The sequence below is a fragment of the Nuphar pumila genome, chromosome 2, assembly GCF_984573655.1.
Source record: "Nuphar pumila chromosome 2, dmNupPumi1.hap1.1, whole genome shotgun sequence".
NCBI lineage: Eukaryota > Viridiplantae > Streptophyta > Magnoliopsida > Nymphaeales > Nymphaeaceae > Nuphar > Nuphar pumila.
In genome coordinates this window covers 100,566,667-100,634,233 of record NC_143250.1, presented here as the reverse complement: position 1 = coordinate 100,634,233, position 67,567 = coordinate 100,566,667, and the positions used below count along the sequence as shown (strand labels likewise).

The window sequence follows — 67,567 nt, the reverse complement described above, 5'->3', positions numbered from 1 at the left end:
ATAAATCCGTCGTTGAACTGTGTAGCGATGGATTGACGATGGCTTAGCGATGGATAGTGTCCATTGCAATTTCTTGGTCACTAATTAGCGACAGAACTGATATGTTGTTACTTCCATCACTAATTTACGACAGATTAGCGAATGCCATGATCCATCACGAGTCTGTCGCTAAATAAGCACTGTTTTGGTTTTGTGACAGATACATATCCATCGCTAATCTGTCGTGAAAATTTAATGACGAATAAATTTCATCACCAATTTAGCGATGAGTTACATTCTATCGTAAAACATCGGTTGATTCAGATTTTGAGACAGATAATATATGTCGCTAATCTGTCACAAAATTTAAACAAAAATAAAATAATTTAGTTTGAAATATAAATATTAAGAAAAAATTTCTCATTATACAATTTATATAACCTGTGTATAAAAGAAAAAGTACACATAAAAAATACATATACAAAGTAGGTGAAACAAATTTAACACAAGTTATAAGTGAAACAAATTTAACAAGTAGGTGAAAATATACAAAGAGTTTCGTTTGAAACAATAAGTACGTGAAACAAATTCAACACATGAAGCTACTCCTCGCCAAGATTCTGAGCATCATCCTCTTCATTGTATTGATCTGCCCCTCCATCCTTGCATCCATCAGCTCCTCTACGTTGATCATCTCTAGCATCCTACAAGAGAACCAAAATATTAGTATTGATAAACAAAATATAATGAAATAAATTATAAGAAATGCACATAATCTAAGGTAATCAAAGTAACATGGATGAATGACACATAGACTAGTAATAAAGTGAAGGACATTAACAGAATTCAGAGGCCAACAAACAGTACATGTAGAGTCCCTAAAAACTAATGATATAATGAAATATTATAGGCATATACGTATTGAAATCTAACGACATGGAACTTTAGATATGTATTAAAATAAATATTATACGTACCTAACGGGTACCAGAGCTCATGTTGAAGGTAGACGAAGTTTTTCTGTCCCAAAAAAAGTTGCACAACTCATTATCGACAAGGTTGGAAATGACTTTATGTAAAAAGTCACGCATTGTGTCTTGAAGAAGCTGGCGGATACCATCTTAAGAAATAGTAGGGTCAATCGGATGTTGAGAGTTGATGCTGATGGGAGAACTCTGAGAGCCCTAGCTGGAAGAGGCAACGATTGTTGTGGTGTTCATATTACTCCCAAACCCGAACACACAACCTTTTTTGGGTTCACTGGTTGCAGTCACCCATGCTACAGGATCAAAAGGCGGATGTTGAGTGGAGTCACCACCATATTGAGTACTCTTTCCATTGTGCTACCGATCCTAGAAGATGATGCAGTAATGACTTCATAATTTCTCGTATTACTTCTTGCTTCTCAAACCTCGCACTACACATGAATGAATACACATTAACAATCGATTGTCGATATACACTTTTTATAAGTTAAGTATTAGACAAGTGACAATGAAATACTTACCGTCGACTATCGATATACACTATTTCAATTAGTCGTCGTGTGTTAGACTGAGAAGACCCAACATTCGTACGACTCGCTTGGACTGTTGTACAAAAATAAGAAAATTCATGTATGTATTCTATATACATATTGAGTAAATAACTTTAACCATTATGAAACTATACATATTAACCGACATTGACTCGTGATGTGTATGAGTAGCTGGTGTAGGTGGGTCATGTGCAAGTGAAACATCATCTATAAAACAATGAGTTAGAAATTCACACAATGCATATTTAAATTAATCAAGTATATAATTATTTAAATGATATACCTATCAAAGTTGTATGTGAAGACGAAGGCTGAGACTGACGATCATTGAATTGAGATCTTATAAAGACGATTAACAAGTAACAATTTTTATATCAACATATAAGCAAAAACATAATGAATGTCTATATTTAAATATAACACAAAGACATCTACCTAATGATGTCTCACAGCCTCCACTTAGTCCTCGACCACTGGGTGTTCGATCACTGCGACCTCCATAAACTATATTGTAACAAATAAAAATGTTATTTTGATCAGTTACATAATACTTGATCTTAGCATGGCATGCATGGACATGACATATGCATGAAATATTAAGATTTAAAGGTCCTACATGAATAAGTTTTATAACTATGCATGGACTTTTAAACCTAAATCAAAATGGAATCTAACCTGACCCGGTTACACCCATAAATAGAAATAGTTGCGTCGTGCGAGGTTTCAACTTTGCTCTCGAAGGTTGGCTGACAACGATTCTTAACTCATTTCACTCAAGTGCGAGCACATAAAAGTTACAAGGGAGGTGGAAGATGAGGTGATTGTTTACGAACGGATGATGGAGATGAGATGGCTACCATCTCACTCAACGTGAGCTGTCTGGCTTATTACCGCTCATCACCATCGCTACCACAAGTACCAGCCACCCTCCTCCGTCACCCCAATCTCATGCGAGTAGTACAACCAATGCCCATCAACCACACTCTCATAAGGAAATTGGCCACCACCACCGCCATTCATTCTGATGTTGTCATCCCGCACAAGAACTCCAAGGCCGCCTCCCAGCAGCTAGGCTACGCACTCAGGCACCTGAAGAAGGATGCCATCACAGAAAATGCAAAGCATTTCCTCGAATAGTTGGAGTGCGACGCACTGGATTTCCACTCCATCGCCTTCCTCATCCGGGCCTACGGTTACCTTGGCCTCTACGGTGACCTCTCCAAGTTCGCCAAGAGGGTCGACGCCCTCCTCGACGAGGTGACCTCCAACCTCTTGATCGTCGAATTCTCCAGAGTTGGCCTTGTGGGCAAGATGGAAGACCAAGCACAGAGGCTTCCCCTTTCTCGCTCAAACCCTCGACCAAGATCACAATGTTGGAGGTGTACGCCGATCTGGGTTGTTTGGAGAAGATGGACGACACCTTCATCTTATCCTCCTCCTCCTCGAAACAGAGAGTTACTCCCCCAGAAGAGCGCCTAATTCAGAAGATGGCGATGGTGTATACAGAAAATTACAGATTCTCTCGGTTGGAGGATTTGGGGATTGAAGTTTCATCAAGGTCTGGAAGAAGAACTCGCCTCGCTTGGTGCCTGATGCTCCTCTCATGCGCCACGCAGCTCTGGCCGATCGGCAAACAGGGAAGGAAGGAGGACGCTGCTCCGGCGAGGCTGCAGACGGGGAAAGGCAAAAGAGAAGAGGGAGGAGGTGGCACCGCAGACAGGGCTCTAGGTGGTGACACAAGGTAAGGGAGAGAACTTGGGTGGCTGCATGGAGTATGAAACAGAAAAGGAAAGGGGCGATGGAAATATTGTCTCAAACGTCATCGCAAATTAGCGATCGACGAAAAACTTTCGTCGCTCATCTGTTGCAAAGTTGCGACAGAGTTTAAGATGGAATGTTTCTGTTGCTAATCTTTCGCTAATTAGCGATGAATTTTGAGACAGAATTTTTCTGTCACTAATTCCACAACTAATTCCAATTTTAGGGATGACTAGTTTTCTCTAGCTAATCCTTCACAAATTTGTGATGGATTATTTTTGTCGGTAATTAACATTTTTCTTGTAATGTACCACTCCTTTTGAATTTTAGTTTCAGTTAGTCACTCGGGTTAACAAAATGCATAGCATAATAAACTCCTGAGTGGTCTCTTCTGTTACGGTTGCCTTATCCGGCGAGTACCCGCAGGATAGCAAAAAGAGAAACTCAATTATTATATTTTGTGCATTTTGTTTCATGTGGAACTTGTGTTGGTCTGTGCCAGAAAATGCTTATGATGAATTATGACTATTTATGTCTTAAGTGTGATCTATGAAATTAATTGTTTCATGTGATATTCATCTAGTCCTCTCATGATACAAAATTGTCTTACAATATGATGATATCCATAGAATTGTATATACTTGGTACTTTGTACACATGCATAGACATGGTAATCCTATTGTTCAGACTGGTTGTAGTTTGACCTTATTTTTTAAACATTTTAAATGAGGAATAGACAGTGTAGAACAATTTTGGGATGCTATAGGAGCCATGATGCATGATTTTTTATATTCTCAAGACAACTTTTAAATAGTTTTATTAGTTTTATTTTTACTCTTTGTAATAAACTTATAAGTTTATCTAATGTTATACTTTATTAAACATGGGGAATGATACATTTTGTATGAATGCCTCTGATGTGCCTGAGTCATTTGACCTAAAATGAACTTATTATTTTCCCTATTTTTCAAAAAAAAAATATCACAAAATTGGTTTAAAGTTTTAGGGCATTACATGCTAAGATCAACATATGTATATAAGATATGTATATAAGATGAAGGTTGAGCCATGAGTGCTAACCTAGGACTCTGAGATTATCCATAGGTTCATTCATGATTGAATTATTGAAAACACATAAATGATGTGTTAAATTGTGTTGATGCAAATGTTGCATCTTTCGTGATAATCATTTTTGTTTAACTGATTTGAAATACATAATGTGATGCATAAATGTTTGAAGTAAAATTATGCTTCAAATATGAATCCATGCTATTTTAAATTATAAGCATGTTGATTTTGAAAATGCATATTGATGCATAAAAAATGTTATGGGTATTGAATCAAAAGTTTAAGTTATTATGAAATTTAAATATGATGCATTTATTATAAAAATGACATGCATTAAGAAAATGTTCTTAGAAAAGATAAGAAAAATTGCATTAATAATTTTGAGCTTGACAATTGAGGACAAGTGAGTCGGTCAAATGTGAACCAACGATAACACCAATCCTGTGGAATTGCCAGTAGTTTATGTGAGGGGTAATACCCAACAACATGTAGCCTAAACTTTGTCAGTAGTCTCTATAAGGGATAATTCTCAACACCAGGTAGACAGGTCGGTTGAAAAAGACCTATTCCTCAACCATGGTGTATTAGGAAAATTTTGGGCGCGGCTGAAATGGCTGATAGTTTCACCACGTATGTGTGTTTAGCAATTGACTACGATCTTATCCAGTCACGAGAATCCTTGACGAAGGTTCTTTAACTTTGGTATCTATGTCTCTACTAGCCAGGGGTAAAAATATGTGAATAAACACCCCCTGAAGGTACAATCTCTCATAGTGGACCGAGATAGTGGTGCCTTGGGTTTTGAATCAAGATGATCACTTAATTCTATAAAATATTTGCTAACATGATATTTAATGTAAAATCAATTTAATTTTAAAGACATCAATATTATTCATGCATATAAGATAAGCATGTAGATACATAATTATCTATTTATTTATTTTTTATTTGATTTTTATTTTCATAAAAAATTATGAGATGTAAGCAGTTTTTTATGTTTATTTAGATTAAATTATTTTGGTTATATATATAACTCATAAGGGATTGTGCAAGCAATTCCTTATGATCATTTAATTAATTGCAAGCATTTCGTTTCAGTTCAGTTGAAAAAATTACTTTGTAAAATGAAATAAGAACATGTATTGATTGTGGAAGAATACATGTGTTTTATGTTACATATGAGAGTTAAGACATATTTTTGTATATGATTTTGTACATACTTGATAGAGGTCTACTAGTATGTACTTTAACATTAAGTTGTCTTGTTTTTATTAAAAAAATTCAGGTTCACATAGATGAACGGACATATGCTACGGTACACAATGACTCAATTGATATTTTGGTGTAGACCAAGTTAATTTGAATTGTTCATGAGTCTTTGTGTTTTTGGCTTGTATAAATTCTAATATCCATCCAATGAAATGAAATGTTTTTTGAAAATGATTATGGTTTAGTTTTAGTTTTCAACATGTGACGGGCCCGAAGATTAGAGCAATTTTTCATTTTAAAATAACTTTCACTATGTTTTAAAAACAAAAATTTTCTGATGAAAATTTTAGGTCTAAATTTTTGAGGCATTATTAGGTCATGAATTCTTTTTGGGTACTCGATCTAACCATATATATTTAATAAAAATATTTTTTTAAAATTATATGAGTTCATGTTTGGGATTCTATTTTCGTGATCTGACAAAACCGAAACCCAATTATATGGGCGACTCTGAGTCAACTTTGACCTGGCCATGACCCAACCTATTGACAGCCCCAATTAAGGTCTATTGATGTGGAGTAGTGTTGTGAAAAGCGTTGAGGCGTAGCGAGGCGCTCCGCAAAAATCAGAGGCGAGGCGTAAAGCGTAAGCCTAAAAAAAAAATAAACTTGAAAAACTTTAAAAAATATCTAAAATTATAAATAAATAAAAAATACTTTATTGATGAAACAACAACCAACAAGAAATAAAATGCCTAGGAGAAGCACCACAATAAAATCATCACAAGAATGCTGCAATTGTAGATATCCACAACTGCTGTCAAAAGCTGTACGTAGGCAAATTATTGGCTCACTTCAAACTTTCATCCAAAAGTTTTCGGCCCTCCGTACCAAATGATAAAGAAAGAAGCGTAAACAAGGACACAATTCATGGAAGGTCAGCCTACTATCAAAGAAAAAGTAAAATCAATAACACCCATTACAAACCAGAGTTACAAAAATGGTTTGGATTCACTCCATATATTTAAGGATCTATAATACTTGGCACCAAGGGAAAGCTTGACATACTTATATCCAAGAACTTTATATCATTAATAACTGAACAAAAAGAAACAAGGGGAAAATGAAAAGCAAGACAAAGGCCGACTGCCGGACACATGAACACCCAAAGGTCCAAAAGACATGTAACTATAATGGAAACGGTGCCGCAGAAGGCCCCGACAATATAAAACCATATCCCCAAATCCTTGAGCCCAGTGTAAACCTCCAGTAAAGTATCCTTTCTGTACAAAAGTCAAGATCAACAGCAAGCTGATTTAGGTGGAGCATCACCAGGACCTGCATCTGGGTCTTGTTTGCTGATCTTGATGGCCTGACCCTGGAGCATCACCAGGACCGTGAAGAGAGGGAGAGCGAGTGGGAGAGGAGAGGGAGAGCGTGCGTGAAGGAGGAACGTGGCAGCTAGGTTAAAATTGTTTTTTAAACAATGCTTAAAAAACCCTATTTTGTGGTCAAATGAGGGCTTTGGCCTTCATTTGACTACGAAAATTTAAGGCATGTACGCCTCAGCGTGAGGCGCGCTTTGCCTCAAGGCGTGTGTCTCAAGGCGTATGAGGCGCACGCCTTAGGGCTTTTGTGCTTTGTTCATGCGCCTCAAGGCATAAAGCCCCTCGCCTTGAGGCACATTTTTAATAACACTATTGTGGAGTGACGATGATTGCTTGGTGCAGTGGTAAAGTGCTTGGCCATCTGCATGGAAACATGGTTTTGAGATTTAAGAGCGGCCACTTGATACAAGCAGAAGGTCAAAAGCCATGAATTACCCCTGATCCATCCTAGTTGCTTGCAACCTTGTAAACTTATCAAAATTTTCACAAACTTAAATGGTTGTTCTCTTCATAGCTGCCCCAAGCACATGAAAATGCACCACATAATACATTTCTTGTGTTTGGCTTAACTTTTACATGTTTTGCTTAGAAAAATCTTTGGTGTATGCTGCAAAGTCGAAGTTGGGGTACTCCCCGGTGGGCAGGAGAGATCCCGGAGGCCAGTCAATGTGCAGTCGGTGATGAAGACCTTTTTTTTTTAATTATCCAAAAAAAAAAAAACTACACGAGCCCTGATCATGACCAGCTAAAATGATTCACAATAGCGTTATTTTTTACATCATGACTTTTCACAGCTCTCTACATACGCTCAAGCAAGATTTTATGATGTTTTATTGGGGAAAAGTTTTATATATGGAAATCTTTTCATAAGTTTCCAGGAAATTTGTTTCCTAATAACTGTCCCTTGAGGGAAAAGCAATCTCATGTAAATGAGATCCGGATGATATGGTTGCGACTTTGTCATCTTGATACAAGTAATGTAAGAAATTAAACAAGTGTGAGTTTTTTTTTATAACCCGAAGAAACTACACCCAGAAAGAGGACATGGTCGTGTTGGCTCGGCCAAAGATACAGATGGTGTAAAACTCCATGGCAAGGATCCCCACCCCCGGAGCCTATGTTGGGCATTGACTTGAGCAAAGACAACCTTGACCACCCGTCTAATGGCCAAGGCCCCACCCCACTACTCCAACCCACTCTTGAGGCTAAAAAAAGTGTGAGCTTGGTGAATCCTTGCCTTGGAGTTTTAAGGATAGGATTAAAATTAAGGGTTTTACAAAATGGTCCTTGCCTTTTTCGTGATTTGCAAATCAGTCCTAGACTTATGCAATTTCGCAAATCGGCCCCCACCTTTTTCATGTTAGTGCAAAATAGTCCTTCCGTTAAGATGAGGTCAAATTAACCAGGATCAAATATTGACCATGGTTAAACGTCATGTAAAATGACTATGATGCAGTACATATCTGTTTCCTTTCAAAACCCTTCCTCAGGAGGCTAGCTTGCTGGCTGAAGAAGGGTAGTGGATAGGGGTTGGGATCAAGTGACATTGAATTTCAATATCCACCACACATCCTGTACGGAGGGCATGTTCATGCCACAAAAAATGGTCAGGTGTTACAAAAATGCCTTTGAAGGAGCTCAAAAGGTCTTACAGAAATGACCTTAATAAAGCTCAAAAGGACACCATAAAATGTATGGTAGATTTAGAAAATTCACAATTGGTGGTGATTTTCAATATCAGTTGATCTCAACCAGGTGGATAGATGTTTTCTCTGGTAGATGAAAGAAAGTCTCTCTCTCTCTCTCTCTCTCTCTCTCTCTCTCTCTCTCTCTCTCTCTCTCTCTCTTTCTTTATATATATATATATATATATATATATATATATTGGGTACTGTTGGGTACATAGAATCTTCTTACTACATTCTCTCTCTCATGGGTTCGGTTAGCTACACAGAATCTTATTACCACATACAGCTTCAGAATTCATTTTGATCAGGCCACTCTAATTTGTTTATGAATTTATTTATGAATTGCTACACAGTAATGTATGAACTCTTTTTACAAGAGATAGTGTTAAATCAAAAACCATTTAATTGTTTAATCCTTATATGCTACACTTTGTTTTTTAATGTTGGCTGCATAAAATATAACTCCACCATGAATAGACTTTTATGTTACACCACCTTTCTGTAGAATCATGGGGCTCACTTTTTCCAGCAAAATATGGGAAATTGTTTTAGCACCTCACCGAGTGATAAAGCGGGTTACAACATACTGTCTCTTTTTATTTCCTTTTGTAAGTGGGGAAGCAGTATGTGTAAAAGCAATATGCGAGGACGCAAACACATACCTGGAGTTTTGGAAGCACACAGTAACGCTGTAAATCGCCAGACAGTAAGCTTTAAATTACAGCCTCTCAACCTTTCAGATTTCTGTATATCATTGTATCACACGTATAACACTGTCTCTTGTGTAATACTTATTAACATTGTTCACGGTTTGCACTGTTTCTTAATCAAGCCTCAAAGGCCATTTTTATCACACTAAAAGGGGCTGGATTAGGGTCATGTCCAACGGAGAAATGTCCCTTCACCTCAATAGCTGCACCCCATGAACAGACTTTGTAACGTGTATTTTGATGTAGCTTATATTTATCTGTATTTTACTTATGTTTTCTGTTTTGGTAGTTAATTGCACAGGCTTGTTGGCCAATAACATGAGAGCACACAATCGTTGAAATCTCATTCTAACGATAGTTTTATGACCATATTTTCTTACATCTCTCACTTGCCCATAAAGGACAACCTGTACTGCCAAGCTTTTTTCATTAAATGACTTATGTGTTGGCATACATTTTGAGTAGTACTTTGTTCACGCATTGTCAGTGAACTTATATACTCACCACTTAGACATACCTTAGTCATGTCTAGTGAAAACTTTCTGTGCCTGCTTTAATTAAGGATTTGTTACTATGTCACCGGAAAGAACACAATCAATCAACTGTTATTTCATTTTTTATAAGCAAATCATGTACATATTGATATTTGACTTCAATATGCTTATTCTTAGAGCTATCTTCTACTGTATGAATCAAATGTATAGCAGTTTTGTTATCACAATAAATTTGAATTAAATATCTTAGAATATTAATTTTAAATCATTTAGGAAGCAATTTATCCAAACAGCAAAAATAACTGCTATGTTACAGGCTATATATCCAGCTTCCTAGGTATGATGTGTTATAGACCCTTGCTTCTTGAATAACCATAGATTTTGCTTCATCTCTATCACCAACAAAATCTGTATCAGAATAACCCATAAGCCTTAGCCTATCTTTTGATAGCATAGCTTGAATTCTTTAGTTTGCTTTAGATATTGAAAGATATTTTTCATTGGTTCCTAACGAGGGGATTCAAGATTGCTTTGGTATTTACTTGCTAAACTCTCAACAAAACTTAGATCAGGTCGAGTGTAAAGCATAATATATGTCAAGCTTCTAATTGTCTGAGCATAGGAAACACCTAATCTCGTTTGTCCATCTTTTGAAGAATTATTCTTACTTAATCTTAAGTCTTTAACTATAGGAGTACCCTTCACATTGGTACTTTCCATTTTAAATATCTTTAGAAAATGATCAAGATATTTTTCTTGACTTAGACATTACAACCTCGATTTTTTATCTCTTTAGATTTTAACTCCAAAGATACATGAGGCTTCACTCATATCCTTCATTTCAAATCGAGAATTCAACTAACATTTAGTCTTATTTATCATATCTATGTTATTTTCTATGATTAATATATCATCAACATAGAGGGATAAAATAGTAAACTTACTCTCACTTTTCTTGGCATATAAGCAATAATCCAAATTATTTGCCTTATAACCCGACTTGGTTATGGCCTTATAAGATGTCAAGTGCCACTGCCTCAATAACTGCTTAAGTCCATACAAAGATTTATTTAACTTGTATGTTTTATCCTCTTGACACTACAAGAAAATATATCATTATCGGCCAAAAAAATAGCGATGATAAATGATCATCAATAATAATTTAATCTCAACAACATATAATGTTGTACTAAAAACATCTATTGTCGATGATATTTTATTGTCTCTCTTATCCCACCGGTAATATGCGTAGGAAGAGGCAGAAGATGGTAGGGAAGACATAATGTCGATGATATTATCATCACCAGAAAATCTTTTTTAATTATAACGATAATTAATTATCACCAATTACAAGAAGATGGTAATTATCATTGATTTTAATCAATAGCCGACAATAATTATTGTCAAATTAAAATTATATAGCCGACAATATTTATTATCGATTTTAAACTAACATAGTTGATGATACTTTATCGTTGATATTAGCAATATAGCCAACAATTTTTATCATCGGCTATGACCAGTTTTTTTATTTTGAAACTAACAAAGCCAATGATACATTATCATCGCTATAAGAAAATAGCTGATGATATTTATCATCAGTTATGTCTTTTTTTTATTTTAAAACTAACATAGTCGATGATAAATTATCATTGGTATAAGAAAAATAGTTGACAAATGTTATCATCAACTATGTTAGTTTCAAAATAAAAAAACAAAAATTGGATATCGCCGACGATAAAAATCATTGGCTATATTGCTTATATCGACGATAAAGTATTATCGACTATGTTAGTTTTAAAATTAAAAAAAAAATTCGATACAACCGATGATAAAAATTGTCGGCTATATTCCTTATACCGACAATAAATTATTGTCGGCTTAAAATCATATAGCTGACTATATTTATCATCCGTTTTAAACTAACATAGCCATTTGGGGATCACAAAAAGCCCTAGGTTATGCGAAAATAAGGTTTGGGGGCCACCAGTTTGCGTAATTTGCTTATATATATATATATATATATATATATATATATATATATATATATATACTAAAACAGAATTTTGCACATTATAATGGAATTGTGCATCACTATAAGTCAACAACTTGTAAAATCTTGATGAATTTCATAGAAAAAATTTTAAAAAAGGAAATGACACACTTACTGCTTACGGAATTGTCACGAAGAAAATAAATTTTGCATCACCTCATGCGATATTTAGAAATTTCTGCAAATATTCATCATTAATAAGTTGATTATTTGTAATCCATTGACGACAATAATTATCATCATCAATATGTTAAATATATGTAATCTATTAAGGATGATAATTATCATCATCAATATGCTAATTATTTCTGAGTTGTTGATTTTCAAGCCTTAAAAGATTCTTCTTATACATCATAATTAGATGATCCAAGAGTCAGTTTCTATAAAACCATGCGTCTAGATCACAACCGTTTGGTGAAATTTTAGAAAAAAAATTATGAAAATCTTGATGCATGCCGGTTTACATATTTGACTGGTTTACATATTTTAGTCACCCTGGATCAAAGGAAACTAAAATATGTAAACTAGTATTAACTAAGATTTTCATAGTTTTTTTTTGTAAATTTAACCCTATAAATGCATTTGGTGTGATCCATTTGCTTGGAATCGACTATTAGATTATCGTTATCAGATCAAGAAATGTCATTTTTTATGCTTGCATATTTACAAAAATTTTGAGCCATTGATTTTCAAGCCTTAAAAGTTCCTTCTTATACATCGTAATCAGATGATCCAAGAGTTTGTTTCTATAAAACCATGCATCTAGATCACATCAGTATGGTAAAATTTTTGAAACAAAAAACTATGAGAATGCACAATAATTATAGATATAAAATTGATGATAATTATCGTCATTAATATAAATCTAAAACTGATGATAATTATCGTCGCTCTTAATAAATAACTAACAATAAATGTTTGATGTTAAAATTTTAGATTTTTGCATGTGGTGCCAGTTTACATATTTTTGTTACCTTGGATCAAGGGAAACTAAAATATGTAAACTAACAAATTATGTAAACTGGTATGAATCCAGATTTTCATAGTTTTTTTTTTTTTGCAAATCTAACCTTATAGATGCATTCAGTGTGGTCCACTTGCTCGGAATCGACTATTGGATCACCATAATCGGATCAAGAAATGTGATTTGTTATGCTTGCATATTTACAAAAATTTTGAGACATTGATTTTCAAGCCTTAAAAGATCTTTCTTATACATCGTAAAAGGATGATTCAAGAGTTTGTTTCTATAAAACAATGCATCTAAAAACGGTAAAATTTTAGAAAAAATAAAAAAATGTATGAAAATGCACAATAATTATAAATTTAAAATCTATGATAATTATCATATTAATATAAATCCAAAATCGACGATAATTATTGTTGCTCTTAATAAACAACCGATGATAAATATAGTTGTTGATGTTAAAATTTTAGATTTTCGTGTGTGGGAGGCCTCCCTCTCTTTTTCTTTTTGTTCCCTCCTAAAAACCTTATATCCCTCCTCTTGTCGTCCTCTCTCTCTCTCTCTCTCTCTCTCTCTCTCTCTCTCTCTCTCTCTCTCTCTCTCTCTCTCTCTCTCTCTCTCTCTCTCTCTCTCTCTCTCTCTCTCTCTCTCTTCTATGCTCCCTCAGTCTACCACCATCGCTGGCACCAGTGACCTCTCTCTAGCCACCACCGATCACTCTCTTAGCTTGAGCCTTCTGTTGCCGTAGAGAACCCCTTTTCCACTTCAATCATCACATTCATAACTCGGAGTTTGAGCAATTTATCAACTCCGCTGATCAGAGCAAGTGTTTTAACCCCTCCTACACTTGTGATTTCTCATGGTTCTATTTTTTTTTTTTTGGATTTTTCATTCTTATTGTAGCCAAGGAATATAATATCTATAATTTTCTTCCATTGTTCTGTGTTCATCGGATCTTTTGAAGTCATTTCTACTCTAAATCTGTGTAGACTGAAGACTGAAAAAAGAAACATGGATTTTAATGCACATCATTATACCACAAAAAATTTTAGACAACCTACAACATTGCATTGAGATCCTCAAGTTCAATTTTTTTTTATGCAAGTGTGGACACGTGCATGGAAATCCTCTGTCTGGATTTCAATGATTTTGCTTTGTCCTTGTTTTTTCTTCGATAAAAAGAAAGTAAATGAAAAAAGTTCATGATGTATTTTAGTGTTTGATTGATGATTTAGGGTTTGCAACAATTATTTTTTTTTTTAATATTTAGGTTGAGTAGCCATAAAATATTTTGGTGAGCAAATATAAGATGTTTGTGTCTCAGGATATAGTGCATATTCTTAGATTTTACTAATTATGGATGGAACTTCTTATTGTACATTATTAAAATTGATGTAATAATTGTTGTTATATTTTTCTGTAAAAAATTAGATGTTCGGTAATAATCAAAGAACAGAATCTGCAAGAACAGGAAAATTTACATGATTTCCTGCGAAATTTCCAAGAATTAAGCAACTTTTCACATAACTATGCAATTTTTTTTTTTAAAAATGCTTGATTGCATGCACATTTCCTTCTAATTGAGCAAATTTTCATTACACTATGCAAAAAAATTATGTACATTTGCATATTTTCATGTATTTTTTCTTCTAATTGTGTGAATTTTCATTAAATTATATAGTAGTTCTATGCAAATTTGCATGATTTCATGAGATTTTTATTTTAATTAAACGAATTCTCATCAAACTATATAGAAGCTTTATGCAAATTTACTTGATTTCATGCGATTTTCATTCCAATTGAGTGAATTTTCATCAAACTATGCAAAAGTTTTATGCAAATTCATATGATTCCATGTGATTTTCCTTCTAATTAAGCAAATTTGCATCAAACTATAAAGAAGTTCTATGCAAATTCGCACAATTCTATGTGATTTTCCTTCTAATTGAGCAAATTGTTATCAAACTATGTGAAAGTTCTATGCAAAATTGCACGATTCCATGCAAAAATTGCACCAGTAAAAGTATATATATATATATATATATATATATATATATATATATATATATATATATATATATATATATATATATTTTAAAAAATATACTTTTGTCGACGATATTTATCATCAGTTGTATCAAAGTTAATAACGATAATATTTATTGTTGGTTTTGTTAATATAACCGATAATATTTATCGTTGGTTATTTGAACATATATGACTTTTCAATATATATAAGACAATAATTATTGTCGACTTTTAATATATAGGTGACATTTATCGTCGATTTCAATTAGTATAGCTAACGATAAATATCATCACCTTTAAGTTCTATTAGCGACGATATTCTAGAGTCGAATGTTTTATATTGACTATCATATCGTCAAATTTATTTTTAGAAACACGATGATATATAAATATTATAAAAAATAGTAATATAAATGACCATAAAAAGGCGACAATGCAGACCACGATATTTATCGTTGTTTATGTTATTGGCTACCATAAATCGCATATTATCGATGATAAATATCATTGACAATGACCTGTTTTCTTCTAGTTTGACCTTTAATTTTAAAGCCTTCTAGTTGTTGCATAAATATGGTTTCTTTTAATTCATTATTTAAGAAAGTTGTTTTCACATCCATTCGATATAGGTCAAGATCAAAATAAGTCACCAGAGCCAAAATAATATGTATAGAAGCCAACTTTACTACAAGAAAATAAGTTTCTTTATAATCTATACCCTCACGTTGAGAATAACCTTTCACAACTAATCTTTCCTTGAACTTATCAATAGTTCCATTCACTCTAAGTTTCTTCTTGGCAACCCACTTGTTGTCAATTGGCTTAAAACATTTAGGCAATGCAGTTTGTTCTCAAACTTCATTTCTTGCTATGGAGTCCAACTCATCTTTCATTGTCTCTACCCAAAGTTTATATTCATTAGAGGCAGTTGCATCTTTAAAACTTAGATTATTAAGAGTTTCATCCAAATTTATAAAGTAGCATAGTTTTTAGCTCAGGAAAATATAATAATCACTAAGATAAGAGGGCAAAACTCTTAACCTTTTTTGCCCGATCTCAAGTTGTGAAGACTATTGGTTATTCATAGATGGATCCATATGCTCAAACTCTTGATTAGGTACCCCTTAATCATTTATGATATCAAGAGAAATTTTATTATCCTCGGGATCAAAACCACATTCTTTATTCTCAAAGACTTTCATGTCCCTACTTTCTATAAAGCCCTTTTCAAGATCATATAGTATATAACCCTTTGATACCTTAAAGTACCCTAAAGATGCACTTGATAGTTTATGCGCAAATGACCCCTACTTTTGCATATGACTTAAATCTGACTTTATGTTAGTTCATAATTCATACAGTGTAAAATCTATAGTCGCAGAATAAACTCTATTCAAAATATACATTGCGGTGTTTATGGCTTCTCCCTAAAATTCTGTGGGAAGACCTACATGTGCCAACATAGATCTTGTTATATCCATTAAAGTTTTATTTCTTTTTTCTGTTACACTATTTTGTTGTGATGTATAAGACATAGTTGTATGAGGAGTAATTATATTATTGTCATAGCAGTAAGACTTAAACTCATTAGAGTTATATTCGCCACCCCTATTAGATTTTATTACTTGGATCTTTCTCTCTAATAACCCTTCAACTTCATATTTATATGCCTTAAACCTTTCTAGAATGTTTGACTTTTTAGAAATTAGGTAGATGTACTCATACCTTGAATAGTCATATAAGAATATGATAACATATGATTTTCTTTCATGTGTTTCTATTGTTAAGGGACCACATATATCAGTATGCACTATAGTTGGTGATTCACATGCTCTATTGTTCTTAAGAAAAGGTTTTCTAGTCATTTTCTTGGATATACATGGTTCACATTTTTCAAAACCTATAATTTCATGTAAAGGTAATGACCTATGCTTAATATCTTTTTTATTTGATTAATATTCACATGCTAGCCTAACATTAAATATCAAAAATATGCATCAACATACAAAACATAATCAGTATAGTTATAAATAGTTATGACTTTATTCATTAAAGGAGTTACGAGCTTTACTTTCACACGTCTCCCAAATATGACCTTATTACCATATAAGCGGATTTCAAAGACCTTGTTTACAAAGTCTATAGGATTCCTTCTCATGAAAGGTACATATAATACATTGGTAAAAAGCATACCGGTCGCTATCTTATTCTGACTACATCACTGTAGGTATTATTTTTCATATATACCTTTTGGTTTCCTGGTTTTAACTTCTTCAGTTCTACAAGTCCTTCCTTAGTCTTAGAAATATGTAGTGTTGCCCCCTAAGTTAATCCACCACTTTGGGAAGTCACCATCTATACTTAATGGCTTAGATACAATGCAAACTACTTCACGCTTATCTGTTGCTTACTTTCCTGGATTTTTCTTCTTGGATCTGTTGTTACAACAATGAAGGCATACATGATACTTCAAGTACAAGGTTTTGATGATGAGCAAGTAGAATCAACTGCATTTCAGCTAAGGCTATGAAGAAATTGAAGAATTCGGTGAAGAATCCTTGAAGACTAGTGTGCAAATGTTTAATTCATTAAAAGTCTTAGATTCTTGTAAGAGCCTTACTTAGAGTGCATATTTAGGTTGCATTTCACCTTAAAAGTCTTTAGAAAAACTTTTCTAAAAGAAATTCTTTTGAAAATCTTTTTAGAAAACTCTTTTCTTAAATTTTCATGTTTATTAGTCGACCAATAGACTTATCAGTCGACTAATCCTTTCGCGCCATATTTTCTAAAAAGTCATTCTTGTCAAATTAGTCGACCGAAGATTTTATCAGTCGACTGGACAGAATGTCTGTTTTCTGGAAAATAAGCAGCAGTCGACTAATGGTTTTATCAGTCGACTGAACAGAACATGTGTTTTCTAAAAAAATTTAACAGCAGTCGACTAATGCTTTTTATCAGTCGACTGAACAGAATGTTTGTTTTTTAGAAGTTTTTAGCAGCAGTCGACTAAAAGGTTTTTCAGTCTACTGATGATATTATCAGTCGACTAACTTTTCTCAAGTCGACTAAGTTTCAAAAGTTCAGCTTTTCAAACGGCTCGATTAACAAATCAGTCGACCGACGATAACTGTCAATCTACTAATAACTAACTATTAGTCGACTAACTGATGTTTCAGTCGACTAATTTTGCCGTTTTCCTGAAACTTCAAAAAAGGCGTGTCTTTTCATTTTTCAAACGTTTTGATTGTTCAAAATGGACAGTTTTGACACCCTTTCATACTCTCAACGTATGGAATCTTTTAACTATAAATATGAGTGCATTCTACACTCAAAAACATCAAATTCAATAGAATTATATTGAATTACTTCTTGCTTTTCACTCCTATTCATTCAAGTATTTGTTTTCTCACTCACGTGATATTTTCACTTCAGTTTTTCACTCAAATCACTTTGAGAGATAGTGAATTCGTGAGTAGAGTGTTTCAACAACCTCAAAAGCCAATTGCATCTCATTTGCATTCAAAAGGAAGGCTCATAGGTTGTATTGTAAGTTGTTATTTCTTTTGTGTAAAAAGAAGGACTCCTTGGTGTAAAGGAGTTGTTTGCTTTCAGTAGAATTGTTACTGAAAGTGGGACCGGTTATGGTCTGTGTGATCTTGTAGTTTACAAGGTTGATAGTGGAAAATCTCAAGCGGGTTTTGCTTGGGGACTGGATGTAGGTCGGGTTTGACCGAACCAAGATAAAATCTTGTGTTCTTTGTGTGTTTGCTTTGAGATTTGTAAAATCATTCAATATTCCGCAGAAATTTTTTAAAAGCACTATTCACCCCCCCTCTAGTGCTCGTTGCCTCGATCCTAGTGCACTTTCATTTGGCAATCCCTCTTGAAGTGTTCAGGTTTTTCATAGGAGAAGCAAGAACCTTTAGCAATTGCTCACAGATTTTTTGTTCTGCACAAGGCCCTTGGGCTTAAGTCCACACAAAGGTTCACGAAAGGATTATTGTATGTTCATAACTTATTCCCTCTTATCCTTTTTCATGTAAATCCGGGGTTTTGGCTGTACACATTAATGTTGTAAATCACCATGGATAGTAGTCTTTAAATCACAACCTCTCAACCTCTTAGATTTTTGTATTGATTTGTATCACACGTATAAAACTGTATATCTTGTGTAATACTTGCTAACTATGTTCACAGTTTTCACTGTTTTGAAGCCGATCTCAAAGGCCATTTTTATCACACTGAAAGGAGGTTGGATTAGGGTCATGTCCAATAGAGAAATGTCCCTTCACCCCATAGGTTATACCCCTTGAATAGACTCTATAACATGTATTTTGATGTAGCTTATATTTATCTGTATTTTACTTCTTATGTTTCCATTTTGGTAGTTAACTATTACAGGCCTGTTGGCCAATAACATGAAAGCACATGATCGTTGGTATTCCATTCCAACAGTTGTCTTATGGCCATATTTCCTTACACCTTTGATTTCAAGAAATCCAGAAAATAAGAATTCTACTAAATACTTTCCTTTGAATCAATAAAACCTTTCAGATGCCCAGTAAAAAGCCTCAAAATTTAAATTGGAGTTCTAACTACAGGTTCTTAAGTGCAACCTTAAAATCCAATATTAGGAAATTTGGATATGAGTCTATCTTAGAACCTAGGCATATCTAACAAATAGGTTGAACTAAAGTCTTGGAATCAGATTTTTATATTTCTATTATAGGCTTATTTGTTTTTTACAAAATCGTCCTTGGTTGATGGTAAAAGAGTCATGTTTTTTAATTTTTGCAAAATAGTCCCTATATTATCTATATTTTGCAAAAATGGTCCTCTATAAGGGCCTAACCATCAACTTTTATGCTTTTAACAATTATCGTCAGACATTATAACAGATGCTAACCTTACGAACTAATTTGTAAGAGTTAATAAAAAGGCAGGGATCAATTTGCCAAATCGCATAAGGAGGGGACTGATTTGCAAAAAAACCCTTAAAATTACCTAATATCATTGTCACGATATCAGTTTAAAATATCATGAGAAATACCAATATTTTAATGTAGTTGATATTAAAGGTAATATCTTGCAATATTTTTAAAATGTCGCCAGAAGACAAAATATTGTGATATTGTCGTGATATTATTATGATATTATCATGATAATATTGTGATATTTTTTAGATTTTTTTTAAGTTTGCATTCCCTACTTTTTTGTTTCTTTTATATTTTAAAACCTTAAAAACATGTTTCTTTATATTTTGAAAAGAAAAATAATGCAGAATTTATTATTCTAGTTTTTTTGTTATTATTTATATTTTTCATTTTTTTTACTCCAAAGATATTTTCAAGATTTAAAACTTTTGAAAATCTCTCTGAGAAATACCCTCGCCGAGAAATTGCCTTTAACAATGCATGTGACTATGCCTAATATCATACATCAAAAACATTTCAGGATCATGCCCGTGAATCTCGAAAACAAATCTTGAAAAACTCTCTTTCAATGTGTAGTTATAAGAGTTTTATGTCATGGAATCTCCATTTTTTTTGTTAAATGCCCTTGCTTTTTGTACAACTAGCAACATGACATAAGGGAACTTGACTTTTCTCTAAATGAAGGCATCACTAATTAAATTTAGGGATGACAGTGGACCAAGGCAAAGGTGGGGACAAGGTATCCACCCCCGCCCCATCTTAAAATTCTGCCCTCCATTCTCGCCTTCATCCCTGCACGGGTTTTGATTTTAACCTCTATCCCCATTTCATGTCCTCCATCCTTGTTCCAAACATGGTGAGGCGGGGTGGGGCAAGGCCCTATTTCTCTCTGGTCCACTGACATCCCTAAAGGTATTTTAGTTATTTTACTAACGGAGATTGGGGACGGAGCGGGGTGGGGTGGGGGAAAGCATAAGTCCATCCCCGCCTCCATCCCTACACAGGTTTTGATTTTAACCTTCATCTCTGCCTCCATCTCAGTTTCATGTCCTTCATCTCTGGACTAAATGGGGTAGGGCAGGACCTCCATCCCTGGTCTAAACGGGTGTCGATGTTCAAGAAAACTCACCTTTAAGATAAGAACCTCAAAGGAGTTTACTAGCCCCACAACAAGGTCAACTCAAGGATCAAAATAACACATACAAAGAAGGAACTCAAGAAGAATCGAATTTTTCAACTCAAGGATCGACTTTCAGCTGAATTATTTAATTCTAACTAGGAGGAGTTGGCTCTGAAATATACAGGAGTCAACTCTCAAAGTATAACATAATATACACCAAGAGAGGAGTCAACTATGTTTTCTTAATAGTTGACTCTTAATGAAGAACGTAAAACCAAATATAAGCCAAGAGGAGTCGACTCACTCAACTCAAGAGTTGACTCTCATAACAGAAAATCAAATAAAAACTCAAGAAGAGTCTCATCAACTCAAGGGTCGACCCTCAAGCGCATCATGCACTTAGCTCACAAACTCATGTCATATCTGCTTATATGCATGAATATTTTATTAATTCTTTTCATTTAATTATTGATGCATTGCATGTTATGCACCACACATTTATTATTTTAATCTTGCTTATCTAAATAGCCATCACTCTCCTAGCCACTTGGGCATCATCGAGCCATTCAATGGGTGTTCGTTCCCATTTGGTTACCTTGATGCTTGCATCAAAGTCTGGAACCCTTTGTCAGAGCATTTTTTCTTAGGACTCAGAGTTTAGGACTTTATCCATCTCCCTGTAGTCAATGTAGTGTATATTACTAGGCATACTACAACAACTCCATCTTCATCTCGAGTATCGGAGTCCAGTGTTACCTAAGGGCATATTTGTTGGCTTGTCCATGAAATTATGAAATAAAAGAACAAAATGAACAGAGCACTGGTTTTGTTTGTTCCATAACAACTGTACCAAGTTCAACGTTTATTTGGATCGTACTCGGATGCTATATTCCAAAGTCCAACATATATTTTATGATGTGCACGAACAATATAGACATGAGAGAGAGAGGGGAAGATCACTTTATAGGACTCTCGAGTTTGTATTGCTCAAGAATCCCTCTGGACTGCCTTAAATTTGTAAAACAATGGCAAATTGTTCGATGTGCAAAGGTCAATTTTTCAAACCAACAAATAAACCTAGCGAGATAAAAAATTTCACCTCACCATCAACTATGAAGATGTCAATATCAAAAGGAATACAAACTTTACAGCTACAAAGGATATTTCATCACATTTGGTTTAAAAAGTCCAAAGCATCCAGATTCCATGAAAAATATGAGAAAAATGTTAATTTTTTTTCAATTATATTGTCTCTTCTTTTCCTCTTGGAATGCTGATTTTACACTACATGAAATTCACAAAGCAAAACTCCATATGAGACATGATAGGCTTTCAATTCAACAAACTAAAATACACACAATTACTCCTTTATAGATAAGAAAATCACAATTCAAGAAAAGTTTCCATTGAGTTGTGATTTCTCCTTCTTCGCTTCCTTTGACAGCCAACTCTTCCCTCGTTCCCTTCATTCGGCAGCCAACTCCTCTCTCCTCCCTCCTCCCTCCTCCCTCCTCCCTCCTCCCATCTCCCATCTCCCATATGACGGCCAACTCCTCCCTCTCCCTTCTCCTCCTTTGATCATTGCCATTTTTTCCTTTTCTTGTTGTTTTTCTTCTTCCTCCTTTATGGAAGAAGGCACAATGAAACTGGCAACATTGAGAAACATGGATTCATTAAGAAATCTCCAAATGTTCTCCAACATTAACCTGGTCTCTAGTGAAGAGGGAGAAAATGATGGCATTGATGTGACCTAGATTGATGGAGATGGACTGGAAGGAGGCCTTCATAAGGAGGATGGAGTCAGCGGAGTGGATGAGGTAGTGGTAGCTGCGATCGACGAGCTGATGGAGTGGATGAGAGAGAGTGAGATGGAAGGGAAGTGTAACACCCTGAAATTTTAAGAGTAATTTTTTTCTTTATAAAACAACGAAAACAAACTTTTCTTTGTGTTAAACATTCTGGGCGAGTTACAGTACGATCAATCATCATAGCTGAATTAAAATGTGAATAACATTCACTAATAAAATTTAACTCGGTTTTAATAATTTAAAATTTACATCAGAGTTTTTTCATTCTAAAGTAACAAAATTATTTTTATAAAACTATCTTCGAGAAAGAAAAAGACTGGCTCTCGATGCTACCTAAGCCTTCGGCATCCACTCCGCAGTTGCATATCATACTTCACCTAAAACCCATAAAACAGGTCAGACTCATGAAAGCCTGGTAGAGATTACCAATACCGGTAAACCAAAACCAATATACATGAGACATACGGTCGTGCATTCAAACAAGTACCATCTTAGGTAAAACAAAAGCAATGTACATTATCATATTTTTAAATAAACTTATGAAAAGATCCAAACAATTATTCATTTAATTATGCATATAATCATATTTCATTCCAATAATATTATTAACAAGCAATTAAAATCTTATGTATGAGCAATTATAAATGCATGCACTTACTATTGCAGAACGATCAACCATTTATGCATGAGTGGCTTTGCAATCTTTAATTAGATTTTCTTTTTAAATAATGCATGCCATGCCTAACTAAATGCACAATCACTTTAGGTTTTAGTTCTTATTCCTATGGGTACTAACACAACCTTAAACCTGGATCAGGTCCACAACGCAGGAGTATTTTCATATAATTATGGCTTTTGCATGACCATGCATCTTTTACCATTTTTACAGGTGATGAACAAGCATATCAAAAGAGCACTCCTAACACTGTCATCCTGATGCATCAATTTTCCACTCTTGAGTTTCTATCCTCCACGCTGCAGTCTAATGTAGAAGGTTTCCCTATCTTCGTGGTTGGAGAGGAGCAATCTTCTGTGCTAAAAAACAGTGTCTACGAAGCCGAAAGTATTGTTTGCCCTCTCCTTCCAAGCATAAAACTTTAGTGTGACATGGTTCAACTTTTTAAAATCATTAATGCCATGCAACACACACATATGAATCTGATTTAAGGATTCAGCCTCTTCTGAGCCCATGGATGCATATTCTTATAAATGAATACTTCATGTGTCATTGCATGATCTTTTTCCTTCATTTTTGGCGTAAGCATACATTCATCATTTGGCAATGATCATAACAGTTAAATCCATCCAAAAATTTACATTATCATGCATATTTCATTCATTTCAATATCAGTATTCATAACCATTAAATGTTCATATTCGATCATAATTCAGACTCCTTTAATCCAGTTTATTGGCGAATGACAACAAAGGCCAATTAGTGCATGAGCACTTCATTCAATTCATGCCTCATATTGGGCACTCAATTTATGCATAAAAATTATTTTAATAGTACATATGTAGCATGATACAATTCACAAAAGCATACTTGAAAGCCTTAGAGACATCACATGTATTTTCTATCTGAGCCTTTAGCTGGTTCAAAACCCATCAAATCTCAATTCTATCCGTCTGTTATAGCTATCATAGAAATGTGCACATTCTGCGGACAGAGCTAAAATTTTTACAAGTTGTAGAAAATTTTGTCAATTTTTTGATGTTACAAAATGTTCATAAAAATTCCTCCGTATGAGAGACATATGACTGGTTTGGTGCATGCCTATACTTTTATGTTCTGACCAACACAGTTTATTGCTCATTCTAAGAATAGAGCTAAAAATTCACAGATTGTGTAAAATATTGTTATATTTCTAACATAATAAATTGTTCATAAAAACTCTTTCAGACGAGGGAGATACAAATGGTTTAGCGGTCAACTATTAGGCCAAAAATATGAAATAGCGAGTAATATGCATTCGGGTCACTAGAAATAGACCACCCGAATTCATATTTCTAATTTTTTTCAATAACAAAACATTTAATAAAATATCATAAATCCCAATACATGATATTTACATATTCCATTATAGACAAATCTCATTTTGCAGCCGTTAGGCAGAAAAATTGATTTGTCTTCCTAAATACTATTTCTTCAAAAATATTTTTGGTGTTTTCTCAATTTCAATCATAGAGTTATATTTTTTTCATGAAAAAATAATAAAATCTCAATTAACAGCATATCACATGAATGAAAACATTGAGTCAAGCAATCTAACTAAATTTTTTATAAGAAAACAATAAGTATTAGCCTATTGTATTTTGAAAACGGTTTTTATTTTTGAAAAAACCATAACACACTACATACATTAAATTTTATGTTTTTATTTCAAGTAAATGTTTTCTCTAGAGATTGAACCGATTTTCCTTGGAAAAATCAGATCAAACCCTTCTTCATCAACCCAATTCAAAATTTATGAAGTCTATTTATTTGAACCATCTTAAAACTTCGAATCAGGGCTAATCAGCTAAGCCTGATTTGCCCATATTCGAACCCAATAGCCGTTATATATATATATATATATATATATATATATTCAAAAGCTAAATTTTCTTGGGACCATTTTGGTTTGCATCATGGATTGAACTAAATCAAATCTGACCACTAAGTATCCCCCAAACCGGTTTTTGGGAAAAATCTTACTTTCATACCGAAATCAAGGTTTTTTCTCATAAACTTATTTTGGTGTTTATTTAAATCTGAAGATGTATATTGTCCCAACATTGTTAGGACAATTGTTAGGACAATATACAGGTTCAATAACGTTATGTTACCCGAAGTATGCTCTTGTATATGGATCCCAATCCTCCCATATTAGTTTAGAAACCTTACCTTGAAAATAGTCAAAAACCAAAATCCGAGATACGCGACCGTCTGAATCCTTTGATTGGTCCTTCTCCTTCTCAATTGTGCCTCCACTTTAATGGAGATAACCACCTTGAAGAAGAAAGAGGGTGGTCTGGACCAAAAGAGAGAAGAGAATTAGAGAGAGGAGAGAGAAAGAGAGAGTAGAGCTCCTCCTCTAGGTTTTTTTTTTCCAACTTCCAAACCTTCTAAATCCCCTCCCTAATCGAGCACCTTCTTTCTAAAAAATTATTTTGGAAGTTCTTGAATTAATCCTCTTATAATTCTCTTATTTTACTTAGCTATATCAACTTACCTAAGTTCTAAACATTATTTTATGTAAACTACTTATTATATTTACATAGCCTACATAATATTATGTTTGACTTACCTTATAACAAGGCACATGAGGGCTCACAAGCATGGGACGTCCCCTCTTGTGCTCTACTTTCTAAAAAACAACATAACTTAGAAGTTTAGGTTTTAATACACTAGCCTTTTTAAATTTCTTTTTTCTAGTAAGTTTTGACTTTATCTCTTTGTTTCTTTATTATTATTACTATTTATTTATTTATTGTAATAGGGGTCGACCACCATAAGAGAGCCCACTAGGGTGGGATGTCTCACCCTAGGGATGCCTATTCTCAAAACTATTAAACTTAGGAAATATCTAAGTGACCTCTTATGGCTCACATAGTCAACTTTCAATTTAGGAAAGTTTCCAATTTTTTGACTTTGGGTTTAATGAGGTCTTAAACATTTTTTTCAGATTTTATTTAATGTAGGAGACTCCATTTAAGCTGGACCCACATAAGGGGGACGTCCAGCCCATTGGACTCCTTCTATTCTATATAGTTCAATTAATTCTTAAGTTCTATTTCATATAAATTTTAAATTTTAAATTTCAAAATTCTAAATTCTAAATTCTAAATGATTTTCCTATTTTGGATTTCAAACTCAACCAAGGTCTAATTCTAATTTAGTAAAACCCCATTTATTCATATCCAAATAAGATCCAAATTTATCTCTCATTAAATCCAAATTCAAATTTATGTTTAATAAAATCTAAATTCAAATTTGTGTGAAATAAACTCTAAATTAAATCCAAACTTCAAAAATTAATTTCAATTAAACTCAAATTCACTTGAGATTAAATTTTTGACTCTTCAAAATATGCAAATGAAATCTCAACTTAGTCTTCATTAAAATTTTATATTTCACCCAAATATAAAATTTTCAAATTTGGTTCCAAATTCAAATTAATTTATCATTCAAACTTGAATTTACATTCAACTAAATCTTAAGTTAAATTCGAATCAAACTCAAATCCAATTATAATATTTGAGACATATTCATATTAAATTTGATTAAAGCTCAGAACCTGATTCAGAATAAATTCTCAGCTTGAAATTTATTCTGGATTCTATTTAATGTTCAAATTATAATTTAATTCTTATCTTAATTTTAAATAATATTTTAGCCTTAAATTCATCATTATTTCTTATAAAAATATAAAAAAAATTATAGGTTTTACAGGAAGGGTGCCCCCGTCAAGGCGTGTATTTTTTTTTAACCGTGTTTCCTTCCTGTTCATTTCATAACAGGGTGGGTGGAACATTTTTTACACCCACAGCTGGATGTGGCGGACAGTATTTTGCGCTTCCATTGCATCCCACGTTTGTTAAAAAACATGATCCAATCAGCCCCAGCATCCCGCACGATATGCTAGACGAGCGATCAAACAACCCCTAAGCTCTTTGTTGGGGAATAGATCTCCTCTACCCAATTGATAAGAATTCTTTTTGCGAGGTTGGTGCATGCTTGTTCACATCTGACAAGCTAGCTAGAGCCAAAAGAATACCATACATGCATAATAATCATCCAATGAAACTTAATATTAACAATTAATTCATTATGCATCATAAGTATCCTCTTGGTACCATGGGTTAACACCCAAATATGTTCTTGTAACAAAATATCTCTAGGGTTATCAACCTAAGATTTTTAATTATATATATATATATATTATGTTTTATTGATATTACCAGTATGAAAATGTTGATAACTGAAATTTGCAGGATTTCGCATCCTAATACATGACACATCATACAATATACATCAATGCATAAAATGGGTTCCTATTGGATCGCCCATACTCACATCAATGCCTCAATATACAAAAGTTGCTCCAAAAACACTAAGTATTTGTACTACAGTCCATACAACTAATTTCAGACAGTTTCATTGAACCCTATGCCTAATAGCTCAAACACGAAGTCGAAACTCAAAGAAAAAACACATTTAGGTGTCACATGTGTCAACTCACTTGAGTTCATGTCAACTCATATGTTCATGAGTTGACTCATAGCCTACAATGGGCCGACTTATCTATTCAAGAGTTGACTCATTGCTTGCAGTTGGTTGACTCATCTGTTCAAGAGTCGACTCATTGCCTGTGGTGGGTTGACTCATCTGTTCAAGAGTCAACTCGCTAATTTACAAGGGTCGACTCATTTGTTTATGAGTCGACTCACCAGTTTACAAGGGTCAACTCATTTGTTTATGTGTCGACTCACAGGATGCAAGGGTCGACCCTCTACCACCAAAAATACAATAGAATGAAAAAAATGAAGAGTCGACCCTTGATCTGCAATGATCGACTATTGGGGTTTAAAATAACATCCAAATTATGAAGGAGTTGACCCTTAACCGACCAAACCGAAAATCCTCATTTCAAAATAGAACTTTTCAACAAATTATTTTCATAGATTCTTATTCTAAAGTATGAGATGAACATTTTTAACATGCATTTTCAACCAAAAAATATGATAAAAAATGCATTAAACTCCATACTCATTGAAACACACATATGTATACTTTTAAAAATACTATTTTATAAATATACAACGGGTATGTGAAATTTCAAAAAGCTCAAGTTAAAACATGATTGAGCAACTTCATAACATGCAATGGGTTTTTTAACATAAATCATGCATGATATACACATTAAACACTTCTTAATCATGCTAAGATTTTACCTAATCTTGCATGTTTTTCAAATAAACTTCAGCTACGTGCTTACATGACCCTAGAGATTGTAGAGTAAGAAGATCACACCTTGAAATTGCTGAAAAAAATAGTAAATCTATGAAAGACGGCACCTCACATGCAAGGAAACAAACACCATGAGATAAAATCCCCCAAAAATAATAACCACAAAACCGATTCTACTGGTTCAGTCTCTCCTCCTTCACTAGAATGTGATAGGTGTGAATGAATGGAATAAAATTTGAGTGGAAGGTTGTGTGGTTTGGTGAGGGAGATGGTTAAACAAGTTTGAAAATGAGAGAATGATATATATATATAAAGAAAAAAATAAATTAGGTTTAATAAAACCCCTTAATACATTAATCATACATCTCTTAACACATGCCATTCACAATTAAGTCGGTGTGGTTGAGCTGTCCATTACAATGACAGCTGCCCCCTACCAAAATTAATAAATTATTTCTTTATAACTTCCTAACACCAAAACTACCCTTTTTTGCTAAATTATTTAGCATACTACCATTCTCAATAAAACCAAGTTCTATTAAGAAATTCTCTTACATATCCCTTGACAATTTAATCGTCCACCTTTCTGAAATTTTCTGGGCACGTCCCTTGCCTAAAAATTATGATTGTGCCTTATCCCATCCAAACCCAATTTTTACTATTTTAGGGTTCATCCCTCCTAAAATCTAATATTCGATAATATTAACTATAATTTTTTTGTAAAAATTTACATCTTTATTTTTAAAATATAGAATTTACCAGTTTCATAAATTCAAGATGTCACACAAATAGTCTCATTAAGCTCAGCTCACACAGTTATGTACGGCGCCCGATATTAGTATATGGATGAATTATATTGACTTAATAGGCACAAGAAAAATATCTTACGCTCCTCACTGTTCATTTAAATCTTTTTTTTTTAAATAAAGATGTTCGGCTCAAGCCGAGTGGAGCCAAGCTCAAGTCCAACTTGAACTTAGTTTGGACATAGCTGTTCAAGATCGACTCAAGCTAGAGGCGAGATTGAACAGCTCTCTTTTTTAATGAGCTGAGCGGAACCAGCTAGGGATGGCAGTGGACCAGGGGAAAGTGGGGCCCCGCCCCGCCTCGCCTCGCCCCGTTTGGACCGGGGATGAAGGGTATGAAATGGGGATGAAGGTTAAAATCCATCCCCGTTCGGGGATGGACGTACACTTTTTCCCGCCCCGCCCCGGCCACGATCCTTGCCTCATTCCCGCCCTGCCCCGGCCACGATCCTTGCCTCATTCCCACCCCGCCCCGGCCAGGCAACTTTTCCCCACAATAGCCCCGCCCCGCCTCATCCCCGTTTGAACCGGGGATGGAGGACATGAAACGGGGATGAAGGCGGGGGTGGAGGTTAAAATCCATCCCCCTGCGGGGATGGAGGTTCTAATCTTGAGGCGGGGTGGGGGTGGAGTAGACCTTGTCCCCCGCCCCGCCCCACTGCCATCCCTATAACCAGCTTAAGCTCGGTTCGAATTCAGGTAGTATGCAGCCCTAGGGCGCTAGGAGAAACCAATTTCTCTCGAGTTCGGATATGATTAAACGCATGTTGCTAATCTTAGAACCTCCAGTGAACTAAACTAAAAAGAGTTTATGATGATAGTACAATTTAAACACAGAATGTAAAAAAGATAAACGAAAAACCAGCACCCACCAGGCTATACGACCTTATTTATTGAAACTAGAATGCCTTTATTTTATATTTTTCACATTTTAAAAAAAAATCAGTTCAACCAAACAACTGTTTATTTAGACCAAAAATAAGGGGCTGTATAAGATGGTTAGATTGGTTATAGTTGTATTTAAGGGCGTCAATGGGTCGCACCTGGTTTGGATCTGCCCCGTGGGTCCAAACCTAGATCAAAATTTCAGGTGCTGGTACTATGTCTGCACCTAGATCCAATAAAGCTCACTATAAGAAAAATCAGACCCAGATCATATAAAGATTACATGAACTAGATCCAGTATGTTTTTTACATTGAAAAACTGCATTCGGGTATTAATCGGAACTGTGGTCAGACCTAGTTCTGGTATGAAATTTCCCAAACAAATCATTCTCCGTTCGATAAAAGCCCTTGATTGGGGTTGGGCTCGTCAGGCCCTAATGGGTGTCAGGTCAGGCTGGTCCGATGTCCAACCCTAGAGGAGATCCAGTTAGGGTATCCAAAGTTGACCTAGATCAGTTCATACTCACGAACAAATTGCAACCAAACAAGCATAGAATGGGAGGGTTGTACCAATCAAGGCGTGATGCTCGTGTCCTATTCAAGGCTGTAACTGAGTTGGATTTTGTGGGTCAGTTGTAACGGATCTGGATCCAGGCTTGAAAGGTCCTTGACACGTCCAGTCTCCCATCAACGGGATTCTTTAGTAGGACCAACTCAGTACGAACCAGATCCAGCACCTCAAACTTATTAGGTTCCCATATTTTCAAATACCACCCAAAAAATGTGACGTTCCACAAAAAGTAAAAAATGGTAATAAATCGCTATATGTTGAAAACTTCACAATTTCAACACTAGAAACACATATTTTGCAAAACAAAAAGTGAGATTTTTCGTTTTATTAGCAATTCCTCTAAAACAAAGCTTTGTTTCAAATTTTAAGTTAACCTTTTAAGATTGTGAAAAGTTTTTCTTGTATTTATTTCACTTACTAAATTTGTTTCTTTGTCATGTCAAATTCCTACAGACGCTATGAATTTGAAAGTTCTTAAAGTCCCTTGATAAATACATGGCTGAATAATTATTGCCACTTTGTTACTTTTCTTACAACGACAAAATCTACTCATAGAACTATTGAGAATTTTAGATCTGGATCCTGTCCTGCATCTATATTATAGGATCTGGATCCGGTCCTGCATCTAAATTATAGGTTTGCAAGGCATGGTCAAAACACAGGCGGTGCCATCCAATCGTTAGAGCAGTCGGTGGAGTTATTTCGGATCCGGGAAGACTAACCAATTAAAGTACAATGTGAAAAGTTGACTGGGTAAAAAAATATGTTACCCCCTTTCATTTATTTTATGTGGCCCAAAATCCAATGCCCAAAAAGGTAGAACTGAAAGACTGCACATGAAACTCCCTTAGGGCGTTCGGGGAGCCCACATTGACAATACAAACAGTGGAATCCTGCGTTTCCGCAGAAAATTCTCGATGGGCGTGTCATTTTACAGGCTGGAAGTGGGTTTTTCATAGGAAGGTCTCGTTGAGGGGTATCCGATTCCATTTCCACGGCAGTGGAAACGTCTGCCTCGGAAATGGAATCGGACTCCCCCCTACGGAAACCCATTTAAGCAAAAAAACTCACGTCTATGGTGTATTTTGACACGTCCATCGAGGGTTTTCCACGAAAATGGTGGATTCCACTGTTTGTGTTATCACTGTGGGCCCGGCAAAAACGCACTGAGATTCTTACCAACAATGGTTTTGTACATGGTCTCATGACCACCCATCGCTAGAGATGGATGACCCACAAATATTAGTAAAATATAAATGCCACTTGAGTTTTGCTTAGCTTGCCTCTATTTGGGTGATTTTTAATTGGTTTTTTATTTTTCTCTCATTTTATGGAGAAAAATAAATAAATTAGAAAAAATCATCAATAAAGAGCAGAATTAAAATATGCACAAAAATTAAATTAAACAATTTTTGCATTATTTTACTAATAAAAGAACAAATATTGTGATAGTTTTCATAATAGACAATAGTATCACACCATTTGTAAATATCGTAATATGTTAAACATTTTAACTATCACACTTTTTTATGAGATTTTTCAAATATTACCTATATTTTGTAGCCATGGGCCTACCCAACCAATCCCTTTTTTAATGAGTGTTGGCCCTAATGTCCTGATGGGCCTTCTTGAGCTTCAAAGCATAAACAACAAAAACTTTGGATCCCTAATTCCTAACAATCAAATCTACCCCTTGATTTGGACTACCAACTGGTCTTGACTCGAGCCAATAAGGCTCAAGTGGCTCAGCCTAGTAAAACGTCTCCTACACCTCAGAAACTTTGTTCCGAATTACAACAATCACTTCCTTCAACTCATATGGATCAGACCAAGACCACCTGATCATGGACCCACCTAAGTCTCAAGCGTCTGGTCCATATCAAAACTAGATCATGTTCCAACAGTCACTAATCAAGTTTCATGTGTCAGATCAACGATTAGGGTTCGATGGGGCCCAACCCAACACATCTAACGTCACAATCCATGGGGTCCTTGACCAAGTATGCCAGGTACATCATGGTCATTTATCACAAAGATAAGAATCAACGAGATGTTGACACGTGTAACTTGCCACGTAATCCACCGTCATAAGAACCTCATACAGTGGGGACAATCCGACGGCCACGATGGCTTTCATGTCAAGAGAGCACGTGACAGGAGCAGTACTGTCATTTGAGGAAAAAGCGACCAATCAAAAGCCTGGATTCGTGAATAACGAACAGAGAAATATAGCCGTTGGGGGAGGAGTGCAGATGGGGAAGCATTCCCAAGTTCGCAACCCCCAATCAAAAACTAGCCGTTAGCCCCGAACTAAAAGCTCTCCTTTCTCCTTTCTGAGCCCCACCACTGACTCTCTGCTCCCCCATCCCTTGAATCGCCCGAACCCCTCCGATTTTGTCTCCCGATTAAGATTCCCTTCTTCCAATTCTTTTAACGACTCCCCCACCTCCTCTTTCCATTGCACCCATCATCTCTCTCTCTCTCTCTCCCTCTCTCTCTCTCTCTAGATATGAGTAGCACCTTCTCTTTCGTGATGGAGAAGAAGAAAAGGAAGAAAAAGATGACCACCAACAACAATTTCTTCAGTGGTTTGCTTGTTCTGCAATTTATTCTGCCCCCATTGCTAATTAGCCCTGTTTCCAGCCAGCCTACCGATGGAATAGTTGTCACCCAGTCGGATTTCGAAGCTTTGCAAGCATTCAAGCATGCGATGGACGATCCGAGGGGTGTCCTGCGCAGCTGGAATGATTCCGGAGCGAGTGCTTGTTCTGGCGGATGGGTGGGGATCAAATGTGTCCGCGGCCTGGTTATCTCGATTCAGCTCCCATGGAAAGGCCTAGGCGGTCGCATCACTGAGAAGATCGGGCAGCTTTCGGCTCTCCGGAAGCTCAGCCTCCATGATAATTACATCCAGGGTTTCGTCCCGACCTCCCTGGGGTTGCTCCCGGATCTCCGTGGCGTTTATCTCTTCAACAACCGGCTTTCGGGACAGATACCTTCGTCCATCGTCCAATGCCATCTTCTTCAGACTCTTGATCTCAGCAATAACTCCCTTACTGGAGTCATTCCCACCGGATTTGGGAACTCTTCTAAGCTCTATAGGCTTAATCTCAGCTTCAATTCTCTCTCCGGCCCTATTCCTGCCGATCTATCTCACATTTCCTCTCTTACTTTCATTTCTCTTCAACATAATAATCTCTCAGGCTCTATTCCTGATAGCTGGGGAAGCAGTAACAACAACAAAGGAGCCTCTGAGAAGAACTACTATCAGCTCCAGATCCTGAATCTGGATCACAACTTGTTCTCTGGCCCTATTCCCGCTTCACTAAGCCGAATGAGTAGACTTGAAGAGATCATTCTGAGTAACAACCAAATCAATGGAAGCCTACCCACAGAAATAGGGGAACTTCCAAGGTTGCAGACTTTGGATCTCTCTTATAACAACATCACAGGAAGCTTCCCGCCGAGCTTATGCAACATCTCATCGCTCGCTCGATTGAATCTTGCCAACAACGGCATCCAAGGCAATTTGCCAAATGATGTGAAAGGCCTGGAAAGTCTCAAGGTGCTGTTGCTTGAAAGAAACCTATTTAGCGGGCCTATTCCGGCATCGCTGGGCAACATTTCAGGGCTGTTGCAGCTCGATTTAGCTGAGAACAATTTTAATGGAAGCATCCCTATATCGATGGCTGAGTTACCCGATTTGAATACATTGAATGTTTCATACAATAATCTCTCTGGCCCTGTTCCTACTCAACTTTGGATGAGATTCAATTCAAGCTCGTTCGTGGGGAATTTGCAGCTATGTGGTTATAGTAACTCGGTCCCCTGTCCCTCTTCTCCACCTCCCCCTTTGAATTTCACACCACCAGCCCCGCTTTCTTCTTCTCATGAACAAAGATTGAGCAGGAAAGATATGATCCTTATAGTGGTCGGGATACTCCTAGCCATTTTGTTGTGTATGTGCTGCATTTTGCTCTGTTGTTTGATGGGGAAGAAACGCACTACCAGTGGAAAGGATGGCAAGGCGGCTACAAGGAAGGAAAAGGCTGTACCTGCAGCTACTTCTGATGTTGAAGGTGGCGGTGAGGCCGGAGGGAAGCTGGTTCACTTTGATGGACCATTTGTTTTCGCTGCAGATGATCTCCTCTGTGCGACTGCTGAAGTAATGGGAAAGAGCACATACGGCACGGTGTATAAAGCCACTCTAGAGGATGGAAACCAGGTTGCAGTTAAGCGGCTTCGCGAAAAGATTGCCAAGAACCACAGGGAGTTCGAGACAGAGGTGAATGTGCTTGGCAAGATCCGACACCCGAACCTTCTGGCACTCCGGGCATATTATTTGGGCCCCAAGGGAGAGAAACTTCTTGTCTTTGATTTCATGCCTATAGGAAGCCTAGCTGCTTTTCTCCATGGTAACTACCTATCATTCACCATATTGTTCTTCAACATCTTTCTTACGGCAAATTTGTTAAAACTTTTCGCCTGACATAGGACTTGTTATGTCAAAGTGTTAAAAGTTCATCACAATGCCTCTTTTGGTCTAGCTTAAACTCAGAATTCTGCAGGATTAGGTCTGCTTTATGCCACTAACTAAAGCTTTGATTATTCTTTGTTATTCAGCTAGAGGACCAGAGACTCCCATAAACTGGCGAACAAGGATGAACATAGCAATTGGTGCTGCTCGGGGTCTTTCTTATCTTCATAACCAGGAGAACATCGTTCATGGTAACCTTACGTCTGGCAACATCTTGCTAGATGAGCAAGCAAATGCAAAGATCGCCGACTTTGGGCTCTCCAGGTTGATGACAGCAGCTGCCAATTCAAATGTGGTGGCAACAGCCGGTGCTTTAGGCTACAGAGCACCTGAACTGTCAAAGCTAAAGAAAGCGAGCACCAAGACTGACATTTACAGTCTTGGAGTGATCCTGTTAGAACTCTTGACAGGAAAAGCACCAGGAGAGTCCATGAATGGTGTGGACTTGCCGCAATGGGTAGCTTCCATTGTCAAGGAGGAGTGGACAAATGAGGTGTTCGATCTTGAATTGATGAGAGATGATGCAGCAACCACTGGAGATGAACTGTTGAACACTCTGAAATTAGCTCTACATTGTGTTGATCCATCACCGACGTCTAGGCCGGACATACAGCAAGTTTTGCAGCAGTTGGAAGAGATCAAACCTGAACTGGCCATGGCTCCTGCTGCTGCCACCACTGCTACAGCTGCTTCTGTTAGCACAACTGCAGATTCTTGAGGGACTAGTTAGGTAGCAATTTGTGTGTTTGGTTAGCTTATTCTTTCATTCTTGGTGTGTTGTTATCTGAGTTTGGGAATATGTAAATAAGCCCCTCATAGGCTGTGTTTGTTATAATTCGCTGCAAATTGAAAACTTTGATAGATGTACTCGTGTAGACCAATAGATGATTGGTTAGTAGCAAATTATTCTTTCATTCTTGGTGGTGTTATCTCCTATTAAAGTTTGGGTATATGTAAATAAGCCCCTCAGAGAGGCTTAGTGCTTGTTACTCCTAGCTGCAATCTGAAAGCTAGGCCAACAGATGATTTGATGATGATGAGTAGCAAGTTGGCATATTTCCTTATTTGGAACCGTTATATAATCCCTCTTGGCTTATTATTTGCAACTTAGAATAGGGAAACTGGAATATGTTTACCAACCAAATATATCTGCTGGTATGAATTGAGATTTTCATAGGTTTTTTGCAAATCTAACCCTGCAGATGCATTCGGCATAGTCCATTTGTTAGGATAATTGGATGATTCAAGAGTCTGTTTGTATAAAACCAAGCGTCCAGATCACATCTGTATGGTGGAATTTTCACCATACCGATAAAAAAACCTGTGAAAATCTTGGTTCATACCAGTAAACATATTTCAGTTACCCCTTAGAATATGTTTCATATTGTCCATTTGTTAGGATAATTGGATGATTCAAGAGTCTGTTTGTATAAAACCAAGCGTCCATCACATCTGTATGGTGGAATTTTCACCATACCGATAAAAAAACCTGTGAAAATCTTGGTTCATACCAGTAAACATATTTCAGTTACCCCTTAGAATATGTTTCATATTGTCCATTTGTTAGGATAATTGGATGATTCAAGAGTCTGTTTGTATAAAACCAAGCGTCTAGATCACATCTGTATGGTGGAATTTTCACCATACCGATAAAAAAACCTGTGAAAATCTTGGTTCATACCAGTAAACATATTTCAGTTACCCCTTAGAATATGTTTCATATTGTCCATTTGTTAGGATAATTGGATGATTCAAGAGTCTGTTTGTATAAAACCAAGCGTCTAGATCACATCTGTATGGTGGAATTTTCCTGTGAAAATCTTGGTTCATACCAGTAAACATATTTCAGTTACCCCTTAGAATATGTTTCATATTGGTGAAGATATGTGACGATGTTGGTAACGACAATCCATGATGAGTAAGGCCAATAACAATTTAAATTCCCCAAAAAAACAAAAACTGGTCGCCAACATTTCAAGTAAATAGTACCCATAATAAATTGTTACTTAACAAGAGTTGTGGGGTGCCCCTTTACCAAACACCAATAGCATATAAGGGTCAGGTAGGCACCATCATCTTACCATGTCTCTTAGACAAGGGTTGTCATGTAAACTAACAAAAAAGCTAAGCCCAACTGCGGAAGACTGGCAGCAAAACTAAGTTTCCTAAAAAACGGAGTTCACTTCAAAACTTGGTTCTTCGCAAACTCGGTTTGTCAAAAACCATATTTTGTTGGTCTTTAAATGTTCCAAAACCTAAAAAACTAGGTTTTGAGTTTTCAAAAAAATGGCAGCCCATTTTCTGACAGACCACTCTGTTATGTGTGCCTTGAATTTTGGATCCACTTTGCACCATGACTAGTTTCAATATAAATTGAGAGAAAATATAGAGGTTTGTGGTGGACTACGGTCTCAGGCTTTCTAATTTTGCAATTTCTCCTAATTAGCAAATATAGGTGTTTCCTCGAGTAATAGAAAAATTGTTTTCTTCTTGGAGTGGGTTATGAAGGTAGACACCTCAATTTTGACCAAATCATATTCTATGGATTTTTGTTCAAATGTTTGTTTTCTCTACTTAAAATACAATTTTGGCTTGAAAAATAAATTTTCAAGCTTTTCATTGAAATAAAAGTTGAAGGAAACCTCATAAGCTTTTCAGCACAAAAAATCACCTCAAATTGACATCGAGATCAAAAGCTATGGCCAAAAAAGGATTTTTGGATATGGTTTTGGTTCCATATTCATTACAAGTTATCCAAACTGAATTGTCACCCTTGCAATGTCATCCAGGGCTAGTTGTCGCCCATACTATTTAGATTTGGATCCCAGGTGTCGTTCTCAATATGCACTTGGACCCAAGTCATTTAAACTGATTATATCTAAGATCAGATCCAGTTTAATTGTTTCCCTTGCAGTTTGGATCTGGATCATATCCAAACCAAATTGTCATCCAAGCATTATGGATCTGGATTAGGATCTAATGTGAGTTGGCACATGTGCAAGCCATGTTGTCATTACAAGGATTGGATCTAGACAAGATCCAAACTCATTTCATTTGGGCGACAACCTAGGTTGTCACCTAGGCAACCTAGGTGATGCCCAGGCAGGCCTGGCTCACACTTGGAAGGTGTTTTGACCCTAAGAGTTGCTAATAATCCAAAAACTTGCCTCGAGCCTTCCAAAAACAAATCCTTAGCCCCTCATCCTGCCAAACATTGTTTCTTAGTTCCTAAGCTAAAAACTCTGACCAATAGAATTGTGCCATCTCAAATCCCTAGCCAATCAGATGGATGCACCTGCATGGCATTTGGATCTAGTTTTTGTGGCCCAGAATCCACTAGACCTAGGTGTAAGATCTGTCTCTACAACTATAAATCATGGTTGGCATTTTTATAATTCGGTATCGTATCAACCACATGCAACTTGGTGACTCAGGTGAGTCATGGTTTTTCATTAATTTAGCAAAAAATAATTAACAAATATATAATTTATAACACAACAACTTTAAAAACAACATATAAGTGCATTTATTATATAATACATTGCATATAACATTTAAAAAATTATTATAGGGATAAGTAACAAAGATATTTTCAAAATATTGAAAAAAATGATATTTAACTCATTATTTTAAATTGAAAATATCATAAGATATTTGCTTATATATAAATATCACAATTTTATTTTGATATTTATATTTTAAACATGAGATTTTAAAAAACTGGACAATTAGATGCATGAGAGTTATTTAAGATGCATTAATTTTTCACTTTAATATCAATTTTAATATAAATATTATCATTTAATTCTCTCTCTCTCTCTCTATACACTAATAAAGTTCACTGATTCATGAAGAATAGAAAAATCTTTCCAAAAATCTAAAGTTGGAATGTGTTATACTCTCTCTCTCTCTCTCTCTCTCTCTCTCTCTCTCTCTCTCTCTCTCTCTCTTGCCCCCATTAATACCATAATTTACTCATAAAGAGTGCAAAATGACTTTCTAGAAACTCTTTCCAAATTCCTACTTAGGAAAGTGTTAAGTATAGAACTCTTTCCAAAATCCTATTTTGGAAACTGATAATGCTTTTATTAGTCATTTTAATTTTCAAAAAGACCTTTGAACCAATTCATTTTTTTGACACCTTGTTGAGTCAATGATCAGTCGACACGTCTGAATCTTGGTTGACTCAGTCAAGTCAAAATGCCAACTCGACCAAGTTTAGTCCCTAACCAAGTTATACGGATTTTTTGAATCCGTTAGGGACCGATCTGAGCCAACTCGGGCGAGTCAAATCATGAATCACCGAGTTTGCCAACCATGCTATAAATAGGGATCCTATCCCCCACTTTCAGGCATCTAGTATATCTAGTATCTAAGATCTATAATCTATAATCTAGCTTCATTATTAGTGTCTCCTAATCCTGTTTCCCCTAGTTCAAGCACCCTACACTCACACTTTGTCCAACTGAACCCAGCCTAGCACACGTCTACGCCTATCTTATTTGATGAGAGAGAGCTTGTGATGCCCTTGTAACGAAACTCTTTTGATTGTAGTGAATCTTTGCTTTTCTTTTGCTCGTGGGCATAGGTCATAGATCGAACCACATATATTATGTGTTCTTCTTTTGTTTGTTATACTCTTTATTGTTGTGTTTTGGTTTTGTTTTACTCTTGTTTTCTTAACACACTGACCGAAGAATAATTGGTTGGTAACATTTATGTCAGGCAATATCGACTTAGCTATTTTCTAGCCTGACTGGTTGGAAAAAATAGTTGAACAACCACACACACACACACACACACACACACACACACACATATATATATATATATATATATATATATATATATATATATATATATATATATATATATATATATATATATATATATATTAGAGAGAGAGAAAGCTGCCTACCCTCTATTTGGCCAACACTAGCCCGCGCACTAGGGCGATCCATTGCGCATGATGGATGACACTGTGCATTATGTGTGTAGGCAAAAAGACTATATATATACATGGGGTAGGCTTTATGAGTCCTATTTCTTCATTCCTATCTATCTAGAGTTAAAATTTCAGTCATTTAATGATCTTTTATGTCACCTCTAACTACCTCCTTCCAACTCTGCAATGGTCTTCATCTTTTCCAAGCTCCTACTTATATCATCTCAACCTTTCTCACAGGAGCCATGAATTATCTTTACACAACATATCCAAACCATTTTAAATGGCATTCACTTATTTTATCTTTTGTTGGTATGACTCCTAGATGCATTCTAATGTATCCATTTCTAATTTTATTCTTTCTTGTAACCACAAACATCCATCTTAGCATATGCATCTCTACAACATGCACTCTATCTTCTTGTTGCTTTTTAGTTGGCCAACATTCAACTCCATATAGTGTTGTTCTGATAACTAGAAACTTTCTTTAGTTGTAAAGGTACTCTTTTATTACACAACATGCCATTAGTCTATCTCTACTTAACCCAATCAACATTGATCCTATTAGTGACATTTTCTTCAAATCTTCCATTCTATTGTAATATAGACTCTAAATATCTTAACTTATGACATTATTGAATAGGCATATCTTGTATTCTTATGACATTGCTCTCCAGAGCCGGACCTGTAAAGAGGCCAATGAGGCTTGGGCCTCAGGGCCCCTGCGCCCAAAAAAATTTTAGGGGCCCATTTTTAAGGCCCGAGCTCCCCCCATTTGTTTAGAAAAGGAACAATCAATTCTTTTAGGAATCAATTCTTTTCCCAATTTACTAGTTCCTATAATGGATCCAAGCTAAATGTCCAGATATTAAAAGAACCTACTTTTTTTGGTGATAGTGTACGACACACTGTGTTGTATGATATGTATAGATGCAATGCAATGATCTATATGTTACGGTATCATAAGATATGATCATAATTCTTGTCATTTTTATGACAATTTTTACCACATTGCTTCAAAGTAATTTGTTCTTCATTTCCTTTTTCACCTACAATCTCTAGCATCACGTCTCCTTGATATTTTATTGGACCAAATTTTCATCTTTCTTCTCTTGATGGTTTCTGGCTCCTGTATGTTGGGCATATTGTTTCTCAAATTAGACCTTCCTTACATGCTGTATTTCTTTTCTAATGTTCTCTTGTTTTAGAACTTACTTTGTCCTTTGAGGAGTTTGCACCACTGACCACTCTCATTTCTCCATTTATTTTTTCCCTACCCTCACCATCTTTCTTGATTTCTCGTGTTCTTTTAGTCAATTTTCCACCATTAGGTTCTATTGGTCTGTGCCCATTTGCGTGCTTACATGGCTTTTTACTTGCTACTGATCTTTTTTTTTATTCTTTTTTTCTTGAAAAAGGCAATTCTTCTGGTTAATTTTGCCACCACCATGCACTTTTTTCTTCATGTCTTACGGTTCTTATAAATTTAAGGGAAACTGTCAATAAAAATTTACCATTTTACTCTTTGGAATGTGCTGTGTATGATCATGGTGCTACCGTGTTGCCATAAGGGTGGTTCCCATCTGTGGTGGAATTGAAAAGAGTCTCCATTTGATCTTCTGAGAAACCAAATGGGTTGGTGCTGAAACCAAATATTAGTTTGTTTTTTCTATATTCAGAGGATTTGTGCATGAAATCTCCCTCTTTGACCATTGTGGGGAGTTTCGCATTCGCTCCCGGAGTTTCCCATTTTCCAGTGTCATGGATGAAGCTAAGAAACTAGCAAGTGACATGAGGTTTGAACCTAAATTTCGAGAAAAATGCATAACCCGAAGAAAGAAACAGTTTGATGAAAGTGGCAGTGACGATGTAATACTATCAAGTGAAGAATCTTTTAGAGTAGAATATTTTCTGTTTATAATTGATCAAGCTCAATCTTTCCTTCAACTCCGGTTTGAACAATTTAAACAATATGAAGAGACTTGGATTTTTGTTAAACTTAGAGAAGTTGAAGACTGAAGCCGATCCCTTAAATAGCTTAAAGAAGTATTGTGAGAAGCTTGATAAATTTTTAAGTCATGATGGACGTTCAAATATTGATGGTTATGATTTATCTACAGAGTTGATGACCCTGATGTGTTATTTAACCACTGAAAGAACGGCAATTGATGTACTACGTTATTTGGCGAAACTGAATGGTTTATTCTCAAATGCTTATATTGCTTATAAGATTTTGCTAACAATACTAGTTACCGTTGCATCATCAGAAAGAAGTTTCTCAAAATTGAAGTTAATCAAGAATTATATTGGATCAATTGTCTCAGGACAGATTGAATGGATTGGCTATGTTGTCAATTGAGAAAGAAATGGTTGAACAACTTGATTATACTGATTTGATAAATATTTTTGCATCTAAAACAACTAGACGAGTAGTGTTAAAGTAGTTTATATAAATATTTTAGACATTGTTATTTGATATAATATAAATATTTAGAATATCATATTTGTTTAGTAAAAATATAAATCTTATCATTATTTGAACTCAAGTTGTGTCTTATTCTCTTGACCTTCTTGTTTCACTGTAATTTCTAATTTCTAATTTTTGTTAGCAGCTAATTTTTGTTAATTAATTACTATTAATTATTGTTAGTTAATTTCTGTTAATTGATGTTATTGCTAGTTAAATATAAAAATAATAAAAATATTTATATTAGTTAATCTCTATTAATTAATGTTAAACAACTTGATTGAACTGATTTGATAACTATTTTTGCCTCTAAAACAATCAGACGAGTATTGTTTAGGTAGTTTATATAAATATTTTATATATTTTTATTTAATATAATATAAATATTTGGAATATCATATTTGTTTAATGTGAATGCAAATTTTATTGTTATTTTGATTCTTTAAAAAAAATTTGGAGGCGCTGCCCCCCGAACTCCTACTATTAATAGGGGGCCCATTTTTTCCCTCCGCCTCAGGCCCCATAAAACACAGGTACGGCTTTGTTGCTCTCGCTAGCTTCTATACTAAATTTGCACTCCATGCATTTAGTTGTTGTTCTACTAATTTATAAATCATTTTTCTCCCGCCCATTCTTCCAAAATTTTAGTTTAGTTACTTCTATTTATTGTTTCTATCTTTACTAACCAATACTATATCATTTGCAAAGAGCATACACCCAAGGACCTCTCTCTCTCTCTCTCTCTCTCTCTCTCTCTCTATATATATATATATATATATATATATATATATATATATATATATATATATATTTGCTACAATCAATTGTAAATACAATCAATTTAACAAAGCAATCGAGTTTTTTCTCTCTTTTTTCACACCTAACACTATAGAGGTGTTCTACATTTTTTATTTAGTGGTAACGCTTTTGGCGTGTCCTAATTCAACCTATATATAGATTTTTTTGGTGATCCATAAATGAATGGCTATGAAAATATCAATTTTTCTTGAGTTATAAAAACATGTTTTTTTGTCGAAAAAGATAAACCAAGGGTTGATTTCTACTAAATCGAGCATGTTGAACACATCTATGAGGTTAGATTGTTTTCAAACATCTTGCATCATGAGATTCCAGCTCGATTGTAGGTACAATCGATTGTAGCAAATATAAACACACACACATATATAAACTCATAGATGTAAGTTGTTTTGACTCCATCTGACCCTGTCGATGTGTTCAACATCGCCAATTTGTTGAAAATTGATCCTTAGAAAGTACTTTTTTAAGTAATGAAAAATTGGTGCATTTATAACTAATGATTTTTTAATCACTAAAAAAACTTGTACACATGGGATTCTAGTGTTTCAAAAGTTGATCCCTACCAAATAGACCATGTAGATATCTATAAGGTTAGATTCACTTAAAAGAGCATGAGCAATATCATTGCTCATTTCAACTCTTTGATACCATATGCACATCCGACACAGATAAGTTTTTTAAAGGCATGAATCATAAAAAGGCATTTTTTGAAAATATAAATGAGGTGTAAGCCTTGATATCTTTTAAGGAATAAATATACAAAAAAATGTACAAATACTAAAACAAAGTAATTCATTAACTACAAAGTATAAATGCATAACAACCATTGCAAATTATTAAAAAAATATATTGAAAATCATGACTAAACAGACCATGGGATTATGGGTCTAATGTTGATCCCTGCAGTATTCTCTTAGTAGGGATTTCATGCACAACCAGGTTGAGCGAGTACACTCCTGCTGAACTAATCAAGTTATGTGAAATACATAGTTATCTTGTATTAAACATTGGTTCATTACTAACAACCATGCTTTCCAAGTTTAAGCTTGGATTCATAAGAATGGTCAGGATTATGTCTATTTATTGCATACAATTATTTATTTAGTTCATAAATTAATTTTGATATTTACTTTCATAGATAGCCTTATCATTTAGCTACCATTATAAGTAATTTTGTTCTCAACTAAAACTGTTATTGACAAGAAGCAGTTATAACCACATATTTTGACTTTGAGAGAAGCGTGGGCCCTATTGAGGAAAGAGGTGAAAGCCTCACTTCTAATTAAGAGTCCTGCGCCTCTAGGCGTAATGGGAGGGGAGCTCTTGAGCCATATGCCTTTTAACAACTCCAAGAACCACCCTTTAAAATCATGTGTGTATAATATATTCACATACATGGTTTTAAAGGGCGGTTTTTAGAGTCGCTAAAAGGCATACTCCTCAACGCCTTCAATTAAAGGAAAGTCCAAAATCTACAACCCATGATGATACAACTCCCCTTCTCTAATGTTTGAGTGTTTCATTGATTCGACCTTATATATTTGTTCTTTATAATCTATTTAGTAAGAAATATGCTTTACACAAGGACTTTACAACATCAAGACATGTCTTGCCAAACATGAAAAATGGATGGCTCACATAGCATCTAATACTTTACAATACAAAGTATTGTAAGTCATCGAATTTTAGAGCTTTCAAAAAAGCATCTAAATAGAGATTTTCTTTTAACATAAAAAAGCGGTTTTCACCCTTTTCACACTTTTGCAAAAAAAGTTCAAATAAGAGCGAAACAGAGATTTGCCTGGGGATCTAAACAGTGGAAGTCAGGATTCAGAGTCATGATGATGATAACAACCTTCCGGAGGTGAAATATGATAGTGGTTTTTGCTATAACAAACTAGCGAAACTCTATTTTAGGCAATATGAGTTTTGCCTAAAATTTGAAAAGTAAAACTCTATTTTTAAATAGAACTGTAACCTATGGAACTGTTCAACAAATTATGAAACTCTGTTCTATGCAAAAAAAAAAAACTACATGTAACATGTATAAACACAACCGAAACCTGTGAAGCTCGCACAAAAATAGCAAAACTCAGTTCTTTTGCAGAAAAACTAAAAACTACTTAATGTATATATAACTGAAACGTACTTGTAACATGTATAGGTTGATCTTTGTGGTGAACGAGATTGCAAGCTTAGTTGGTACAACTCTGCTCTACTAAACCTTGACAGACGAGTTGTACTGTCACTACTGATGAAAAACAGATTGCAGACGAACTGTAGTTTCAACAATGGAAATGCACAAACCAGGGCCTTCGACCCGGCAAACAGAGCACCCATGCAGCAGCGTTCCAAGGATAACCTGGTTTCCCGATTAAGTAGTGCCCAAGATATGTTTGTCATATTGGTGAGAACCATTGTATGCAACATTATTCGATCTTCTGAACTTTTGAATTACACCATGTTCAAAAGCTGCTACAGTCCACTCAGTAAAGTGGAATTGTTCCTGCATCAGACCAATGACAAAAGAGAATTTCTGCACAACTTCGTTGCAAAGTGATACATGTGTGTATGAAGCCAAGTGGCATGGATGTTCACTAAGGGTATGTTTGATGCATCTTTCCCAGCGTTATTCGGATGAAAATCTCGCTGGGAACGATGATTTTCAACAAACGTTGGACGCGGTGGACAGTGTTCCCCATGTCCGTTGCGTCCTTATAAGTATGCTCTTTTCGTTCCACCCTCCCCCTTGTTACTTTTTGTAACAGGAACGAGGGGAACACAACTTTTTCGACGGGCGTGTCTCTTGCCTGAAATTGTTTTGACGGGCCTGTGAAGAGGTTGTTGTCGAGGAGGAAGGCGTATAGGCGGGGCAGGTGTCTCCCTCTGGCTAGCCTATGGCACGATTTGGGCAGGAAGAAACCCTCGATTCAATAGCGATCTGGTTTTGGTTTTGCCTACAATTGCTTCCCCTCTTAGAATTCCGAAGGAGAGCAAGGTCCAAAGCAGCAGCGACGATAATGAGAGGAACAGGACCAACAATTACAGTTACGATGAGGCAAAGGCTTTCACGGAGGAGATTGAGGAGGAGTCTCAGATTGTGGGTGACGTCCTGAGGATTAGAGTGGTGCTGGAGAGTCCTAATGAGTTTTAAGGATTAGTCCTTTCTTTGTTACATTGGTGAAAATTTTCAAGTCTTGGATGAATGGTTTTGGGCAATGAAGAAATTGGTGCTTGACTTTGCTTGTTTATTTATTAGTCTTGATGGTGTACATGTTTTGATTGATGGGTTTCTGCAAATGCACAGTGAATTATCTTGTCTTTTACTGTTATTGGTGGTCGGAGAGATGAATTTCTCTTTTTGGTTTCATTATTTTAGTTTGAAGGGATGAGTTAAAGTTTTTTTAGCTTCAAACGATGTTGCAACTCTCGATTCATGATGTATGTTGTGTATGATTTTTTCCTGTCAATTGGGAGGAAAATGGGACGGTGGGCTAAAATTGTTTTCTCTTATGCGCTTGTGATGGATGTTTTGCTTTGTTTCTTGAGCATTGTACTCTCTGCAAAACTTTTCTGTGCTTAGGAGATGGTTGTTCTTGTTCACTATCATAATTGAGTATTTTGTCACGATGTTGGTGTCTGATTTTCTATTTTGGTGTTTCTGTTTTGATAGTCTAATGCTTCCTTGTTCGACTCGTTGATGAGGCTGCAATTGATGGAGCTCTCTGTTGACACCTTGGAGGTGGACATAGCATGATCTTTTGGTTCTTTTCTTCCTATTAGTTTGCTTTGGCAACCATGATTGAAGTGGAACTTTGGTGAATTTTGTGTCCTTTTCTCAGGCCACAGAGATTGGAAGAGCTATTAGCAGATTGAAGAATCATGGGTCTAAGCAGATACAAAATCTAGCAAAGACGTTTATCGAGTAAAACTGGTTACTCTTTTTGTTTGAGATGCTTGAAATTATTCCCACCCCTATTCATAATTGGATCCATATCCGAACAAAAACCCATAATAAACATGTTAAAACATGTAAAATGGTGAACGGATCGGGTCATATCTTGGGTAAATAGGTTTAATTGTTGAATAAACTTCACTACACATAAGCTAGGTCTCTGAAAGAGTATATCTTATCGACAACCATCTGTGCACAAAAACATAAGGTATTGCTAAATGAATATTTTTTCATTTTTTCTATACAAACATGTCAAAAGTGAAACCCATGGCAAATGTAAACCTTCTTTTTGGTACATAAAAGCACAATAAATAATAATACACCATTCTATAAATTGATATAGAAAAGAGAAATACAATAAACAAAAAGGAACAAAAAAAAATCAATAATTTGAAAACTCAAACCCTATTAACAAAGCTCATAATAAAAGCTAAACTCTATTTTAGTACACAAAACCACAATAAGCAACAGTACATTAAACCCAAAATTGATACATAAATAAGGAAAACAGTAAACAAAAAAGAGCACAAAAAAACAACCAATAATTTGCAAATTCGAACCTTATTATCGAAGCCCGTGATAAAAGCAAAACTCTATTTTGGTACACGAAACCATAATAAGTAACAATCCACCATTACCTAAAATGGTACACAACACAAGAAGATAGTAAATAGAAAGAAACACAAAAAACAACCTATAATTTGAAAACTCGGACCTTATTAGTGAACCCATGATAAAAGCAAAACTCTATTTTGATACACAAAACCACAATAAGCAATAATGCACCATTCCCAAAATTGATACTAAAAGGAGGAAAACAATAAAAAACAAGAACACCAAAAACAACTAATAATTTTCAACCTAAACTCTATTGGCAAACTCAAGTAAAAAGTGAAACTCAGTTTTGCCATGAAACCACAACAAGCAACAATACACCATCATCACTATGACACAAAAAAGAACAAGATAGTAAATAGAAAGGAACACCAAATAACAATCACTCATTTTCAAACTTAAACCTATTTATGAAACCCCACATTGATAATAATAAAGAAAAGAGGAACTTTTTTATTTAAAAGTGAAACACCTTTTTATTTGTTAATTCTTTGTATATGTGAAACACCACTTCCCACGAAAAATCACCCAAACACTAAGGGCAAAACTCCATTCACATGAAACCATTGTGGTGATACTCCATTACCCACAAAAAAACATAGGAATATGAAGAGGAAAGAGAATACCTATGCAGAAACATCTTGGTGTTGTTTTGCCAGAACATTTTGAAGCACTTCATTGGAAATTTTGTAGATAATGCAACCACTGGTGTCACTTGGCTGGAAGGTTATCAACTAGTGCTTTTATGGGTGCTACTTCACCGGTGTCGATCGCCTTTTGTGTTTCGTGAGTAACAAGTGTTTCACATACACAATGTCCCATTATGAGTTTTAAGAAAATAACTGACTTCCACTTAGAAAGAACCGACAAAATAGAGATTTGTTTAATATGATACAATCAGATTCACTTTTTATAATTAACATTGAATCTTTGATTCGTTGAAATTGACAAAACTGGGCTACACAATAGAAAATCAATAGTGAAACTCATTTTGCAATTTCATTCCAACCAAAAAAACTGACTGAATCGAGGTTCATGTTAGCCAACTAAAAAATAAAACTCTGTCATTTGTACAAACTGGTGCAACTAAGCATCCCTTTAGCAAATCAAAAGTGAATATCATTTTGCAAATCCATTCCAACCAAAAAAAATGATAGAAATTAGATTTGTATTAGCAAATAAAAAATGAATCTTTAACATTCGTATAAACTAAAGAAACTAAACTTCACATTAGCAAATCAATAGCAAAACATATTTTGGGATTCCATTCCAACCATAGAACTGAAGGAATTGAGATTTGAGTTAGCCAATTGAAAAATGAAACTCTAACATTCGTACAAATTGATGGAACTGAGCTTCGCGTTAGCGAGTCAATAGTGAAACTCATTTTTAATTCCATTTCAATTAGAGAAACCGATAGAACTGAGATTCACATTAGCAAATCAAATGTGAATCCTTGACATTCATATAAACTGAAGGAACTAAACTTCATAATAGAAAATCAAGAGTGAAACTTATTTTGCAATTCTATTTCAACCATAGAATTGAAGAAATTGAGATTCATTTTAGTCAATTGAAAAGCAAAACTTTGACATTCGTATAAACTGATGGAAATGAGCTTCATGCCAGTAAATCAATAGTGAAACTTGTTTTTAAATTTATTTCAACCACAAAAACTGATGGAAGTGAGATTTGCGTTAACAAATCAAATGCAAAACTCATTTTGCAATTTCATTACAACCATAGAAACTAAAGGAATTGATGTTCACATTAGCCAATTGAAAAGCAAAACTCTGACATTCATATAAATTGATGGAACTGAGCTTCATGTTAGTTAGTTAATAACGAAACTCATTTTGCAAATCCAATCTAACCACAACAACTAATGGAACTAAGATTCACTTTCATTTAAGAAATACCATATTAACGAAATTCATTTTAGCGAAACTCACTTTTTCTTTAAGAAAGCTCAAGTGAAATATAAAAATTCAATTCTAATACATCTGGCAAATAACAACATATATATAATAGATGATGCATAATCTTATTTAAGAGTTTAATAAATAATAGATAATATTGTACAAATCAAATCAAATTATCTATATCATGGGTTTAAGAGTTTAAATTGGACAAAGCTTAATACATTCAACAGTACATAAAACAATAAAAAATGACTCTCATGGTGTTGTTGTGTTATCCCTTTCTTGATCCTTATTTGCTTCTTGACCCTTCTGTTCCTTTATGTCTTGATCCTTTATCTCTTGTTGCTTTTCTACTTTCAGTTTCTTACTCCTTTTTATTAGAGTTTTTCGATAAAATTTGACATTTTTTGTGGCATGTTTTAGAGTCAAAAGTTTAGACTAGAATCTAACTAATCTAATTTGTATGTTATGAAGAATAAAAAAACACTAATATGAAGTACCTCACAAAACTTAATGTGATCATTATCAAGTAATTGTGTGATAGAGAAAAGAACATGTACACCATAGTCATACTTACACCATATCATGTTTCGTACATACTAATAATCCACATATGCATGAGAGAGCTCTATCATGTTGTTACTTACCCATTCACCTGCTTTGGGGTTGCTCCAACTATTATAAGGTTCCACACTTTTGTGTTTAATCCAAATGCCTACCACATGAACTTCAATTGCACAGTTAAAAAAATGAACATAAAACAACTTTTTTAATAATTCATCACAGTGCATGATACCAATATGTGAACATCATTCTTCACACACGATGGACACCAGAGTGAGTTGTAAAAACATACCTCTTGTTGCTTTGTACATGTCACATAGAGAATCCAATAATGCTCATTATGCCAACAACAAGGAAAATACCTAAAAGATATTGAATAATGCAGTATAAGTAATACCATAACATGTAATTGTAAGTTTAGGGGTGCATCTCTCAATACTGCGGCAACATACAAACTATACCAAAATTAAGAATTAGACAATTGATATTCTTCTCACTTATCACATCAAGTGTACCAATGCTACCATAATACAACATTTGCAGCAAATATAACGTAAGAATGTGTTTAAATCAAAATTGAACAATATCATCAATTTCAACAACATTGTATACTACTCACCATGAAAAATGTTGGAACAAAAGCACATGTGTAACACTTCTTTGCTAAGGTTCTGTATAATTCTCTGAGCTTAAATGAATATGCTACACATTAAAAGTCCATATCAAATAATTTGAGATTTGACTGATATTACATAATAACTTAACTAAAATAACCATTCAACTCTGTGTACGAACCCAAGACCTTGCCATCATATTCTTTTTTTTGTTGTCGTGACTTCCTCCGGGTTCAAAGGGGATACATGTGTTAACTTAAAGTTTATAAAGTAATGAAAAAATTAAAAATAATATAATGCATCATATTCAAGCATCAACCACAAAATTTTTACCTCCATGGGGTCACCCTTTTCCTCGACATCTACCTTTTTCTTGCCCTTTTGTGTCGGCATTCTCCTTTCCCTTTCCCTTTTTTTCTGCATCAACTTTTGCCTTGCATGTTTTCTTAGGCACCGACCTTTTTTCTTGCCCATTTATAACACTCATTTCTTCCTCATAGCAATTAACAAATAAATAAGTATAAATAAAATTATTAACATAACTATACAGAATAAAAATCGCACCACAAATAAAGCATAGATACAACTATAGAACCACATTATAAACTAAATAGTTTCTTTTTTTATGTTTACCCCATTTTCTATACTGATTCTCCTCTACGACATGTCCACCTGTTGTGGTCGTAATTGTCGCACATAGCACACTTATATAAAATCTTGCCTGATACGTTTGTTTTTCTTCTTTTGGTTTTTGGTCGCCATGTTGGATGTGTTAAGGCAGACAACATTATGACTAAAAGTTGATCAAATGGAGCCTCATAAGGAATGTTATTTGGCATTTTCATAAAAAAAAACTATTGTATATCTTTATATACTTCTCAATTGTGAAACACTCATCGTAATAATTTTTTGGTCATTCATGCAAGCTAGCGATGCAAGTAATTTCATGAGCACATGACATCCCAGTGTACACTCTAGACACATACACTTACGTCTCTCAAGGTTGACTCTATACTTGTGAAGACCCACACATGCTTCAAAGTATTTATCTAGTGTAGGTGTAACATTTACACGTAATTCTCTAGCCTTGTTCTTCAAATCCTCTAATTTATGCATCACGCTTGATATAATAATGTATCTCATTTCATTCCCATGCTTCATTCACAAAAAACATTATCAATATATGTCGAGTATGCTCAACAAACATGATAATTGATTTATTGCAATTATATTTGATTTATGCATTGAAACTCTCTGCTATATTTGTTGTCAAATGATCGTATATTTTCTCAAAAAACAAGAGTTGGCCCAAAGTTTAGAGTCAATCGATGTGGCATAAATATACTTGGCCAAACTATGCTTCTCGATCTTTTTCAATTGTCAATTTCATTGTGTTTTAGTGTAGGCTTTAGTTGCATTTCACTAATGCCTCACAAGTGTTGATCAAAAATTATTTTTTAAGTTATCCACAAGATGTTTCGTGCAATAGCCAACTTGAGGATTTTGGAATACCTGGGATACAACATGCTTCAAGCCTTTATGTTTATTAAATAGTATAATCAATCTTTTCAGCCGACGATACACATTGAGTTGGTGTAATTCTTCCTTTAAACACTGTAAAAAATATTTTTATGATGCATTAGTATCTTTGTCTACATCCTCAAATGCCACGATGAACAATTGTCTACAAATATTAATAGATTGTATTGATAAGCATATGCTCATATACTTTCCCTTTAAAAAGGTATCAACAAAGAAAAACAATGGCCTACTTCCTTATACAAACCCTTTAATGCAGGGTCTTAAAGAAATGAACAAATACTTAAATTGATTTCTCCTTCTTTCAGTTTCAATAATTCTATATGAATCTGGATTTGTAGTTTTCAACTGATGAATATACATAAGAAGCTCTTTGTAGGAGTCTTCGAATGAACCATAAAGTTTTACTTGTGCTTTTTCTTTTTCTCGCTACACTTGCTTGTAACTAATTTTAAGTCATTGATCATGAGAGATAGATGATTTGTCTCAAAGTAATTAATGGTTGGTCTTGTAGTCGATCACGTACAGCATCATAAACCCATTTTGCTAGCACATGCATCACTTGCACATTACCAGATGAACCACCACAGATGTAAGAGTTTTTATAGGTTCTAATTGGGTACCACACACCCTCAAACAATGAATCTTCCACGAGACGGTAACTCTATTGTTATATCTCTTCTTAAATTTAACCTCATAATTTTGTTGTATCACATAATTTTTTAAGTACTCTCGACAACTCTTCACATCATCAAATTATTGATTAACGTAAGTACTGTCTGTTGATGACCTGACTGTAGGTAAAAAAGCACAGGCTTCCTCGCACTCTTTCGAACATTTATCCATTTTCTTGATAAACATGCAGACTTACAAACAAAATGCTTTATAATTTGCTTTATTGCAAAATTCACATACCACATTTATGCAAAACATTAACCATGTTGAGAATTTTCATAATGTTATGTTATAACACAAGATGTTCATATGTATCATACAACATGCTTTGAGCTCCTTGGTTTGCATTTTGCATATTCCATTCATCATCATCATCTTAGTATATATTTGGCATATCATTGTATAACACATCATCAAAACTTTGGGAGGATGGATCTTTTTACATGTAAAGGATAATTTAACATGCATATTCTACATCCCATTTTAACGAGAATGAAGTTGAATATTCAATCCAATTATATAAGGCATACCTTAAACTTGGCTAATTGGGCATTCAGATTCTATTTTTAATGATTTAGATTAATTTTAAATTCTAATTTGCAAACCGGGATTTGTTTGAATTTGATTTAGATCCATGTAGAACCAAATCCACTATAATAGAAACTCACGTAATCATATTTCATCTTGAACTAGGATTTTAATCCCCAGACTGTCATGTTTGAGGGATCTGATCTTGTGATGTATTAGAGAAACATCACTAGACCACACTACTACACCCCCTCCCTTTTCGCTTAGAAGGTAGAGGGGATCTAGGGATCTCTTAGAACTTGTTTGTTTCATGTTATTTTCATGAGAAATTGTTGGGTTTGTATCCCCTTTTCCTTTCTTTTTCATAAGGAGTTAAACAAACTTCGAATCATTATGGTAAGAAAGTGAGATGCAGGTAAAAGTGGCTCTAGTTTTTTCCATCACTCGCCACTTTTCATGTTCCAATATTTTCATACCTCCCTCTCTTTAACAAAAAAAAGCTGAGTTTTTAGAAATCTGTCCCATTCCCACGAAAGGCGTTTCCATTCTTTGAAAATGAAACAAATGAGATCCCTTATGTGCCATCAGCCAATTGCATGACAACATTCTATGGGCTCCACCTCAACAGAACGCAGGCTCCACTCAAAATGCTGTCATGCTTGGCTACGGGTACCTGGCATATAAGAGATCACTTAAGAGATCCTTGTATCCCAGGCTCAGATGTCAAGACTACATTAAGACTGTTCTGTTTGATTAACTTGGTTCTTTTCGTGGTTCCGTAGTAAAACATTTTTGTTTTTTAATGAAAAAATTACAAATATGAACCAAAGTTTTGGTCCAATTACAAACACCAGCCTAAACTTTGAGATACTACAAATAAGCACTTAGGTTAAGAAAATAACTCCCAAATAATCACCTGGACCAATCCTGTACTTGTAACTATAGTTAGACCTTAGTTAACTTGTACTAAAAAACTATTTTACCCTTCTATGACTGAAAAAGATGGCTACCTAACCTAACAGATCCTCTTCTACATTACGACAGTTTCATACCCTGTTGGATTACAGTCCTCAGCCCATCCTATTGGATACCTCCGAGAGTCCCAAACCACTGTGCTCAGTCTCCTTTGTGGACCACAAACCTATCTCATCCATATTGAGATCATGCAATGGAGGTGGGTTCCGATCATGAAGACCTTGCACTAGCAGAAGAGGGACCCTAAAAAGAATGGTGCCTCTTCATCTGAACCATCATGTGGTTTCTTGATTACCCTAAAAAAAAATATGACGAGAAAAATTGCACCAAACTGTTGCACAAAAGGAGAATGCTACACACATACTAATGTGAAGTTTAATTTGACCCAGAGATGATGACAGCACCAAAAACATTGCAATAATAAATTCCATTTCTGTGAGAGACAAGAAACCCATAGCACATTTCAAGAAGTTTTCTACCAAGAGAGAGAGAGAGCCGAAAGTAATTCAACATTACCACTCATGAAGATCAACAAAATGTTGAACCCATGAACTGAACAAGAGCAAAAGCCAAAACAAATAAAGAAAGCACAAGAGAAAAAAACATAGGACAGATAAAATGGGCTCACGCCGGAGCCGCTTGCCCAGATTGCGACAAAGGATAGGTAGCATCAGCAGGAGGGAGTGGAAGATCACTAAGATGAGAGAGAGAGAGAGAGAGAGTCATGGTGGAGCCAAATTCCAGTGAGGGTGTAGAACAATTCTGGCAGAAAAAAAACACTAGGAATCTTTTGCATTGAGTGGGGTAAAACTGTATTTTGGCATAAGGGTTGAGGATAGACGAGGCAGTTGTTTGAGAGTTGTTTTCTTAACTCAAGCATGTATTTGTAATAACTCAACCGGCTATTTGTAATTATGTCAAAACCTAGGTATTTGTAACTTTTTTTTAAGGCAAGGCCAAGTTTTTTTTTTTGTCTTTTTTCTTTATAGAAAAGTAGGGTCAGATCAAAAGAGCGGTTAAGTGGATGGCAGTGGACCGGGGGACAAGGTCTCCGCTCCTACCCCCATCTCAAAATCCTACCCTCCATCCTTGGACAGGTTTTTGATATTAACCTTCATTTCTGCCTCCATTCCTTTTCCATGTCCTCCATCCCTGGTCCAAACGGGGCAAGGCGGAGCCTCATTTCTCCTCGCTCCACTGTCATCTATAAAGAAAGATCAGGAATGGAGCAAGGCAGAATCGAGAACAGGGATGGGGCGAGGAAAAGTGTAAATTCATCCTCACCTTCATCCCTGCATGGGTTTTGATTTTAACCTCCATTCTCCTTTTCATCCCCATCTTTTCATGTACTCTATCCTTAGTTCAAACGGGGCGAGACGAGGCAGGGCCCATTTACCATGATCCACTACCATCCCTAGTTAAGTGACTTGGCTAAGTACCACAGCAATCACATGACAGGGCAAATAGCCGCTCCCTGGATCTCTGCTCTAGTCTTATCCCTACCAATTATGCAACTAAACCATTGGGTTTTGAACTTACAACACCATCAACTGGTAAGAGTCGGACGAACCCGAGCTTGCCTTCAAAAAAAAAACCATCCCAACATAGGGTAGCAAGCCCGCTGTTGGTGAAAAGTCTTTTCTTAATTAGCCTGGCCCTACGTTAGCAAGGCTCAAATTGGTAAAACTCTTGAGGTTTCCCTCAAGAACAGGGACCCAACCCAAACATAATATTTTATTTTTCTTGTGGGGCTCAGAAATGTTTTTTTTTTTTTACCTATGTTGGGAGCAGCGGCTCCAAATAGGAGTTTTAAACAACACCTTATGGCTTCTAATCATGGTCGCCCCATGTCAGGTGACGAATTGCCATTGCCCTTAACCCGGAAGTCCAGGCCTTGTGAGCCACAGCAAAGTAGATCTCTTAGATCTGACATCCACGAAATCAAGGGACAGCCTAGATTCAGCTCCAGACACTTCACCAGACTGCCAAGATCCGAATCCGACTAGCTCACAACACCATTATGAGATCGATCTTTGGAGTTGATGTCTCTACCAGATTCAGATTTGGTTTGAAGACTCCATCACCGACTCGATTCATGATCTAAAATAAAGTTAAAAGAAGATCTTAGAGTCCACATCCAAAATCGGATCCGTAGTATTACCGACCGTACCCGACTCCCAAGTCGCATCTCGACGACTACGCTCATGGGTCGTTTCGGACCAAATGTCGAACCCCAATCGGATCGGACCGATATGTCAGTTCCGTACCCCCTCCCTCTTTCCCTTTCCTCTTCTTCCTATAAGAACAAACGACAGCCATTCCAGATCACAAATCTCTACCCTCTTCTTTTTCTCTCTGTCCCCCTTTTGGACGCCTCTCTCTCTCTCTCTCTTCCGCAACAACGAAGGAATCTCACATAAGGAAGAAAGGAGGAGGCAACCAAAAGGAAGGAAGAAGAAGAAGAAGAGCGAGCGGAGGAGTATAATAGAAAGGGAAGGGAAAATTTAGGGCATCAAAGCGACAGCAATGGCCGGGAGCGTACCCCCGCCCTCATCCTCAGCGCTGCCGACGCAGAACCCGATCGCTGCCACCCCGGCTGCCCGCGCCTTCTTCGGCCTCCTATACGACGGCGCCCGCTCCGGCCTCGCGCAGCGCCGGGCGTGGGTGGAGCTCATCGACCGCAACCAGCTCGCGAAGCCCGACTCCCTCTCGGAGGCGACCGCCCGGATCCGCAAGAACTGGACCTACTTCCGCATCAACTACATCATCCTCCTCTCCGCCGTGCTCGCCGTCTCCCTCGTCTCCCACCCCGTCTCCCTCTTCGTCCTCGTCCTCCTCCTTTCCGGCTGGCTCTTCCTCTACATGTTCCGATCTCAACCCCTTGTCCTCTTCAACCGCACCTTCTCCGATCGGGAGGTCCTCGGCATCATGATCCTCCTCACCGTCGTCGTCGTCTTCCTCACCTCTGTCGGATCTCTTCTTATCTCCGCCCTCATGTTCGGCCTTGCCATCGTTTGCACACACGCTGCCTTCAGGGTACCAGAGGATCTCTTCCTTGACGAACAGGAGGCTGCCGGCGGGTTCCTCTCCTTCATCGGCAGCGTCCCAACCCCAGCCTCGGTCGTTGCTGCACGTGTCTGATCTGCCGATCCTTTTTTCAGGTGGTTCTGCTAAAAAAGGATTCTTAACGCGGGACTAGCAATCTACACAGATCGATTATGGATTCTCCCATTGTAGATCATGATATTCTTCTCTTCTGTTGCTCAAATCATTTGCTTTTGTGCGTTTTTAGATGGATCCTTTTTATTCATTGACAGATCTGATAAACGATACGTGTTTGATGGTTCTTGCTTTTGAATCTCGGTTCGGAGCATGAAATTGTAGACTATTTGTTGAATTTCTTCTTAAATATAGAGGAAACTTTCAGATCTAGATGATCTTGTACGGTTATTTTATCAAAGTTTGGTTTGGTTAGATCTGAGCTTATACGAACCGATCTGGAACATGTGTATCTGGATTTCCACCAGCGAGGGATTTTTCTTTGTTCCTTCATTATTAAACTTTAGTTGTGAACCTTTTTGATGAACTTCTGATCTGTTTTATCATGATTGCTAATCCTAAGTTAAATCAGCCATTTTGTTGTGTTGATCTGTGAGAACCTTTTTTTTTTAATCAAGTGTATTTGAGGTGTTTTTTCTGTTGGATAATCTATATCGTTGTCGTTTTGTTCTGCGGTTTGTATCTTTTGCATTCTTGTAATAGCTGTAATTGTTGAGTCCGTTATTTGCAATTTTTGTTGTTTTCAGCCTTTGTTCTTCTTCCGTATTCTTTGCTTCATTTCTTGATTAGTCCTAATTTTGTCATGTTAGTCTGATTTCTCATCTCTTTTGTGACCCGCAACTTCTTTACACACAGTTTGGGTTTTCTTTCTTAACACAGTACAGTCTGGACGGGGTTTACCGAATTATTTTTAAAAATTTTATCTTAATTCGGAACTATTATAAATAATTTATTTTATCAGTAGTTTAGTCAGTAGTGTATCATCATCATGTTGTTGCCTTAAAAGGGCATTTAAGATGTGCTCGTTTCCCAATTGTTACTTTATCATTGGCTTAATTGAAATTGAAGATGAATGTTATTAACGTGGTGAGAGGTGTGTGTAGGTGCTCTTGTAGGCCAAGAATTGCACTGATGTTGACCCTATGCCTTTACCCGAGTAGTCTGGTTATTGTTTTTAGCATGTGCCTCTGGGCATGAAGACTCTGCTGAATTACTATGTCCAAAGATTTCCTAATGCCTCTGAGCATTGTATACATGATCCTAAGCTTTTCTCTGGGTTGAAAGTTTTGCTATTCTCACTTAAGGGTGAGAAACTTAAGGGCGTGAAAATTCATGCAGTGCACACAGTTCTATCAGTTCATCAAATTGGAATTGAAAACTAGAGTTACAGGAAGCTTCTTAGATAGGTGGGAAGCCCGATTCCTGGAAACTTGCTTCAGAAGCGCGATTTTCCTAGCTTTCGAAACTTGATAAGAACCTTGATTCCCCATGCTTCTCCTGTACTTTCCACACTTATCATCTATTCTTATATGTTCTCTTACTCAAGTTTTCATGTTTTTTATGTGTTTTCTCACTCTTCTCACTCACTTCCATGTGATTTCTCTAAATTGGTAGTCATCATTTTTAGATCTTGTTAAAAATTTAATTCTTACACTAAAAAATCATGAAATTTAATACTAGTCACATTTATTTTAGTTTTTATTTATGTTTCATTTTGATTCTCACTCCATTCTTATATTTCTTTTCTTATTCCTCCCTTCCTGCTTCCTATGCATTTTAAAATGCATTGCTTCTGGCATCGGCTTCCTGTATAGTTTACCGCTTCCACTTCCTAGTTTGGCAACCTTGTTGAAAACTCCTTTTCTCGTTTATGATAGATCTTGTTCCTGTTATCTAGTAGACCATTCCTATCTAATTTCCATTTCAAAAACTTGAAGATGCTTTCTAGGGCGTTTGGAGGCTTTGCTTCCTTGTGTAGGTGCTCTTGTAGGCCATGAAATGCACTGATGTTGACCCTATGCCTGGACCCATATTGTCTGGTTATTGTTTTTTGCATGTGCGTCTGGGCATGAAGACTCTGCTAAATTACTATGGCAAAAGATTTCCTAATGCCTCTGAGCATTGTATACATATCTCGTAGACCATTCCTATCTAATTTCCATTTCAAAAACTTGAAGATGCTTTCTAGAGCGTTTGGAGGCTTTGCTTTCTTGTGTAGGTGCTCTTGTATGCCAAGAAATGTACTGATGTTGACCCTATGCCTGGACCCAAGTAGGCTGGTTATTGTTTTTTACATGTGCGTCTGGGCATGAAGATTCTGCTGAATTACTATGGCAGAAGATTTCCTAATGCCTCTGAGCATTGTATACATTATCCTAAGCTTTTCGCTGGGTTGAAAGTTTTGTTATTCTCACTTAAAGGAGGGTGAGAAACTTAAGGGCGTGAAAATTCATGCAGTGCAGACAGTTCCATCAGTTCATCAAATTGGAATTGGAAACCCCTTTTCTCGTTTATGATAGATCTTGTTCCTGCTATCTCGTAGACCATTCCTATCTAATTTCTATTTCAAAAACTTGATGTTTTCTAGGGTGTTTGGAGGCTTTGCAATGAAAAGATAAGAATCTTCAGTAGACAAATATGACAATATGCATACAGGTTTCAAGTATTCTAACAATAGGTTTGCCAATCGTGTTCTGTAGACATTTAAAATTTTGCTTCATCTGTCTATTTGCTGTTCCATGGATTTGTTACTTGGTGTTCTGAATGTCTGCTGAATAGAGTAGCGTTATCCTGCGATGCCATAATATGCAATTGCATCATTATGATATTTTGTATGCATGTTGATGTGGTGGTCTCTCTGTCTCTCTCACACACAATGAAGTCAGAGGTGCTTGTGGCATCCTTTCCGAGAGAAGTTTGAAGGTGCTTTCTTGTTCAGGTAATATATATATATATATATATATATATATATATATATATATATATATATATATATATATATATATATATATATATATATATATATATATATATATGTCTTCAAAGAAAATAAACTAAGAACGATGAAGAGGTATTGAAGGTGTCTGGTTATTCTTTTCTAATACATAATGTGTATCTGTTTATTATTCATGGGAGTTTCAGGTTGGGGAATGTGAGGTTTCTGTCTAATTTGTTCCTGTCCGTAGGTTTAATCTGCAAGGCTTTTATACACTGGACAATTTCATAGAAGTTGATGAGAACTTTTAAATTTTTTAAGTTACATTCCTTGCCTTTCGGGTATCACTTCGCTCTGGTAGATCAAAAGGCTTCCCACTAACACATCTCCCCGCCTTCTTAAGTATCAGCTCTTCCATGCATGGAAGTGCGATTAGGCAGATGGTTTCATATTCTTCATTAAGGTTTGTGTAGTCTTACTGTTGATGCTTGCTAACCGTGGACTCCATTGTCTTTTATTGGTAAGGAAGGACTTGGGAGAAAAAATGCTGTCATTTATGCACTGCCCTCTAAGCTAGTTGAGTCGACATGTACACCTTTTGGAAATTTATATGCAAATTCAGAAATGCAAACATGGACACTGTGCATGCCACAAAAATATTCATCGTACCTTTATTGTTGTTATACATGTTTTGACAAAGGTGAATCAAGAAAAAAATGATATTTCTCTTATGCTTAGAATCACCATGTTATGCTTAATTAAGACATTAGTGCAATGTTGCTTGCATGTGCATGTGCATATATGAAATTGATGTATTTTGGCACATACCTTATAGCCACACTTCATGTGAGGCGGCTTCGCAAAAACCCTCCCCTTCGTCGAGCTCTTACCTGCGTTAGGGTTATGAGAGAACCCTAACACTCTTCCTCATCGGGGCGGCCCTGTAGCGCCTTTACGTTATATTTCATTTACCTTATAGGGTGCGGGCCGGGGCCGGTTCCGAGATGGATATCCGGGATCCGGACACGGTTTGAATTCCAGATCTGCAATATTTTTGCGGAATGGATCTGCAAGTTGGATCCATATGGATCCAACCACGGGACCTCGCATAGTTTATTTCGTGATTTTCCCTTTTTGGGTCTTGGATCTGAGATTTGGATCCCAAGCTCACTTATGCTTTATTTTAAATACCTCCTAATAATAAGAGAGAAAAAAATGAGGTTATTACACTAGGACAGCAATTACATGTTAAACACATGCTGCAAATTTCAACTCCAGGCTGTCCTGAATGTCTTAATAAATTGATTGAATAGAAAATCCAGTTTGGACATCGGGGCCATAATATGTTCAGAAATGTAAAAGTTACTAAAATGTATTTGGTTTCCTTTCTGAATAAGTGGAGTTTGTGGCTATTTGGTGGACTATCTTCCATCACATTGTCCTTTTATGGTACTAACTCTTTTGAAGTCCAGGCAATAGATCGCAGTAACAATGATTCCCATGTTGATTTCTTTATTTCTTGTTGTGATTTCCTCTTTTCTTCAATCACCAAATTAGATGGTGTTTACTTCTGTAGAGCCTTCGTAGTGATGGCTTTTTTGTGTTTTTATGTTTGCCTATCTTTGGTCTACACTGTTGTTTTAGCATTATGAGATCTGTGACTTCAGAGTTCTTGCATCTGCAATATCAATGATTGATGGCATGCCTCTTATTTTTCTTTTTTTGAAAGGCAAGCTGAGGTTAGGCGGGAACAACAGCGGCCCCATGTGGCAGACTTATTTGAACCTGGTCCTTCAGCTTGACACGGGACCCCCGCTTACCACGTGGGATACCACCTCGGTGGTACCTCTTGTTTTTCATTTCCTATTGAAAATTGCTGGCTATTCATCTGGATAATCTCTGCTACCTGTAAATTTTGCATTATGGTTGCCTTATTTCCCATGGAAATATCATGTCCTGCGTACCCTTGAGCTGGTGGACTTGTGGAACAACCATACCATGAAGCAATTTTAGTCCACCAAAATGACTTTTCATGCTTATGAAATTTCACTTAATTGTTCTTCCATCAAATATTCTGCTCTTTCCAGGATACTTGGGTTCGCATACCCATGGATTTGCTGTTTGCTTCTTCCATTGAATGACATTCAAACCAAAGAGAAGGGAACTGAATGGAATTGGGATAGAAATATAATCAAATATAGTCCCTTTGGGGTTTCCTATGAAATGAGGCATGGAACCGAGCCACTTTGAAGAAGTTTCGGGAGTTATGAATGAAGCTTCCCCCGAGAAGGGTTGGAATAAATAACTACTTGGATCCGGGTTTTGGACATAAAGATTCCACTAACCTGTCAAAAGTGGCTCCAATCCTGCCAATCCTACTCCGTCGAGTTTCTAGAGAATATTGCTCCCAAGAGGTGCAGTTCTCTACTGACTTGATAAACTTCTTTCAAATGGTACCGGGAAGCTCTATCAATTTGGGAATTATAGCCTTGTTGAATTGATGCTTTTAGAGCAGAAAATACTGATATCTTTGTTTGTGAGCATAGCCATTAATGTTGAGGCAAATTATATATTTTTGTCTATTTGCTCAAACTTGAGATATGTTGTGGGAATGAATCATGTCATGGTTTATTTCTTTCTCAAACTAAGATATATGGACAACACTCAATCTCTGATGCATGAGTAATTCAGCCTATTCATGCGCATTGGGAATGAACTGGACTACTTGGAAGTGGATCTTGGAGTAGTGCAAGCATACGTACTGAAAAAGCTGCTTAAAATCTTTGAAAGCTTGGTTCAGAAATGTGAAACCATATACTTCTCTTCCGGTCCCAAAAAATTTGATATATCTCTGTTAAAGAATGAAAGCTTTGTATTTTTCATTATAAGTTGTACCATTGATGTTGGAAATGCACCTTTTATGTTAGTCCCATCCACTCTCATCAATCTGCTTCCATACTGCAGCGAGGGTGGGTGGGATCCCCGTCTCCCCTCCCAACGAGAGGACTGCATTGGTTGTGCACTTTCGAAAGATGGTGTTTTTTCGGCCTGGCTTCTTTAGCGAGCTATAGGTGGTGACTTGATGTCTTGGCTCCCAAGCAAGGCATTGTCGTGTGGGAGATAAAGTAAATAAGGAACTCTGTTGACGAGGATCTTATTTGTCCAGCATATGCTCTCTTTGCTAGCAAGAAGAGGAGTTTACCGTACGTACATCTTTTCTTGGACTGTTCATTTATGTACCGCATGATCTGGCAATAGTTTGGGAGAGCTTCTCCTTTTCCAGGGACATGCTTATCGCAACACACCTCTCTGAGCTAACGTTGGAGGTTTATCTCGTGTTTTAATCCTTTAGGGCTGTTGATTTGGCAAGAGAGGAATGATCGAATCTTCATAATCTTGCAGAAGGGATTTGATTTTATCTTTGAGTCACTCTGAAGGATTGTTGTAAACAGGCAGCACAGAAAATGTCCCGATGCAATGGTGGCCTGGATTGGCAACCGTTGGGCAATGATTTGAGTGGTCCCTGTGGTCAGGGACAGCATGGTTGTTGCTGGACACTTGATTAAGCTATGCCTAACCGCTCGAGCTTGCAGGGGGGCCTCTCTGTAATTTAACCTTTCTGTATCTGAAATTTCCGGTTCGTTCTCCTGATTTGGTCCCAAACATACCTTATCACTTGGTTTATCCTTTACTGATTTAATAATATCTTTCTTTTAAAAAAAACTGCAAAGAACACCTACCAGACGTATATGATTCTAGGGAAATTGATATTGAGCAAGATGGGGTTCCACTACCTTCTCAAGAAAGCCTTAGCCACTTTATATTTTATTAATTTTTATTATTTATTTATTTATAACTCAAAGAAACCACACATGGCTCTAAGACCTGATTGTGCCAGCTCAACTTGCCATACCTATGGTCATTGTGCTGGCGGTATAAAATTTTGAGACCAGACTCCTGCCCTGGGACTATGTTGGGTGTTGGCTTGCATAGAGGAGAGACACTCATGGGAATTGAAGAATGACCGTGCACCGTAAAACTGAGACTAGGAAAGACTCCTACTCCCGTGGCCTATGCTAGGTGTTCTTGCGTAGAGGAGAGACACTCATGGGAATTGAACCGTGACTGCTCGTCTAGCGGCCAAGGCCCTAACCCACTATGCCAATTGAGCATGAAGAATTACACATTGTTCGACATAAAAATGTGACTTTTTTTTATCGGCAAGCTGGGGTTAGGCATACCCCTACCAGTTACAACCGAAAATTCAGTACAGCAAATCAATTTTGTAACGGGAACCAATCTGGGGGTTTATCCTTTCATATTTTAGTCTCTAGATACAATTCCAATCGCGCAAGGCTCCTCCACACATACTTTCTTTGAGATGCAACACAAGAACAATTTATACGTTCACAATTAAACAAGTCGTCCTCCACATCATGCATCAACATCAACTAGCTTGCCCATTGAGAAGCCTGTTCGTCACCGCCACAATCCCATCTTGATGATTCAACAATTAGCTTCCAACAGTTCGGAATAAGGCTCAAAATATGATTCCATGCAATCAACTCAGAAAACAAGGTCACTAGGATCCCCAAAAATAAATTTAAGTCATTATGATCTCGGATGGTGAATCCGACCCTAACACATATAGTAAATTTAAGTCATTCCCTCCTCTTTAAAAAGCCCAACCTTCGGTTACAAAGCGCCCAACATCCACTTACCCCATGTCGCAGTAGTTCCGCTCGAAGCCGCACACTTCAAGGGCGAGGTCTCCGCACATCACCTCGCCCGAACTTCTCCTGCTCAAAACCCACTTGCCGCATGTCTAACGGTTTCGCCTGAAGCTGCGTGCTTCGGGGCAAAGGCCTATATGTGTTGCCTCATTCGACAAAGCAGGTTATATGTTCCCCCCCCCCGAACAGGGCAGTTAGCTACATCTCATGATCGGGGGTCCCAAAGAGCACCACGTATGTAAGCATGTGCGTCTCGTATCCCAATGTTTGTCAGCATTAATTAGCGTTGGAGTTTGATAAGATTGCAAAGACTTAAGTACCCTCTCCTCCATTGGTGCAAAAAAAAATGACGGTTCTTGAAAATGAGTGGTTGTAAAGACTTAAGTGCCCCGAAGATGATTATTTAAGACCCAGTCTCTGCACTGCAGGATTATCCGAGAAAGAAATCTCCCCTGGAGGAGGCCATGAACATCAACCCTCTCACTCTCTCTCTCCCTTCTATTTCTGCTTCTGTGCACATCCATTAGAAGATCATACATTGCTCCATCAAGCACCGACTGACCTATACATTGACTCTTGTGAAGCCTGATTCAGAGTTTTTACCCTTACAGGATGAGGGTTTGGGGGCTCCTCCCAGCGTGGGTATCATCATTCAACTAAATGAGTTGTAGATCCTGATTCAGAGTTTTTACCCTTACAAGAGAGGGGTAAAACCTCATCTCACTCTCTCTCCCTTCTCTCTCTACTTCTGTGCACATCCAACAAACGATCCAACATTTCTCCATCAAACACCGACTGACCTGCACACTAACTGTAGCATCGTTCAACTTGATGAGTTGTGGAACCTGATTTAGAGTTTTTGCCCTTACAGGAGGGGGGTTTGGGGGCTCCTCCCAGCGTGGGTAGCATCATTCAACTTGAAGAGTTGTGGAGTCTGATTCAAAGTTTTTATCCATTCATATTTTAAGGCATTAGATCTCATTTTTTAACATCCACGCATGTGCAGTTTGCTTTCATCATATTCAGTTGCTTTCTAGATTATACTTTGAATTCTTGTGCATTTTAGATCTATCGATTTATATGTAACCAGAACTTATTTTAACTTGAATTTTTTACTGCAACTTCATGCATATGTCTTCATGCTCTCCACAAAAAATCAAATCATTCTGAGTTTGTTTGACTCACTTTAAAAATTGAGATTCAAAACCTGTGATTTTGCACCGTCAGGATTTTAGCAGAATCAGGACCAACTTGCGGAAGTGATTTCTCCCTAACCAGATATGATTTTTCCAATCCGTAAAAAGGGTTGTTTTTTAAATTGAATCTAGTTTGTTCATACCAAATTTCAGCGATTTCTATGGTATTTTTGTACTAGTTTCGGGTCAAAAACCATAACCCTGTCACCCTGTGTCATTTTAACGGCTCAGATTTTGATCCATTTTGTTTGAATTTTATTTTCCTAATGGAATATTATTTTTCAATTTTGTAAAACGGGTTCTCTTCGTTTATGTGTCTAGTTCATCCCTGTAAATTTTCAGAATTTTTCATAGTCAATTACTATTTTATTTTGATTAAATACCAGAACCTTGTATCCAGATTTATAAATGTTCTGATTTTGGCCCCCATATCATGACTGTTGTAGCACTTCTTCAACAAATCGTTATTTGATTGGCAATATTCTTTAGCAAATTATTGTTATGATTTTTTTGAGTCTCTAATGAGTCTCTAC

The 67,567-nt window shown here is 36.1% G+C and overlaps 1 protein-coding gene and 1 pseudogene across 2 annotated transcripts; both read left to right on the top strand.

Moving 5' to 3' along the window:
* Positions 1 to 33,418: 33,418 nt before the first annotated feature.
* Positions 33,419 to 36,338, top strand: LOC149846391 (putative leucine-rich repeat receptor-like protein kinase IMK3). The gene is made up of 2 exons (XM_089997969.1): positions 33,419 to 35,370; positions 35,579 to 36,338. The coding sequence occupies exons 1-2, from the start codon at positions 33,465 to 33,467 to the stop codon at positions 36,208 to 36,210; spliced, it is 2,538 nt and encodes an 845-aa protein (XP_089854095.1). The 5' UTR covers positions 33,419 to 33,464; the 3' UTR covers positions 36,211 to 36,338.
* Positions 36,339 to 57,443: 21,105 nt separating this feature from the next.
* LOC149846390 (PRA1 family protein B4 pseudogene) lies at positions 57,444 to 58,582 on the top strand (annotated as a pseudogene). Its single transcript, XR_016430521.1, has one exon. The product of XR_016430521.1 is annotated as a PRA1 family protein B4 pseudogene (transcript).
* The last annotated feature ends 8,985 nt before the right edge of the window (positions 58,583 to 67,567 follow it).

Excerpts from the sequence above, each read along its gene's own strand:
- LOC149846391 (XM_089997969.1), top strand. The coding sequence starts at position 33,465 with ATGAGTAGCACCTTCTCTTTCGTGATGGAGAAGAAGAAAAGGAAGAAA. Across the intron at positions 35,371-35,578 it reads CCTAGCTGCTTTTCTCCATG|CTAGAGGACCAGAGACTCCC; the intron begins GTAACTACCTAT and ends TTTGTTATTCAG.